The 70399-nt window shown below is 40.5% G+C and overlaps 5 protein-coding genes across 7 annotated transcripts in view; all 5 read right to left on the reverse strand.

Moving 5' to 3' along the window:
• Window positions 1-2033: 2033 nt before the first annotated feature.
• rfwd3 (ring finger and WD repeat domain 3) lies at window positions 2034-16819 on the reverse strand. Of its 2 annotated transcripts, none has more exons than XM_079567721.1 (13): window positions 16621-16819; window positions 15082-15338; window positions 11626-11882; window positions 9729-9781; window positions 9202-9399; window positions 8893-8984; window positions 8615-8729; window positions 8306-8543; window positions 7319-7469; window positions 6808-6984; window positions 6475-6689; window positions 4447-4661; window positions 2034-2308 (listed from the first exon to the last, which is right to left on the reverse strand). In XM_079567721.1, exons 2-13 carry the CDS (start codon window positions 15336-15338, stop codon window positions 2165-2167), a joined length of 2112 nt encoding a protein of 703 aa, XP_079423847.1. In that variant the 5' UTR covers window positions 16621-16819; the 3' UTR covers window positions 2034-2164. The 2 variants fall into 2 exon arrangements, with proteins under 2 accessions (XP_079423847.1, XP_079423846.1); XM_079567720.1 differs by lacking the exon at window positions 16621-16819 and adding an exon at window positions 15871-16167.
• A 240-nt stretch (window positions 16820-17059) lies between these two features.
• Window positions 17060-23430, reverse strand: LOC306971549 (mixed lineage kinase domain-like protein). Its single transcript, XM_079567865.1, has 11 exons — window positions 23348-23430; window positions 21059-21496; window positions 20047-20124; window positions 19763-19940; window positions 19362-19462; window positions 19093-19231; window positions 18747-18831; window positions 18255-18397; window positions 17939-17988; window positions 17634-17792; window positions 17060-17446 (listed from the first exon to the last, which is right to left on the reverse strand). Exons 2-11 carry the CDS (start codon window positions 21492-21494, stop codon window positions 17400-17402), a joined length of 1416 nt encoding a protein of 471 aa, XP_079423991.1. The 5' UTR covers window positions 21495-21496; window positions 23348-23430; the 3' UTR covers window positions 17060-17399.
• Window positions 23431-27512: 4082 nt separating this feature from the next.
• LOC306971330 (mixed lineage kinase domain-like protein) lies at window positions 27513-33554 on the reverse strand (the record flags this gene model as incomplete). Its single annotated transcript, XM_079567570.1, has 9 exons — window positions 27513-27818; window positions 28001-28156; window positions 28291-28340; window positions 28641-28783; window positions 31696-31780; window positions 31938-32076; window positions 32238-32338; window positions 33238-33421; window positions 33491-33554. 9 exons carry the CDS (start codon window positions 33552-33554, stop codon window positions 27772-27774), a joined length of 969 nt encoding a protein of 322 aa, XP_079423696.1. The 3' UTR covers window positions 27513-27771.
• Window positions 33555-49905: 16351 nt separating this feature from the next.
• Window positions 49906-51496, reverse strand: tmed6 (transmembrane p24 trafficking protein 6; the record flags this gene model as incomplete). Its single annotated transcript, XM_079567571.1, has 5 exons — window positions 49906-50139; window positions 50297-50472; window positions 51025-51151; window positions 51284-51427; window positions 51476-51496. 5 exons carry the CDS (start codon window positions 51494-51496, stop codon window positions 49906-49908), a joined length of 702 nt encoding a protein of 233 aa, XP_079423697.1.
• Window positions 51497-54276: 2780 nt separating this feature from the next.
• The window catches only part of ankrd27 (ankyrin repeat domain 27 (VPS9 domain)), a 20879-nt gene continuing 4756 nt past the window's right edge, over window positions 54277-70399 (reverse strand). Inside the window, exons 2-28 of one of the 2 annotated variants that reach the window (XM_079568062.1) lie at window positions 68724-68846; window positions 67628-67738; window positions 66220-66528; window positions 66016-66075; window positions 65615-65668; window positions 64656-64721; window positions 64192-64268; window positions 63895-64016; window positions 62933-63011; window positions 62649-62781; window positions 62474-62563; window positions 61556-61677; window positions 60557-60639; window positions 60324-60439; window positions 60151-60243; window positions 59673-59870; window positions 59196-59255; window positions 58909-59025; window positions 57960-58004; window positions 57771-57887; window positions 57464-57658; window positions 57225-57344; window positions 55968-56141; window positions 55705-55798; window positions 55519-55597; window positions 55380-55443; window positions 54277-55199 (exon numbers count right to left, since the gene is read on the reverse strand). In XM_079568062.1, the coding sequence (XP_079424188.1) occupies window positions 54666-55199; window positions 55380-55443; window positions 55519-55597; window positions 55705-55798; window positions 55968-56141; window positions 57225-57344; window positions 57464-57658; window positions 57771-57887; window positions 57960-58004; window positions 58909-59025; window positions 59196-59255; window positions 59673-59870; window positions 60151-60243; window positions 60324-60439; window positions 60557-60639; window positions 61556-61677; window positions 62474-62563; window positions 62649-62781; window positions 62933-63011; window positions 63895-64016; window positions 64192-64268; window positions 64656-64721; window positions 65615-65668; window positions 66016-66075; window positions 66220-66528; window positions 67628-67738; window positions 68724-68825 (3414 nt within the window). In that variant the 5' untranslated portion in view covers window positions 68826-68846 and the 3' untranslated portion in view covers window positions 54277-54665. Of the gene's footprint in view, window positions 55200-55379; window positions 55444-55518; window positions 55598-55704; window positions 55799-55967; window positions 56142-57224; window positions 57345-57463; window positions 57659-57770; window positions 57888-57959; window positions 58005-58908; window positions 59029-59195; window positions 59256-59672; window positions 59871-60150; window positions 60244-60323; window positions 60440-60556; window positions 60640-61555; window positions 61678-62473; window positions 62564-62648; window positions 62782-62932; window positions 63012-63894; window positions 64017-64191; window positions 64269-64655; window positions 64722-65614; window positions 65669-66015; window positions 66076-66219; window positions 66529-67627; window positions 67739-68723; window positions 68847-70399 lie in introns of both variants that reach the window. The other variant, XM_079568061.1, reaches the window with a different exon arrangement.

A 70399-nucleotide genomic window follows, 5' to 3' on the forward strand; every position in this document is an offset into this window, starting at 1 on the left:
ACTTCTCATCTGAAAGGCTTCCAATACTGCTGCTGCTTGTACTGCTAAATAAGAAGTCACCCAAGTTCATAATGTGTTAACTTATGAATAAAACATGAGAGCAGGTGTCTCATCACTTCTAAAATAGCAAAGGTTACTGTGGACTAAAAGCACAGATCCAGGGGGTGTTGGTACAAGCTTTGAACATTTTAAAGTGAAGAGGATGTTAATTGTCTGTTTAGATCTTTAGCAAATAAAAGTTAGGAACAGCACAAAATCGCAAACATAGAACTGTTTTGTGTTGATGTTGGCAAACCACCTGATCATATTTTGCTAGTCAAATAAAGTCAAACGGAAATGCATATTAATTATTTCGGCAGAAACTTTGGCGGTCTCAAAAACGTGCAAAGAATATAAACCGAGAATATGCACCAGAGTACAGATATTTAAAGGTGGCCATTTTCCAGAGCGAGGGCTCCTCGACACCCCTTTTAGTTGTGTAACGTTTAGTTATAAATGCTTTAAATTTAGAATACCAAGTAGGCTATGCTTTTAACATATGTACATTCAAAAAGATCACCATTGTTACTGTGAGTTTTGGTGTCTGAAAGGTACAAAAGAAATAAACATTTGAGTCTTTCTATAATTTGAACAATTCACAAACACATTTGGTAAATGTGCCTGTTTTGCTGTGGACAATGATCTGACTAAAAGTTTCTTCTCTCTTAATGGTGAAAAAAAAAAAAAAACACATTCAAAAAGACGAGGTGTCAAGAGAAGTGGTGGAGCTCAGGGTAGACCTGCTGCCCTCTCACATTGAGAAGGCTCTAGCATGTGTTTTAGAAGCCTCTTGAAAGTGTAAGAAAGCGAAATCTGAAGCTTACCATAGAGATTGCTTTCATAATATAAGGTTAATGTCAAAGATTAATATGAATCACTGTAGGATGTGCAGTCAGGTAGAAGAGTATGAAACGATGCCTGCAAAGCAAACATTTTTTACGTTTGTGTTCTTATATGCTAGTGACTTTTATAACAAGCAATACTGTTGCTATATATAGGCCTGCTTTAAAACTGATTGGATTTGTGAAGACAGAACGATGCAGAAACAGCTTTTGATAAAAATAACCTATGATTTTATTAACATTTAAGTTGTACACAAACAGGTCTGTATAAAACAACCACATATTTACACAACTTCCTTTTTAAAAAAAAAAACAGGAAGTCCATAAATGGGCACTTGAAGTTCAACCAGGAACAGAGTTGAAAACGCACGGCTTTGTGACAATTAAAATCAAGCATTAAAATTACAATTAAGCAGCTCCAAGATGGCTCGAGTTTTGAACATTATATAACCGATTTCAATATTCATTCTTTGCCGGTTTATCTGTTGCATTCTAAAACTACACCACTGATTTGTTTAGTCATAGAAAACAAAAAGGAGAAATATATGTCAATTTGAAATGGAAGTGTATAACATCCCAAAGAAAAACACTACATGTATAATAATTTGTAGTCCTATTGCGAATGATAAATTTGGTCCAAAACACTTTAATGCCCAACATTTCCTGAACACATCCTTGATTACACTGCAAACATTGTGTAATCATTCAGCATTCAAACAATGAGCTAAATGCAAGTCATAAGTGACCCGTGTCGACACAAAACCAATAGATTTTACATGACTTATCTGACAATAACCCACTTAACTGCTTTTTTGGTGTCTTAATTGTCAATCAGTCCCAATGTCAATAGGCTTGATAGTACAGTCTGTCTGTGCCAAGTAAAACAAAAAAGGAAAAAAAAGACATATGTCAAAGCTAAATGTAGACACAAAGGTATCATAATCTCACTTAAAAGAAATTAATGTTTGAAATATTGAAGAAACTAAATAAACAGACTTCTCACTTTTTCACATGTGCCAGTTTTGCGTTCTCTTGCATTTCAAAATCAAAGCTTGTCAGTCCTGCCTAAATAACTGCAGTCTTTGCGTTTTGACCATTCAAACTGCAATTTCAATTCAAGTGTGACGCCCCGATGTGACTTGTGTGTGAGCTCTGATTGAACATAAATCATTTTGTGTAACTCCGCTCCTGGTTGAAGATTTGGAAATGTGTAAACTTGAGCAGCTTTAGCAGCATTACTTTTTCCCCTCCCGCAGTTCCTGGAGTCTGGGAATGTCTCCAGTTCACTCCCACTTGTACAACTTTAGCATCTTCTCCGTGAGCGACGCCAAAAAGTGTTCGCCGTTCATCGAGAAAGGGCTAATGTCCAGCACCGGGAGGTCGGCCGGGAGCTTCTGAAGCAGAACGCCACTGCCAGCGTCCCACACCTGAAGGAAAGGAGAGAGAGAGAGAGAGAGAGAGAGGGGGGAATGATGGAGTGTTAGAAATGTCATTTGAGATGAGAGCAAACAAGTCGGAGTTGCTATTTTCATTTTCAGTCGAGGGGGCTTATGTGTAGAGCTCTATAAACATGTTCTGAAATGCATGGGATTTGAGTTTGGTAGTCAATTTTATGTTAATACTCTGGATGTTGAGTTTAAAATGACAAAATTGCAAACAATCAGCATTTGGAAGAAACATTTACATTACAAACGTTACATAATTTTCCCAAAATATTATTTATGCCTAGAGGTTATTTTGATTTAGTTCAGGCAGCATTATCATTTTTCTTAAAATAATGTATGCACTGTGCAAATTAATTGAGCCTACTCTTTCTGTGCTTGGTCAGTTGCCAGTGTATTTACAAATATTGGGTCAAGGACTCAAAGTTAGTCCCGGCTTTATTGTGGTATAGTCCTTTGTTTAGTCGTTTTTATTTGGTAATGGGTGGCTTTCTTTTGAGTACCCTTTTGGCCCATAGTTTGTACACAAGTACACAAAGAGAACCCTTTATTAAAATATTCTGTGAAAGGCAGGGTGACATGGACAGAAATGATACTCTTGAAAGTTGTAATAAAAATGTTCAGTTAACCCATTCCACCAAAATATGTTCAATTAAATTTTAACAAAAATTGTAAGCAATTTTCTTATTCAACAACTATACAACTATACAACAAGGCTGAAACGTTTCTGAATTTGAAAAAACATGAATAAATCTGAATTTAGTTACCGTGCACTTTCATTTTTGGCAGTGTGAGCAGAAAGAGTGTCAGTCAGAATCGCAGTCAGAATATTGAACAATGATAAATTGCCAATATGTTGTGCGTCCTAATTCGACCAAACTTTTAAAAGAAAACCATTTTACACTTCAGAGATAGCCTTAAAAGAGGTCTGTGCTTTCTGCATGCAGTGATAGTGAACTTTATTCATTTCCAGCTCAGTCTTAAATATCTGTTGAAGACGTTTTGCTCAGTACTGCTTGTGAGAGATAACATGATGATACAGTAAGTGAACAAAGGAGGGTAAGGCGGTAACAGCGGACAAAGAACAATTGAGAATCACTCCACTCCAGTTTTATCTGGCGGCGGAAGAGGAGACAGAGATGGTATCTGTGCCACCTGACCTGCGCGCTAAGATGCCGAGGCTCGTAATTCTTTATTCTGACTAGAAGAAAGCTTAGATTTGAGGACTTTGTGGAGATTAGTGAGGACTCAGATGTGGTTATTGTGTGGTATAACGCATTGTCTTTTTGTTCACAGTCAAGAGCAGAGGGGAGAGTGGAAAAGAAGATACGAAAGAGGCAATGAAGCGAGTGATAATGGGTGTAGCTGAGATATGGCAGATGTGTTGCATGATATAATTAGATGCCAGAATTACTGTAGGTGCCAGAATGAAAGAAAAAAATATGTTCCTACAAGACAGTGGTGACACTTGTTAAATTGTACAGCTTAGAGACAGCAGCAGTGAAGAAAACACAGACAAAATTAATGAGTAGGATGCCTAGGATTAGGAATAAAGGAAGCAAAAGCAGAATTATTTGTACTTCTTGGAAGTACAGCGCTTTTTACTTGTACTCGAGTTATCTTGCTTTATAACTGCACTACCTGAAATACTCATAGCTAATAGCTGTAGCCTATAATCTGCAGCCCATAATCTGCTTGTTATCTCAGTCGGATTTCATAGCGAGACATAGTTGAGACGTGAAAAGGGCGGACCCATGCTAATACTGTGCTAATTTAGCCTCTGACTTCCTGGTTTGTATTGGAGAAAAAATGACTTAATTTTAACACACCAAAGCGCACAGACTCGGTTTCTCTTTCACAAATGTTGCTTTTACAATGTAGCCCTATGGTGCCAAGTGAAGTTTACTCTACAACAAGATTACCACAGCTTTAAAAATAACTCTGCACTTCGAGAAGTGCCTTGAACCTCAAGAATAATTTTTGGATACATTTGTAATGTGAGTTCTTTCTAAGTATGAGCATTTTCATTTCCATCATTTTTTGTTCATTAGTTTAAAGACTGAGCAGTCAGAAGAAGACCAAAGAGCACATTTACAGAGACAGCAGTGGTGAACAACACTGACCATGGTTGAGTTGGAGGCCTCGTCTCCTGCGCACACCAGAGTCCCTGATCCCTCAGGACTCCTGAAGACTGAGTTTTTGGTGAGCAGTTTACAGGACGTCCCAGCGCTGAAGTTCTGGACAGGGGAGCAGGAGCAGACTGGGGCGTCATTGGAGTCCGCCTGAGGTGTGCGGTTCAGAGCCATGAGGACGCAGCGGAGGGTGGGGTTAGCACGGCCTGAACAAGGAACAGATACATGTTAAACTTGCATAGGAGAAAGAAAAGCTACTTGGCAAGTGGCAGGAAACCACAAAACATTACTGCCATGTGTGGCTGGTTGCAACAAATCTACCCACTTTTTTCCGGAACATATGTTAGACAATTCATTGCTTTGAATAATAAAATAGAATGACATTTCATGACCAGAAATTCTATAAAATTATTTTTGGACAAAACTGGGAAAACTAAGACACTTTCAAAAGGAATCAAAACCATGAATCAAAAAGCTACATGTATTTATTTCATACACATATTCAGCACTTTTGACTTTTGAGTACTTTTTCCCAGTACTTGTAGCCAGAGGTGGAAGACTCGAGTCACATGACTTGACTCGAGTCAGACTCGAGTCGCAATTTTCGGGACTTGAGACTTACTTGACCAAAGCTCCAAAAAGACTTGACTTGACTCGGGACTTGCTGTTTGTGACTCGAGACTTAACTTGGACTTGAGGCCAATGACTCTCAATGACTTGCTGTGACTTTATAGTTATTATTTATTTGAGTGAAACTGTCGAAAGATCAGGATTAATTTTGTAAAAGCAGAGCATCGTTGTTTACATATGGTAATTAGCCACATGCGTGTTCGGTTTACCGACGGAGCGTCTAATCAATACAGCGCGAAGAGGCAGGAGAAAATACAACGTGTTTATTTGGATGCATTAAAAGTTTTCTAAAGACAGTGAAGAGGAGGAGATTTATGGACAGGAAAACGTTTGAAACAATGGACTGTACCTACAGCGCAGACAGACGGCCTCCAGAACGATGCGTAAGAGCTGATTAATCAACAGGAATCTTGGGGCTTTTCGATGTTTTAAGGCGTTCACACAAAGTTTACAGCATTTAGAGGCTATTTTACGCATCCGCACACAGCCCAGTGACAGCGGGACTGAAAACTACGCGGAATATATTTTGAGCAGGGGCGAATCCGAGTATACAGGGGCTGGGGCATTTACAGGGGAACCACTGACGGAAAAACTGCCAGAGACAAACAAAAATAAAAAAATATTATTTTATATTTATGTTTCAGACTGCAGGGAAAAGCAGCTCATGTTTAAAAGACTCTGCTTCATTTCTTTTAAGTCGGCCCCCCGGGCCCCCTTCCTTAAAATGCTGTCCCAGTAATATTTACAACAATTGTAACAAACAATTGTTGTAAATATTGAGTTGTGCAAGTTGTTGTAAAAGAAGAACGATATGAGCTTCTTTTGCTCCTGTAAAAATATCAAGTAGAAAGGGGGTGGGCGACGGTGGCGCAGATGGTAGAGCAGGTCGTCTCATGATCGGAAGGTCAGGGGTTCAATTCCCACCTCCTGAAAGTGTACACTGTCGTCGTGTCCTTGGGCAAGACACTTCACCCACATTGCCCCCAGTGTCTGCGTACATTGGTGTATGAATGAGAGTATGAATGGGTGAGTGGATCCTTGCTGTAAAGCGCTTTGAGTGCCTAATAGGTGGAAAAGCGCTATATAAGTTGAGACCATTTACCATTTTGAAAAGTAGACACACTGGCGTTTGTGACTTGAGGTGACTTGCCGGCTAAAGCAAGACTTGCCTTGACTTGAGCGCATGACCGATTGACTGGGACTTGGACCTTCACGACTTGGACTTGACTCGAGACTTGCATTTAGTGACTTGCTCCCACCTCTGCTAGTAGCACATACACTCCAAAAGGAATGTAGAAACGGATAATCTTTCCCAGTGGTCTGGACATCTCAAAAGGCTTTCGCTGAAATCCGTACACTGCCTCTAACACATCAACAAAAAGTCCTCACCTGGCCGGTAAGTGACCAGACAGTGCCTGCTCTCAGGCTCCACCTGGATGTCGGTGCAGCCAGAGGTCTCCAGGGGAAGGGCGTGGGGTCTGTAGGTGGTCTCATTCACCTGCTCCCAAAAACAGCCCCCCTCCAGCGAGCCCGCGATCAGCCCACCACAGGGGAACGAGCTGGAGGCAGCACGGGGCACGTAGCACAGGGAGGCCACGGGACATCTGAGGCAAAGGGATACATGGGTCACAGTGATGTACTAGATGATCAAAAATGTAGGTGTTCCTGTCTTGGTACTAATGGCAGTCTACTAATCCCCCATAAACTTTCTCCGTCTCGCACCTGGACCTGAGCGGCTGCAGCTCCTGGATGTGGGTGCTGGTGTCCCTGGTGTCGTAGATGAGCACGGAGCCGTTGATGAGGCCGGCATACACGTAGTTGCTGTTGTCCTGGCACCAGCAGCAGCTCCACACCGGTCTGCCCGCATTGTAGGTCTGCACCACTGTGTTCGTCATCAGGCTGGGCCACATACAACAGACACAATCAGGGAAATCAGACATGGCTTATCGTTGTATTCGAGGAGGAAATAGTGATCAAGATGTGCTGGCAAAGCTTGTTTTAGTCTCAAAAAATTCCTTAAATAATCAAAGGCAGTATATCCTATGGACAGGTGCAGTAAAGTACGGAATTAAAAGCCAATCCATACTCTGCTTTGCCAAAATAGTTTTAGACTCTCGCCCAGACATTACTGTGATGCAAAGTCAACAAATTTAAATCAAAGAACATTGTGTCGCTTTTCTCTTCTTTTTGTGGATAACTTTGACGTAAGAAGTCTTAAGAAAAGTGCACGTACCTGGTGAGTTTGATGGTGTTGTCCAAAGCGGCGGACAGCAGCAGACTGTCGTTCTGTCTGTTAAATGACAAGCCTCTGATCTGTTTGCTGTGGATGGGGACGTATTGACTGGCTTTCATGTTGACGACGCTCATCTTTTTCACTCCGCAACCTGCGGCAGAAGAGACAGGCGAGAGAGGTTTTAGTGGTTAACCAAAATGTAGCACAGAATGAGTCAACTGTGGTGAGAGTGGGTGGTCTTTGGCCTGTCACTGTCATATGTAGCTAACCATACCTTGCTTATTGATAGACAGACAGATAAATAAAAGCAGAACTTGTTCCAATATTAGTTTCAAAGCAATTGCTGTTTAATCCAAAATTTGGACAGTTGGTACCAACCAAGGGAATGCAAGTAATGTCACAGTATATCAACAGCACGTCAAGGCCAAATGTGTGTCACGTTTTGATATGACACTTAAGGAGTCTTATCATGGGGTGAGATGAGCGGTTTGGGTGTTTTCCAAAGCCTAAACTGAACTGTTCTGTGCCCAAATGGTTATCAAAGCCGCTCTAATGAGGGACCACCTCTGGTTGAGTAAAGGAGGTGCTACGCATTGATTGGATGACTGAGGTCGCTTCCTTGACCCCCCTAAGCCTAAAACTGTAATCAACATAAATATGTCATTTATCAAAGCGCTGACCAGTCAAGCTAGCTTTGTAGCAAAAACTGTTTTCGATTGGACACCCGCTTCAAGAATGTTCACGTAGTTATATCCACTGCAGCATGATGAGTTGTTAAAAAAGAAGTGGAGTAGAGATGTGAAACTGATAAAAGGTTGGCAATAAACAGGAAGTAGTTTTCATGATCAGCTGTTGCTTGATCTTAGCCCCACAATGGGACGAGCCCAGTCTAGACTGGTTTCTCTCTAGAAACTGAATCTTGACTGTAAAACATAAAACACAGTACTTGTTTTTCCAAACCCCCAACACTCATGTCCGCACACTGACCTGGGACCAGCGTGGAGTGGGGAGAGGGCTGAGACGCCAAGAGGCAGCTCAGAGGCTCACAGTAAGCCATGACCCTGCAGCCTCCGGCCTGAGATATCAACACCGCTTTGGAGAAACTGTACTGTCCCGGTCTGGAGCCGTCTGGTCTCTGTGATTGACCAGGGAGCTGGGAGGAGGAAGAGGCGGAGGCAGAAGGGACTGAGCAGCCGCCTGTTTGGGTCATTAAGGCCCTCAACTCCTGCAGAGAGAGAGAGTGGAAGATCCAGTTTATGCTAAACAACAGATTTGCTCAAATAAAGCTCTCTGTACCTGTAGTTCCTTCTGAATCTGCCCACACTGGTTGGTGACCACCTGAAGTCTGAGCTTGTCTTGAGCAGACTCTAGTTCAGCTTTCCTCCGTAGAGACTGCTCATGCTCCAACGCTCTGAGGAAAGAAACATTTGACTTGACACAGGACATGATCTGTTATTTTATTTTCAAATACATCAGAGCAGTATCTATTTAAAACATGATATTTACTTCAGGAACTATTTTTTGCCAAATGATTTTGGAAATAGATCTATGTATAGAGTAACGTTGTCACTTACCTCTTTAAACTCTCTTGCTCAGAGTTGTCCAGTGCCCTAAGCTTTGTAACATACAGCTTCACAATGTCTGACCGCTTTGTCTTTTTGTTGCACTGTGGAGACAGAAGTAAATGTGTAATTCTGGTTTAAACTGGCTATGTAACATGTGCTAAAAAATCCGTAAAAAAAATACAATTGTGTTAAGATAATGGAATTAAAACTTTGTACCCTCGTCTCTATAAAGCACGCTGAATTACTTTGTGAAGGATCTGTGCTCAAAATTACAGTAATACAGTATGATGTCATGTATGTGCCAGCCTCACACTTTACCTGTGGACATTTAGCACCTGCACCAGCCGATTTGATCCACCTCTGGATACAGGTGAAGCCGAAGAGGTGTCCACAGCGCAGGGCCGAGGGTCTGTGGTCCCCGGCTGTGGTCCACGGCTCAAAACAGATGGTGCATGTTTCGCCCTCTCCCTCCTCGATCTGCAGGAACTGGACCGGGCCTGGAGCTGCCAGAGCTGCCTGTCGAAGCAAATGAGGTACACTTAGACAAACTGTTCAAAAAAATGTTCATTGAATAAAAAATACTGAACACAGTCCCAAGAAAGTGAAGCGACGAGGCTGATTAATGAAAGGCCACTGACTCATAGACATGTAAAGTTTTTTGTCAGCGAGAGTGGAGATAATACAGTGATATAAACCTTTGTCCGTCTAAATCAAGTGAAGGTCCAGCGGTATCGATTCAACGGACTTTGATACATGTTGGCCTGTTGCATTGGCCAAGTAAAATAGATTGTCAACAAGAGGTTACGTTGGTGACATAGAAACCCTAGTGATAGACAGTTTCTTACCTCGGCACCTTGACTTGCCTCTGTCCTCTCTGAGCTTTGTGCTGAGCTGGTGCCTTAAAAACAGACACACATTTATTAAAGGCATTCTAATGTACTGCTCAGTTCAGTTTTAAGTATTTTCATGCCTATTGATGGCTTTCAGATGACATCTTAACACATACAGATTGCGTTTTCTTGAGGTAAGGCTAAATTAATTCCATATATTCAATACACAAATACTGTAATAATAATAATATTGATTGACTGCGGAATTGCGGGAAGCGAATGCAGAAATTGCATTAACTGTTCAAATTGCATAAATTGCTTAATTTGCATAATCTAATTTGCATAAACTGGTAAAATGCATAAAATGTCATGTTGCATAAACTGTATAAACTGCATAAAGTGGTAAAATGCATGAATGGGTTAATTTGCATAAATTATGTAAATTGCATAAACTCTTAAGTTGCATAAACGGTTTAAAATGCATAAAGTGGTTACTTTGCATAAATTGTTAATATTGCATAAACTTTTATATTCCATAAACTGGTCAAACTGTTGAAATGGCCTCAGTGCTTGATTGGCAGAAGCTGCACAAATGGCTGAAAGGCCTGGAGTTTCCCCATTGGCTGGATTCACACATACACACCAATGCAAAAATTTCAAACTCCCGTATAAAAAAAACTGGAAATCTGCAGGAGGCCATTTTTTCTCAAAACCCACAAGTTGCAGAAGCTGAACATGCACAAAGTGCAGAAATTGCAGAAAATGCAGAAAAAAGTGCAGAAAAGCATGGATTTGCGACAGCCCCATTATAAGTCAATGGGAAAAATCTCCGACATTTCGACCGATTGCAGAAAAAGTCCCAAAAGTCCCAAAAGTAATAGCACCCTTCTCCTCAACATGCGGAACATTTTGATGCATAACTTGCATAAATTGCACAAAGCATGAAGGTGCTGAAAGCTCTAGAAAATCGGGAAAAAGATGGAAGAGGAATAATAACTAGAAATGCAATGGCTGCGCCATTGCGATTGACTGCGGAAATGCGGGAAGCGAATGCAGAAATTGCATAAACTCTTCAAATTGCATAACCAAATTTGCATAAACTGGTAAAATGCATAAATGTCATGCTGCATAAACTGTATAAACTGCAAAAAGTGGTAAAATGCATGAATAGGATAATTTGCATAAATTATGTAAATTGCATAAACGCTTTAAAATGCATAAACTGGTTAAATCCCATAAAGTTGTTACTTTGCATAAATTATTAATATTGCATAAACTTTTAAAATTCCATAAACTGGTCAAACTGTTGAAATGGCCTCAGTGCTTCAATGGCAGAAGCTGCACAAATGGCTGAAAGTCCTGGAGTCTCCCCATTGGCTGGATTCACCCCATACACACTAATGCGACAGGTCCACATACACACCAATGCAAAAATTTCAAACTCCCGTATAGAAAAACTGGAAAACTCCAGAAGGCCAATTTTTTCTCAAAACCCACAAGTTGCATAAGCTGAACATGCACAAAGTGCAGAAATTGCAGAAAATGCAGAAAAAAGTGCAGAAAAGCATGGATTTGCGGCAGCCCCATTATAAGTCAATGGGAAAAATCTCCGACATTTTGGCCGATTGCGGAAAAACCGTAAGTTGCAGAAGTCCCAAAAGTAATAGCACCCTTCTCCTCAACATGCGGAACGTTTTGATGCATAACTTGCATAAATTGCACAAAGCATGAAGGTGCTGAAAGCTCTAGAAAATCGGGAAAAAGATGGAAGAGGAATAATAATAAAGAACATGAAAACCAATAATTGACTGCGGAAGAATTCCGCAGTCAATCAATAAAGAACATGAAAACCAATAATTGACTGCGGAAGAATTCCGCAGTCAATCAATAATGTAAAAACAACCAGACTCACTTGGGTCTTGTGCTGCAGGTTGTGGGACTGTTGCACTGAGGCGCGGGCTGGCAGGGGGGGCAGGCTGCTGTGCCTCAGGAACAGCGGGGGCCGGGGGTCCTTGCTGAGCCGTTTCTTCCTCGTCAGACTCGCTGAGCTCTGTCGTGCTGCCGGACTCCGGGTCGGCAGCGTTGGCGGCTGGAGCTCGGAGCAGGAAGTCAGGGAACCCTCTGGAGGGAGCGCCCGTTTGACTGGGGTAGTGCACTCTCAGGCCCTGTCTGAAGGTGGCACACAGAGGGAAAGAATGCCTCAGAGTTATTTATCAGTCATCATCTCTGTTTTTCAAATTTAAACTAAAAACTGAATGTTTGCTGTTCATTATTTCACAAAGCACTGCAGTATTTGTTTTGACCATATCTGTGGTAGAGAAGAGATAGACCGATAGTTTTTTTTTCTGCGGCAACATCAATTATTAGTAGTCATGCTGGCCGATAACTGATATTTGGAGCCAATATTCATTTGCCGTAAATCTTCAAGGTCTTCCTGGCAAAAAAGTCTGGTAAGCTTCAAACTCTCTGAGCGGTTTGATTCTGTTTGAACACTGACCTCTTGTGAACAAACTTTATTATTGCGACTTCTCATAAACACAAAAGCACCAACACAATCGTGTGCAAGAGAAGACTCAAACAGGCTTGTGGCCGTTGAATGATCAAATCAATCATAGGCCGATAAATAAGAGTCAGTTTCTTGTAACGTGGTTCACGGCGCTCCAGTGGCCAACTCAGTCACCTCTGCTGCTCAGAGGCTGGACATCAATGCGCAATCTTTTAATTTCATTCAGTCAGAGCTAATTTAGCCACTAAATGATTTGCTGTAGATGGCACTCCTTACGTTTCCCTTGCCTGGTCAACCATCCACGCCTGCTTTTGTATCTCTTCAAAAGCAGGACTTTCACCGCATGAACCCGGTTAAATGGGAAATGCAGCACATTTATTAATCACTAATGATTTATCACTAATGATTTACATTGCTGTATGGACCGGAAAACATCCCTGGTCTAGCACCGGCAATGACCCGCTTTGAGACACTGATACGCAACTCACAGAGTGAAGCACTTTGAGACAATAGACACTGTAGTCAGTCACGTGACCAGCTGTTACCGAAACAGGCTCTGACACAGTGTTTCAAAGCAATCTGCTTCCGGAAGAGCTGTACAAGCTTCTGAGTTTTTTGCCCATCACTACTTAACATAGAGCTGTGCAATTAATCGAAATCCGATTACAATTTCGATTATTACAATAAACGATTACAAAATTAGCATAATTGGATTTTTTTTTCTGTAATCTTTTTGCAAAGCAGACTTGCATTATTTCATGGTGCTGGGATTATTTTCCCTTCGCATTTCATGTGCCATGGCTCATGCTTTTGCCTGACATAAAAACAAACAGTGCTGTGTGATGATGTCATCAGGCCGCGTTGCTCAGTTTACTTGTGCAGGTGTGAGGGCTGGCCAGCAGGGGGCAGGTGTGAAACAGAGACCTTTCCTTAAAGGAATAGGCCACCGTTTTTACATACTAAGATATGTTCTTACCTAACCTTAGCCACCTTAATATATACCCGTCTGGTCTTTGTCCGTGCGCTCTGTCACGCAAACGGAGCACATACGCAGCCTCTCCCACATGTCATATAGCTCCAAAAAAGCTCACGATAGAAGCTACCAAGCTCTTCCACGTGTTCCCTATTTAAAAAAAGTTACGTGAAGTGTTTTCATGCGAAGTATATTTACACAGAAATGTAACATGTCGATTTTATAAGCAGATAAAAAGGGGTACTATATTGTGAGGCGTAATGATACGAGGAGCAAAACGTCCACGCAGTAACTCCTAAAGACTTCCCCCGCTCACCTCCGTCAATAGAAGCTGCGTGACTTGTAGAGAGCGAGCAGAGAACAGTTGAAGAAGTGTCAATAACTTGTGAACAATGCCTTTTACGTGCATCGTACCGGGCTGTGATAACAAGCAGAAAGTATATAGTGTAGTAATGTTTCACAGATTTCCAACTCACCCCGGACGACGACACAGGACTCAGGACCTCTACCATGAGGTAGGAATGCGCAAGCACTTTCCGAAAATATATTTTCTGCTTGTTGTAAAAGGCTCTCTACAAGTCACGCAGCTTCTATTGACGGAAGTGAGCGGGGGGAGTCTTTAGGAGTTACTGCGTGGACGTTTTGCTCCTCGTATCATTACGCCTCTTTTTATAGTACCCCTTTTTATCTGCTTATAAAATCGACATGCTACATTTCTGTGTAAATATACTTCGCATGAAAACACTTCACGTAACTTTATTTAAATAGGGAACACGTGGAAGAGCTTGGTAGCTTCTATCGTGAGCTTTTTTGGAGCAATATGACATGTGGGAGAGGCTGCGTATGTGCTCCGTTTGCGTGACAGCGCACGGACAAAGACCAGACGGATATATATTAACTTGGCTAAGGTTAGGTAAGAACATATCTCAGTATGTAAAAATGGTGGCCTATTCCTTTAATCGGGGCATACTTGAAATAATTTGTACTTTTATGACTGTTCAGGAAACAGAAACTATTCAGTAGAGTTTTTTATGAATAAATATATAAATAAAATAAAGACTTTTTTTGAAAGGCAACAAATAATCGTTTGAATAATCGTGATTTCAATAATGACAAAAATAATCGTGATTATTATTTTTTCAATAATCGAGCAACCCTAACTTAACACATATATTTATTTAACAACTGAAAAGATTTGCAACATTTTCAAATTTAAATAACTTAAAACTTGAATAGTCCCAATTGAGCACCACCAGGTAGTGGTGTAAAAACAGTTGTTCTGCGTGCTCTCCAGTGAGTCACAAACTGTAGAGACTTCACTGAAGACGCACTCACTTGGGGCAAACTTTCTAGCTTGTTTTGCAAGACGCTTGAACCGTGAGCACCGTGCATGCACAGCTTCCATTGGAGCATCTAATCCAAGCAGATCAGATGGTGCTGTGCGTGGGACAATGCTGGAGGCAGAGCAATGACAGCAGACAGAGAGGCGGTGCACCAGAACCAAAATAACCCTGTTTTAATTTATCTTTTATTATCCAATTTAAAAAAAGGCCATACCAAAGTGCCTATGTCGGCGCTAAAAATCGGCTCGGACAATAATTGGTCTATCCCTTAATCTATAGTAAAAGCCTCAGCATTTTGACCCAAGATACAAATAATTGAGTCAAAAGACAGCCCTCTACCATATCAACATCTTATATTATTTATACAATCTTGTTAATTCTATGTTAATATAATTATTACTATTTACTTAGCAGATAGATACGCATTTTTTTAGGTGAATGTGACATATTGCAATAATAATAATATCGGGCAGCCCTCCATTCTCTTTTGGATAGATTGGAAAATAACTGATTTCATGGTTTGGCCAGGGTGCATATTAGTGTCACCTTATTCTCCTGCGCATGAGCAGGGTTGTAGGTCGACCTGCTGCTCTCTGACTGAAGGCCCAGGTGGCAGGCAGTCGTGGACGAGTCGGTCTCCTCACATCATCCCCTTCCTCCTCCTCCACCTCTGTGCTGCTGCCCGAGTCCGACACCACATAGGGCTCATTTGTGTTTTCTGCTCCAGCTCGAGCTCCCGTTCTGACACCGCTGCTGCCATCGGGCTGGACCTCAGGCGGAGAATCCACCTCCATCGCCTCCATCTAGAATTGTACAAAAACTTAATACAGTTAATTAAGGCTGAAGTAGTTGAGCTATCTAATCACTTTCATTCCCACATAGTTGGTATTAGGTTGACACAAAATAAAATATCAATATTGTGATGTGTTATTTGGTGGTAGTATGCAGTTATGCAAAAGAGGTCTAGCTTTGCAGCACATTTGGAAGAGAGGAAACATATTGGGGAAATACAGATTCCACGTAATTTTGCCATTTCAAATTCAGTCTATTATTATGCATAATTCATCATCACATGGTTAAGTATTATTTGCAGCCAACAATAGCAGTGCCAGGTGGTGGTGATACAAATAAATCAATGAGAGGTTACTTGATCATCATTAAACCCTCAAGGGGCATTAAGTTTAAACAGCTATTATTTTTCAATATGCATTCAGTTTCAGTAACGTGTAAACTTAGTGTGTCAGATGAGAGATCTGTAACTGTAGCAAAAAATAAAGCATCATCGGTATCTGTACATTACAGAGTCACTCATCACGACACAGAACAATCACTTACTGCAAATGGAATGTTACCAGTTGTTCGTGCAGAATGACAAAAGCCAGCCATTTATGTGAGTTCTTTGATATTGTTCATAGTGTAAATACAACACAACGCAATGGCCGCGGAGCAGAACTACAGACCGAGGATTTTGTGGCCTCGCAGCAAAACAAAGCTTCTTATGAAGCCAATTCTAAGCCATTAAAAATCTACTGCATAACATTTGCACCCGAGTTACTTTGCTAGCGAGGTACATTTTTGTTGTTGTTGAAAACGAATATCAACCTTTAACAGCGCAAGACGCTGTTTATGTAGCTGCCAGATTTGTAGCATTGCTGTAATGTACTCGCCACCTGATTTGACTCTCTCTCTCATGCGCATGCCCAGATAAGGCTGCCATCCTGAGTACGGCAACACCGCACGGGCAAACACCATTAAGCGTCGCATGTATTGTGGTTATTTTACTTCATTTTTACAAGTATTTATCAGTTCAATCGTATTAAACATATGCATTATTTACACGCACACATACGTATGGCTTATTTAATTAAAGACTGTTACAGTGAACGATGCACAAATAAATGCATCAATTATATAACATTATGAATTTAGAAGATGACGTGATTAATAGTTTGAGTAAACATTACATTAAAACATTTCCGTTGTTCATTCAACCTTGTAGCTTGCACTGAGTGGGTAGAAGCACCAAAGATCCTAGCAAAGGTAGCTAAGCGACCTGCTAACTTCGCGGGTCCGAGGGACGCTTACCTTGGGAGAAAATGGAGGCTTAACCGCTGTAGATGACCCTCTGAAAGTGTGTATTGATAAATCTCATAGTCACAAGACTATTAAAACAAACTGCCGTTATATCGACTCGTATTTAAGATTTAATTTTGCCGAAAGGACACATTTTAGTTGGGCTCGAATCTCCCGGCGCCCGTCCATTCACCCCGCCCCATCCTGTACTGACGTCACCGCGTGGTTTTTAGAACAGATATTTTTCAATGGATCAATGTTCTTGTTTATTTTTTGGTTTTTACTCAGTTTATTTTTTTCTCTCCAGTAAATGTGTCATTCAGTACAAATTTACCACAGCTCACATATATCAAGTTGACAGTGTACAAAGAATTGCTTTGGTTGCTTTAAAATAAATTCTATACAATACATTCACCAAGAAGTATGTAAACAGATTAAGCGTGCACCTGAAAAATAACAACAATATTATCTTTCTCGTGAGAATTATACAAACTAAAACAAATTGCATATACAGTATTTATTTGTTGCAATGAATTCCTAAAAGTGCAAGGTACCCGTTATGCCAGTAGATGGAGCTAAGTAAGCCGTTTCATAATTCATACTCACTGTGCTTAGTGTGGCCAGTTATTGCTCCTGTAAATGTGAAGATATTCTTAATATGTAGGCTACTTTGCCAGAGAAAAGTTAACCACACATAACACACACATGTTGTTTTGTTTAATATTTAAAACAATATAGCTTTTTATATTGCTATGTCCTCAGTTACAGTGATTCCTACTCAGATATGGTTACTATTCTTCAAGTTGTGCCACCACGATGCGCAGTTTATCCACCAACACTGAAAAATAACAAAAGCACATGACATTTAAGTTACAACAAAAGTAAATATAAATCATAAACTTCACAGATACCGTGTGAGCTGAATAGTATAGTGAATGAGTTCATGGTTCAATAGCAAAGAGAAGACAAAACACAATTTGCTGTATAGATGTATATTAAAAAACACAAAAGTCATTTATGGATACCTCCAGCTGATGGCCTATGAAAGCTCTCGTAGGCTCGACACGCATTGATCAGGTCCCCCAGAGCTTTAGGACAGTCCTCAGGAAGTGGCTCAATGTATTTCTCTTTGCCCACTCTTTGTAGAATTTCCTTATTTGTCCATTTGAATTTAGATACTGGATCTGAAAAAGAAATAAAGGTACTTCAAATCATTGAGTAGAATGTCCTAAAATATGCCTTGGTGAACAGATGTAAAATCACTTTGTTTGGGAAGCAAAAGTTAAAGTGCTGTACAATGTTGAGTAGGCCTTTAAAAAAATGTAATCACCTTCAAAAGGATATTGACGAGTTGCAATTTCCCACATCACAATGCCAAAGCTGAAAAGCAACATATATTAATTGTTACATAGTTTAAAGTGGTTATGTTGGCTGCTTGTATAAATCACTTTTGCAACAAAAATCTGATGCAATAAAATGATTAACAGTAGCCCGAGGTGGATACTTAAACGCGTTGTAATAAACGCGTAATGTGTTGTAATGACTAGACATTATTGAAATTTACTTTTATTTGACCATTTTCAATGGAATAAATGTAAATATAAAATTGTACTAAAACATGACAATGATGAGTGAATGTAACTGACCTGTAGATGTCACACTCTTTGCTGTAGAGGTAATCGATGCTGTTAAGCATTTGGGGAGACGAGTAGCACAGAGAACGAATCTCTTTGTCATTCCTGCCCTTTTTCAGTGAAGTCTCTGTTTTGGCAAGTTCAAAGCCTCCTAACTGGAAAAACAGAACTACATCAGGGTTTCACATGACCTCATATTGGCCTTTACAACAGGGTCCCCATCCACAACATGTGGTCCACATGTTCAGTTAACGGGTCACAGTGGGGAAAAGCCAATAACAAAAAGTATGCAACCCTCTCTGCATACGTTTTACTGTATATTATTGGACCAACAGGTTTTGAATAAGTGTGTATGTGTTCTTTCGTCATTGATGCTGATGCATCACACACATCCTCGATTTGCGAAAACATTTTAAAGTCTGGTGCAATACAAATACAAATATAATTAACAAGTTCATTATTTGTTGATTTAACCAATTAAATAATTGTACATCATTTTCATACCTTGACTCTGTAGCCTTCAGCCACTAGGAACTTGGAGCTGTTGATGCATCCATGGACCTTTGATTTGACTTCAGTTTGATGTAGCCTAATGAAGAAGAAGAAGAAGAAGAAGAAGAAGAAGAAGAAGAAGAAGAAGAAGAAGAAGAAGAAGAAGAAGAAGAAGAAGAAGAAGAAGAAGAAGAAGAAGAAGAAGAAGAAGAAGAAGAAGAAGAAGAAGAAGAAGAAGAAGAAGAAGAAGAAGAAGAAGAAGAAGAAGAAGAAGAAGAAGAAGAAGGCATTAGTGTAATACTTCAATTCAAGCAAACATTTATTTTATGAAGTGATGCCCATATGCCCATGCTCTCACCTGTAGAGGCCCTGGGCTGCTTCCAAACACATACGGGCCATTCTGATCCAGGACAGGTTACAGTTTTTGTTGTCCAACACCTCCCTAAGACTGCCCTTCTCACAGTACTCCATGATGATCAGGTACTCTGGGTTTGGACCTGACAAAACATTCAGGTTGCATATTATTTGATAAACAGACAATGAAATGAAATAAAAATCTACCTTAAAATGTAAACCTACACTTGAAGATGATGGAAACAAAAAAGTTTATTGTTTTTGCGTTTTTACCTTCTTTATTCTTCACACAGATGCCAAACATTCGGAGGATGTTGGGTGACTCAAAACGCCTCATGGTTTCAACTTCTTTGTCAAAAATTGAATGAATCTTGCTAAATGAATTAAAAAAAAAACAGGAAAACAATTACAAACCCCCAAAATATAGAAATAAATGTATTTATTGTGTAATATTTTAACCAATGTGTCTCTTGGCCTATGTGGACATTGCATTAGTTGTTCTTCAAATTATGAAATACATATTAATATATAAACAAATAGTCAACCAGATATTATAATATGTTTTGTAGAAAATTATGAAGAATATTTAACTGAATTAAATCAAGAATTGGAAATGTGTCATGTAAAAGTACATTGCTCCTGGCTTTGGGTCAATTTATGTTTCAAATTCTGACCTGAGACTGGTGTCTGCCTGGTCGATGAACCGTTTGATGGCCACGGAGAAGCCGTTGTACTCTCCTTTGTAAACCTCAGAGTTGGAAGTGACCATGAAGGGCTTTGGAGGGTAATCATACTTCAGCTCTTCTGGCTTGATCATTCGGATTATCTCATTTGTGGCACTGGGTTTGTTCACTGCACACAACAAACAAACATTGTGAAATCTCTTATTTTATGACTCTCACTTAGTCTACTACTACAAACTCACAGACATATTTATGTTTCGTTGCACAATACTCACACGTGTGCACCAAGCTGTTCACGTTGACTTTGAGCTCTTCAAATTCTCTACTCATGGCCTCCATATGTTCCAACAGCACTAAGGAACGAGAAATGCAGAATCATCATTTTATACAGACACATGCAGTTTGTAGTCATGCAGAAATATGAAAGCATCTTATTCTTTTATAGGATTATAATTGAAATCAGTTTTTCACTCAAATTATAAGATAAGGTTGGCCTTTGTGTGTGTAGTTTGCATGTTAACCCTGTGTCTGCGTAGGTTTCCTCAGTGTACTCTGGTTTCCCCTACCACTAAAAACATTTATGATAGGCCAGAATTAATGCAGTGAGTGAGAGGTTGATGGTGGTCAGAGGGGTCGATGGCACAGACTGGTAGCCTCACTTCCGTCAGTCTACCTCAGGGCAGCACCACTGAGTATGGTGTGAATTAATAATGACGACTGCGTCTTGCTTTGAGAAACTTGGTAAGACAAGCTTGTAAAAGTGTAATACAAGTGTAAGCCATCATTTTTATCATTAGAGGCGGGTTTGCCCAGACATTCATCACTGGGGAGGCCCAGTGGGGGCAATTCGTTACTCAAGGGTGACACCAAGGCATCTTTAAGGCTTTTGGCTAAATTTCAATAGAATACTCAAATGTCATTAATTTGGAAATGTAAAAGCTTTTTGTTTATTCAAACAAATGTTTCCATATATTTTTATTGTTTGGTCATGAGAGATGGCACAAGATATTACACAGTACCATATTGAGTTGAAGAGTTGGCACTGATGATCAATTTGACATTATACTGTTTTGTCTTCACTAATATCAGGCGAAAGCAGCGATTCCCTTCTTTAGGTTGACATATTTCAACAGTTGAGGCAGAAGACAAAGACCTTTTTGTCTCAAAAGCTCATTTTGATAAACATTTTAGACACGTTTTGCCAGTGTCTGTCAGTAGTACAAGGCCAGGCTAAAGTCTTGATCCATGCAGTATAAACAGAGCTATTTTTTCTCTCAAAGGCCTTACATCTCTTGAGCTCCTCCTCATCATCTCGTCCGTCCATCAGGTCCTGCTTCATCTCAAACACCTGATGGAGCCCGTCACTGTGCTCCACCTGCAGCGTCCCCGACAGGACCTGGAAGGCATCGTTCAGCCGCTCGTTCACTGTGGAAAACCCGTCCATGTGACTGCCCGATTTGATGACGCGCTGGACCCAACTGGCCTGTGTGTATCTCTCGATCAGATCCCGTGCAGATGTCAAAGTGATTTTGAGATCACTAAGTGCTGTCCCCACCACATCAGATTTGAGGACTGTCTTTCTATTTTTCACAGCATTCACCAGCCCCTCCAAAGCTTTGACTCTTTCTGCGACACGACGGCATCGCTTTTTGTTGGCCTTGACGTTCTCTACAAGGTCGTAAATGGCAGATGCAATGGATAGTATGGGATCGATGAAGTCCATAGCTATTGGGACATAGAAAAGAATAATGGTTAGTCATAGAGCAAACACATTGTACTCACTAAAAGTCTGAAAAGAGCTATATTTAGTACTTTTAGTCACAGCTGCCCTGGGTTTGATTGACAGAAGCACAGCTGTCCATCTGTGCCATCTGACCCTCTAACCAATACCACACTACTGTATTATCTAGCCAATAGACCCATGAAAAATGGAATAATCAAGATTGCCAAAATTTGGCTGGAAATTCCAAGGCAATGAAACCCTTGTCATATGTTTCATGGGGTTACCATAGCGATGGCCAGAACTCCCCATTTGCTCTAATTGGAAAATTGTATAATTGCACAATTTTACCAAATGACAAGAGCAAATTCAACATTGTTTTTCTAATTGTTTATACCATAAGGTTTACAAAAATATATCGCTTTCATACTCTCCATGAAAATCCTACAACAGTGGAAATCTAAACATAGTGAACCAGACTGTTGACAACGACTTACGTGCAGCATCCAGGTTGGAGTTTGGAGGAGTATAATAACAATGATTATGGTCAAATGATGCTGCATTGATTACATTTTTGTTTGAGCTGTGGTTTATTCATAAGGTATATTTCATCTGTGTTCAACCATATGAAAATGCTGTATGTATTTGTTTTCAGTGATAGAGAATAAAATCAACATCCATAGATATGGGGAAGAGGGGTATTTGTTCTATCTCTTTGCCCCAAAATGGTCCATTAATCATGATGACCATTGTAAATATGAAGATATTGACCAGTAGACTGCATTTTTCTAAACATTGTTTTTGAATATACAGTATGAGTGTGCACCTGTGAGCACATTTCCAGTCTAAAGGAGCCGTAACTGAACCCTGTGTTAGAGGAGTCAGTTGTGAGGAGTCAAGTTTCTAGAGCAAAGCTGTTGTCTATGAGAAGAAAATCATGGAAGAAAACTAAACCATATTTGTTTACTGAAATTGGGTCATGGAGGGTTAGTTACACTTCTTTGTTTGTCTATCATTTTTATATTGTCTACGCACTGTAACGCAAAAAAGAAATGTGTAACTATACTGCTGAGTTTCTCACAATTGACGACTCATTGTATGAACACATTGGCTTTGTGTCATGATTTTAGACCCTTCTGTTTCTCATTTTTGTTACACTACTTTCTCACATTTGAAATATCTGTTTTCAAGTGGACTTGAAGACTCACATAACTTGTTCAGGCTTGCAAAGAAAACATGCCAAACCTTCATTAAGGTAAGCTTCAATGCTTTGATGCTGGAAGAACCACTTCTATCTGCAAAACTATTTGATTCATTTTAGACCTCAAGATTACTGGAAAGTGGAGAAATTTGAATGATATTGAAGTGAGTTTCAGATGACATATTAGAGGGCAAATGTTACTTTTACTCATTTTTTTGGTCTACTTTTGATCTGTAGGCAAATTAGTGGCAGATTAGGAAGCCCACTAGTAGTCTCAATTTTCCAAATAGTCTGTACATAGAAGTATAGTGATTGTACTGACGATGGTAACAACTCCTATTGAAGTATGTGTAGGGTAAATTACTAGGAGTAATAATAGTAATACAGTAGTTGTATGAAAACTAATTTATATTCTTTACAATACCATCTTACAATCTTCATTCATTTAGATAACCATGTATCCCCAGCCCTATTGTTCATTCATATACACAATGTTCCTTATACATAACAGGTCTCTTTTGAGTTTACAAAATGAAGCTCCTATAAAAACCTGAGATATGATAATACCCTCAGTGCAGCAGCCACACCCATGTACAAACCACAACAAAGGCATTAAACCCTTTGCCTATCTATGAAGTGAATAAGCAGTGCTTACCTGCAATCAGAAATCCTCTATGTCGACCAAAGCTCAAAGTGAAACTGAATAGCACCGCCCTCAAACAGCAGCAGTTTCCTCTTTCCTTGTTCCTCTCTCTCTCTCTCTCATTGGCTTGAGTCATTGCTCGCTAGACACAGACCTAAGGAGACACATGTGACACAAATCAACCCCCACACCAGAGCTGCTGTATATATTACTCTGCAGCAGTGGGTCTACTACACAGGTACTACCGCTGCCTTCTTCGAGAGGTATTCAAGCCTTGGCAAAAAAGGGGAAAATCCGAGGCACTCCGATACCTGGTTAAAAGTCCTTTATTTTAAATGGACATGGAAAATAAAGGACTTTTAACCAGGTATCGGAGTGTCTTGGATTTTTCCCTTTTTTTGCCTATACTTACGTTTTGATCCTGAAGAGCACCTGACCTCTTTACAGACTATCCTACCCACTGATGCCTTGTTTAAAATCTATTTGGTTTCCTGCCTGGTTTAGACATTATTCGGCGTAAGTTTTGACCAGGTTTAGATGTGGTGACAAGAGAGAGCTGGATATTTTCATAGGGGGGATGTCACCTTCCCCCAGGATGTCATAAAGGACTGAACATACATTACATTTCCCAGAGGAATGTGGATGGGCATTATAATGCAAGGGGAGTAAGCTAAACCAAGGAGTGGCTGTAGAGCAAAGAGGATATGATTTCTACTACAGATCATGGTCAAAGGAAGAGTTGAAAATAAGTGTGTAAGTGTATTGATTGAAACTGCTGAATGGCATGAGCATAGCATTAATACATCTTGCAAAAATGATTATACATAACTTAGGAAGGTAAAACGTTTGAAATCCATCACTTAGGTGAAATGTTTTAGCTTAGCACATTAAATCAATATTGTTCCATGTGCACAGAACTTATTCAAGTCTTAAGGCTATTAAGGATTAAACATTATCTGTGACATTTTTATAACATATAGGTCTACTACACGTATAAAAAAAATGGCATATAAAGTATGGCAGAGTATAGTATATGGTACATATTTGTTAGCTCTTCACATACATATTGTGATGTGTATGCCTGATGCCTGAGGGATTTAAAAGCCTGCTTCAATCCTTGAGTGTTGTGTGTTGAGTGTGAGTTGTCACCAGCAGCTAGTGTGTGGAAAGCTACCAAACTAATGTGAAATAGCAGCTGAGTTTTTGGCTGAAGCTTTTGTTTTCCAGACCAAGTCACACCCACCTTTTCACTGTACATTCCACATTATGTAATGCTCCTGAAACTGGGATTTTCTGTAGTTCGGGATCTGACTGTTGAAGTACAACTTCTTTGTTTCATCCCTCACTGGTGTCCACCAAAAGGAGCATTTTTTTTCCACAACAGTATAAAAAAAAAAAAAGATAATCATTATATTTTAAGTAGAACTTAAAGTATGGCGGGATGCTCAACTAACTGACTAAAAAATGCAGCAATCAATCTCATCAGCTCCAAAAAGTGCAGGTTATACACATGCTGTTGGATTAAGTTTATATTATCACATGTTGATTCAATTCAATTCATTTTATTTGTCAATTCATTTCACAATGAATCAAAATAGTTTATTCTCTCGTCCTTGTTGTGGAGCGGGGGGTGGGGAGCAAGGGAAGGGAGGAAGTTCAGTTTCCCTATAGCCTGGTGTATGAAACTGTTTTTCAGTCAACTGGACCTGGCCCGTGGATTACGCGTTGATTGTTGGAACAGCATGCTGGACCCGCGCTCTTCAAAAGTCCACAACAATCTCTTTTGTTGTCTCCACATTTAGAGAGAGATTGTTCTGTGTTCACCACATGGTCAGACTGCTCACCTCACTCCTGTAGTTTGACTTGTCTCTGTTGCTGATGAAGCCCACCACTGTTGTGTCGTCTGCAAACTTGATGAAGAGGTTTGAGTCGTACTTTGGAGTGCAGTCATGGGTCAGCAGAGTGAACAGGAGGGGGCTCAGCACAAAGCCTTGGGGAGCCCCCATGGTCAGTGTGATGGTTCTGGAGGACTTGCCACCGACACGTACAGCCTGTGGTCTCCCCATCAGAAAGTTCAGCAGCCAGTTGCACAGTGATGTGCTGATCCCCAGGTGGAGCAGTTTGTGTATTAGCTGCTGTGGGATTATAGTGTTGAATGCTGAGCTAAAGTCTAAAAACAGCATTCTAACATAGGACTCCTTTTCAAGGTGAGTGAGGGCTGTATGAAGCGCAGCGGAAATGGCATCTTCAGTTGAGCGATTGGACCGATAAGCAAACGGGTATGGGTCCAGGGTGGGAGGGAGAACAGACTTGATGTTGTTACTGGGGCCCCAGTCTTTTTCCGAAACCAGTAAATTGGGAAGAGGTTTTACGCCAAACCGGATGTGCGTCAGTGTCCGCCATGACAAGAAGCTTCCAAATTGGTCTGTCATTTAGGAAGGAGTTAGGAAAATGAGCCTCAATGCATAGCCACTTTAGCATAGGGACCTATGGTGCTAACTAACCGGTAATTAGGAGCTGTTGTTGTTGTTGTTGTTGTTGTTGTTGTTGTTGTTGTTGTTGTTGTTGTTGTTGTTGTTGTTGTTGTTGTTGTTGTTGTTGTTGTTGTTGTTGTTGTTGTTGTTGTTGTTGTTGTTGTTGTTGCTGGACACTACCCAGTAGGTGGCAGCATACACTTTTGTTTGGCCTACACTCCACCAACAACTTTAAAGAAGAAGAAAAAACAGCTGTTGGTGCTGTCACTTCTTCCCCTGGGTAAGGACGGTCGAATTGTGGAAATGTTGCTGAAGCTCTAGTTCCCTGCATAAAGATCTAACAGTTGACCCCATGAAAGGTTAAGGATTAGTTGCGAGTGTTAGTGCTTAGAGGCTATAATTTGATGGTTTCAGACGCAGACATATTTTGGTAAAATGACTTATTTTAGTTTGGCTCAAATCTCCCAGCACCCTTCCATTCACCACACCCCATCATGTACTGACGTCACCGTTTGCCTCTTTTTTTGTTTTTACTCAGTTTCTATTTTTTCTCCAGTAAATATATCATTCAGTGCAAATTTACTATAGCTCACATATTATTATTATTCTTTATTTATACAGGTGGTCTCTTGAGACTCAATGTCTCATTTGCAAGAGAGACCTGTTAAAACATACAAGGTAAATAACAGTTAACAATAAGACAACAGTGGAACGATGTAGAATATAGATATAGAATATAACACAAGAAACTACTAAGAAAATGTGTAAAACTTAAAAACAAGAGCAGACACATGGAGGAAACTCCTTTACAAGGGATTTAAACTGATGGAAGGTCATGAGATTATCCACATAAAAGGTTTTCTGTTCTCATTCCAGACATTCGGTGCGAAGTAGCAAAAGGCCTTCTTTCCCCATTCTGTCTTTACACGGTGAGACTCGAGAGTCAAAATGTCCTGAGACCTCAGGTAAGCATTTGACCTGACATTTATAAGATTAAACAAATAATGCTCCCTCCTTGCTTCTAGAGATTGCCAACCCACTTTAGCATAAAGATCACAGTGGTGGGTCCTATAACCATCTCCAGTGATGAATCTAATGGCTGAATGGAAAACTGCATTCAGAGGCTTCAACACAGATGCAGTGGAATGCATATATATGACATCACCGTAATACAAAATTGAAAGTAATGTAGCCTGGATTAACAGTTGTCTCTTGTTAGGAGGGATACAGTTTTGTTTCTATAGAAAAAAGACAGCTTTTTGCTTTAAGTTTGTTCGTTAGCTCCTGGACATGTTTACTAAATGAGAGCCTTTCATCGATCCAGATGCCAAGATATTTATAATATGGCACTTTCTCAATAATGGAACCGTCTAAAGCAGAGACTGACACATTCTGTGACAGAACCGACTGTTTTCTAGAGAACAACATGCATTTAGTTTTCGAGGAGTTCATCAAAATTTTCAAGTCAGTAAAATTAAGTTGACAGGGAACAAAGAATTGCTTTTAAGAATGTGTCTTTAAAATACATTTATTACAATACATTCACCAAAAGGTAGGCCCTATGTAAATAGCGTGACACAAAAAATAACAATAATATCTTTCTTGTGAAAATTATACAAAGTGAAACAAATTGCATATTATTTAGTTACTAGCTGAGACCCGGCCATTGAGATTGCGTTTTCTATAATAGATAATAGATTGCAATAAATTCCTAAATGTGCAAGGTACCAGTTGTGCCAGCAGATGGAGCCAAGTAAGCCGTTTCATAATTCATACTCACTGTGTGGCCAGTTATTGCTCCTGTAAATGGGAAGATATTCTTAATATTTAGGCTACTTTGCAACTGAAATGTTCTCAACACGTGACACATGCATACTACTTAGTTTAATGTTTTAAAAAAATATATGGCTTTTTGTATTCCTAAGCCCCCACTCAGAGGGATTCCTACTTCAGCTGTGGTTACTATACTTCAAGTTGTGCCACCACGATGCGCAGTTTATCCATCAACACTGAAAAATAACAAAAGCACATGACATTTAAGTTACAACCATAATGATGAGCGGTTGAGCTTATGGTTAAATAGCTTAAGTGAAGACGAAGCACAATTTGCTGCCCCCTAAACAATGAAGCAGACTTTGAAAAGAAGGGAAAGTCAAAAGATGTATACATTAAAAAACACAGTTATGGATACCTCCAGCTGATGGCCTGTGAAAGCTCTCGTAGGCTCGACACGCAATGATCAGGTCCCCCAGAGCTTTAGGACAGTCCTCAGGAAGCTTAAAGTATTCCTCTTTGCCCACTCTTTGTAGAATTTCCTCTTTTGTCCATTTGACTTTAGTTACTGGATCTGAAAAAGATATTTCAAATCATTGCGTAGAATGTCCTAAAATATAGCTTGGCGAACAGAAGCTAACATCACTTTGTTTGGGAAGCTTGTAAAGTTAAACTGCTGTATAAAATGAAACAATATGAATCAATCACCTTCAAAAGGATATTGATAAGTTGCAATTTCCCACATCACAATGCCGAAGCTGAAAAACGACATAAATGAATAATTGTTTTGGTCTTATCATGAGATGACATTTTTGTTGCATAGTTTAAAGTGGTTATGTAGGCTGCTTGTATAAATCACTTTTGCATCAAAAATCTGATGCAATAAAATGATTAACAGTAGCCCGAGGGGATACTTAAACGTGTTGTATTAAACACGTAATGTGTTGTAATGACTAGACATCATTGAAATTCATACTTTTATTTGACCATTTTCAATGGAATTAATGTAAATCTAAAATTGTAATTAAACACGACAATGATGAGTGAACGTAACTGACCTGTAGATGTCACACTCTTGGCTGTAGGGGTAATCGATGCTGTTGAGCATTTGGGGAGACGAGTAGCACAGAGAACTAATCTCTTTGTCATTCCTGCCCCTTTTCAGTGAAGTCTCTGTTTGGGCAAGTTCAAAGCCTCCTAACTGGAAAAACAGAACTACATTAGGGTTTCACATGACCTCATTTTATATATAGCAGGGGTCCACAACATGTGGTGCACGGCCCAAAAACGGGCCTTGGACTGCCCAGTAACAGGCCACAGAAGGAAAAAGCCAATAACAAAAAGTATGCAACCAACTCTGCATGCGTTTTACAAATATCTGTATACTATTGGGCCAGCAAGTTTTGAATAAGTACAGGTGAAACTCGGAAAACTAGAATATCGTTCAAATGCGCATTTATTTCTGTAATTCAACTCAAAATGTGAAACTATTATATGCTATAGACTCATTACATGCCAAGTGACTTACAGTCAGGTCCGTAAATATTGGGACATCGACTCAATTTTTATGTTTTTGTCTCTATAAACCACCATAAAAATGTTAAATTAAAGTTAAACTGCAGATGTTTAGGCTCTTAACATCCAAATCTAATGAACGGTGTTGGAATTACAAGCACTTTTATGTGAGCCTCCCACTTTTCAAAAGACCAAAGTAGTGGGACAAAGTAGTAATTATGAATCAAACCGTTTTATTTTTCAATATTTGGTTGCAAATCCTTTGACGTCAATTACAGCCGGAAGTCTGGAAGGCATCGACGTCATTATACGCTGGGTATCATCCCTGGTGATGCTCTGCCAGGCCTCTACTGTATATGTCTTCAGTTCCTGCTTGTTCTTGGAACATTTTCCCTTCAGTTTGGTCTTCAGCAAGTGAAATGCTGCTCAGTTGTGAAACCCTAATGTAGTTCTGTTTTTCGTTGATGTAAACCAAAAGTCTTCACCGTGTTCCAAAGTGTTCTATGGGGTGCCACAAGGTTCAGTGCTCGGGCCAATTTTATTTATACTATACATTCTTCCATTAGGAAACATAATCCGAAATCACAATATAAATTTTCACTGTTATGCGGACGACACACAGCTGTATTTATCAATAAAACCAGGTCAGACAGATAAATTAGAAACACTTAGCTCCTGCGTAAAAGCCATTAAGACATGGATGACAGCAAATAACCTCCTTCTTAACCCGGACAAAACCGAGGTTATTATATTAGGCCCTCAAAAACTGAGAGAGTCTTTATCTCAACAGATCATCTCCCTGGATAATATTAGCATATCAACGAGCACAACAGTAAAAAACCTCAGAGTTCTGTTTGACCAAGACCTCTCTTTTAAAACACATATAAACCAGGCTTGTAAAATAGCATTCTTTCACCTGCGCAACATTGCTAAAATACGAAATATCCTAACTAAGAGCGATGCAGAAAAACGTATTCATGCATTTGTCTCTTCAAGGCTGGATTACTGCAACAGCCTGCTGGCAGCGTGCCCTAAAAGCTCCCTGAAAAGTCTTCAATTAGTTCAAAATGTTGCTGCTAGATTGTTAATGCGGACAAAGAGAAGAGAACACATTACACCTGTGCTAAAGTCTCTCCATTGGCTTCCTGTTGAGTTTAGAATAAAATTTAAAATCCTGCTCCTCACATTTAAATCCATAAAGGGTTTAGCTCCGCTTTATCTCCAAGACGCTGTCATTCCATATCAGCCAACCAGAAATTACTGTAGGAGGCAGAGCCTTTAGCTACCAAGCTCCGGTTTTGTGGAATAAACTCCCAGCCCACGTTAAAGAAGCAGACACAGTCCCTATATTTAAGACTGGGCTGAAAATGTACTTCTTCGAATTAGCTTATAATCAGGTCAGTTAGGTAAAGCTCTAACCCACAGCCTGAAGTAAAGCTGCCTTAGGAGAAACACTGCTGTGGGAAGTACGGTCCACTGAGTGCTATCCTCTTCTTCTGACTGCAGACTTTATCTTATCATGATACAATATTTAATTTATCTGTAGTCTGTTCATCACTATTCACATGGTGTCTCCTGTCCCACTCCCCCTCGGGAGTGCCCGTCTAGATCGAACAGAGGAACCTGGGTGAACGGAGGAACCTGCATTCTGGAATCTGAGGACTGGACAGTCTGTGATCTTGGCCCGTCTGCTGAGGGATCCTTCGGCCCTGGGTCTCTATAGCCTGTCCGTCCATGGGAATGGATCTCTCCTTCTGTGGTCTTCCCCAAGGTTTCTCTTTTCTCCTGCCGGGTTTTGAGTTTTTCCTTACCGTGCTGGAGAGTCTAAGGACGAGGGACACCCACGCCGCTCGTTGCTACCTCCTATTGGACATTATATTTGCCATTATATTTACCTGAACTTTTAATTGTCATATTTATTGCTCTGTTTTATTGCCTTGATGTTTGGTGCAGCCCTGTGAGGCGACTTCTGTTGTGATATTGGGCTATACAAAACCATTAAACTTGAAACTTGAAACTTGATTCATGTCAGGTGAATGACTTGGCCACTGCCAACATTTCACTTCTTTGCCTTAAAAAGCTCTTTGGTGGCTTTTGCAGAATGTTTTGGGTCTTTTTCCATTTGCACTGTGACGCGGCTGAATGTGAGCACATGATCTTGCCCTAAATACAATGGAACCCGTTCCATTGGCAGCCATATAAGCCCATGCCATGATGCTGCACCACCATGTTTCACTGATGAGGTAGGATGTTTTGAATCATGAGCAGATCCTTTATTTCACCCTATTTTTCTCTTCAAATCACTCTGGTACAAGTTGATCTTTGTCTCATCTGTCCTGGGATGTTGTTTCAGAACTGTAGAGGATGATTGTGGCTTACAGTCCATTTTCAAAATATTCTAATTTTATGAGATTTTTAATTTAGGTTTTTACAAGCTGAGCCATAAAAATCTAAATTATAACAAATAAAGGCCACACAAATCTCAATTTGCATGTAATGGGTCCATCATATACAGTTTCACAGCACTTTTTTTAAAATTGATTTTACCTCAATAATTGTACACCATTTTACTATAATAATAATAATACTGTATTGTACCTTGACTGTGTAGCTTTTATCCACTAGGAACTTGCAGCTGTGGATGCATCCATGGACCTTTGATCTGTTTTCAGTTTTATGTAGCCTAAAGAAGAAGAAGAAGAAGAAGAAGAAGAAGAAGAAGAAGAAGAAGAAGAAGAAGAAGAAGAAGAAGAAGAAGAAGAAGAAGAAGAAGACAACATCAGTGTAATACTTCAATTCAAGCAAAAATGTACTTTTTAAAGTGATGCCCATGCTCTCACCTGAAGAGGCCCTTGGCTATATCCAAACACATGTTGGCCTTTCTAATCCAGGACAGTTTACCGTTTTCGTTGTCCAACACCTCCCTAAGGCTGCCCTTCTCACAGTACTCCATGATGATCAGGTACTCTGGGTTTGGACCTGGCAAAAAATAACTACTTTTACACAGAGCGAGTTATAAACCTTATGGCTATACATTCAGGTTGCATATTATTTGATGAACAGTCTATGAAATGAAATACAAATCTACCTTAAAATCGATGTAAACAAAAAAAAATCACAACTAGTTTTTGCTTTTTTACCATCTTCATTCTTCACGCAGATGCCAAACATTCGGAGGATGTTCGGTGACTCAAAACGGCTCATGGTTTCAACTTCTCTGTCAAAAATTGAACGAATCTTGCTAAATTAGAGGGGAAAAAAACAGGAAGGCAATTACAAACCAAAAAAATAAATACATTTGTTGTGTAATATGTTTAAGACGGTGTAAGGACTATGGATGCAGGTCCGTGTATTTTTGCGTTCATTATATTTTGAATTTTTCCAAAATCTAGAATTGTGTTTTTTACATCATAGTCTTGTTATAATAGAAAAATAATTGTTTTTTTGTTTTTTTGTTTTTACTTGTATCAGACAAGAATTTCATAATTGACTATGCTGAATAGGAAAATACAATAATTAAGCTTTTATTAATTATGTTGAATAATTTTCTGTGCCAACTCAAATACCCGGAAGTGGAACTTGCTCACTCTCTCTCTCGCTCACTTGCTCATCAAAGTCTTTTGGCTAAAAGACAAACTCCTGACAGGCCGAGCCTTGAAAGTGGCACCACTTGGTTCCAGACAGGCAGACACAGAAGCGTAAAGCAACTGAGAAGTTACATTTAATAAAACGGATCCTATGTAAACTCTCAGCTGTGCTTCTAAATTGAGTACAGTCTCCTTGTAAGGAGAGGTACTAGACAAGGTTGTTCTCTATCGCCACTGATTTTAGAGCCATTGACTGATAAATTGCAGATATATGACCATGTTCTGATTGTGGTATCCAAACCAGATCTGTCTCTTGGCCTATGTGGACATTGTATTAGTTGTTCTTCATATTATGAAATACATATCAATAACTGAACAAATATTCAACCAGATATTATTATATGTTTTGTGGAAAAATATGAAGAATATTTAACTTAATTAAATCAAGAAGTGGAAATGTGTCATGTAAAAGTATTATGCTACTGTTTAACAAGGGTTAAATAACATATTGAACGGATGCAAATTTGGGTCAAGGTTTATTTTTCATTCTGACCTGAGACTGGTGTCTGTCTGGTCAATGAAACGTTTGATGGCCACGGAGAAGCCGTTGTACTCTCCTTTGTAAACCTCAGAGTTGGAGGTGACCAGGGGGCCAGAGGGCTTTGAAGGGTAATCATACTTCAGCTCCTCTGGCTTGATCATTCGGATCTTCTCATTTGTGGCACTGGGTTTGCTCACTGCACACAACAAACAAATAGTGTGAAATCTTTATGCACATACATATTGTTTCGTTGCACAATACTCACAAGTGTCCACCAAGTTGCTCACATTGATTTTCATCTCTTCAACGTCTCTCCGCGTGGCCTCCATATGTTCTTGCCTTTGCGTATACTCCAATAGTGCTAAGGAACCAGAAAGGCAGAATCCTCATTTTATACAGGCCCAGACACATGCAGTTTGTAGTCATGCAGAAATATAAAAGCATCTTATTGTTTTATAGGATGAATCAAAATCAGTTTTTCACTCAAATTATAAGACATAGACAGCGTTAGACAGTGTTAATGGCTTTTTTATGTGGAGTTTGCATGTTCTCTCGTGTCTGCGTAGGTTTACTCCGGGTACTGCAGTTTCCCCTGCAACTAAAAACATTTATAATAGGCCAGAATGAATGCAGTGAGTGAGTGGTTGGTGGTGATCGGAGACTGGTAGCCTCGCTTCCGTCAGTCTACCCCAGGGCAGCTGTGGCTACATTAGTAGCTTACCACCACCAAGTATGGAGTGAATGAATAATGACGACAGTGTGTTGCTTTGAGAAACTTGGTAGCACAAGCACCAGGGCGTCTTCAAGGCTTTAGGCTAAATTTGAATTGAATACTTAAATGTACTTAAGTTGGTATATGTAAATGGTTGCAGTATGTTTTTTTTTTTTTTTTCAAACACATTTTTCCATATTTCCTTTACTGTTTGGACATATTATGAGTAAATTGGATTACACCGTCTCAGACTCTGCAAGGTGGCACCTAGCTTGCCACAAAAGAAGATATTACACAGTACCATTTTGGGTTGAAGAGTTGGCACTGATGATCAGTTTAACTACATTATACTGTTTTGTCTTCCTTAATATCAGGCGAAAAGCAGCGATGCCCTTCTTTAGGTTGACATACTTCAACAGTTGAGGTTGAGTGTTGATAAGCATTTTGACAGGTTTTGTCTGTCACTACAGGGCCAGGCTAAAGTCTTGCTCCATGCAGTATAAACAGAGCTATTATTTTCCTCTAAGTCCTTACATTTCTTTAGCTCCTCCACATCATCTCGTCTGTCCACCATGTCCTCCTGCTGTCTTTTGTTCATCTCATGGAGCGTGTTGCCCTGCTCCACCTGCAGTGTCCCCAACAGGACCAGGATGGCATCGTCCAGTCGCTCATTCACTGTGGAAAACCCGTCCATGTGACTGCTCAACTTGATGACGCGCTGGAGCCAATTGGCCTGTGTGTATCTCTCGATCAGGTCCCGTGCAGATGTCAAAGTGATGCTGAGTTCACTAAGCACCGTCCCCACCACATCAGATTTGAGGCCTGTCTTTCTATTTTTCACATCATTCACCAGCCCCTCCAAAACTTTGACTCTTTCTGCGACATGACGGCATCGCTTTTTGTTGGCCTTGACTTTATCAACAAGGACGTAAATGGCAGACGCAGTGGATAGTATGGGATCGATGAAGTCCATAGCTATTGGGACATAGAAAAGAATAATGGTTAGTCGTAGAACAAGCACATTATGCACTCTACTCACACTACTAAAAGTTTGAAATGAGTTACATCTAGTGCTTTCATCTAGTGCTGCCCTGGATTAGACCCCTCCAATATATTTTGTTTTAATAAATCATGACAACTGGAATAATAATCTAGTTTCATTTAATTTTAGTAACTGTTAATTACCACAACGCCAACTAATCGGGACAAGAAAGCAAGCCAAGGAGAAAATATGAATTTCTCCTTGATTTGTTATCCCAGCCACACTGTGCCTAAGACTTGGGCTGTGATCAAAATATAATAAAAATTGAAACTTCAACTGGTTAATCTCATTTATCAGCATGGAGATTTTGAATGGCGATTTTTGATTGTCATGTCTACAAGAAATTGTGCAGCATCTAGGTTGGAGTTTGGAGGAGTATAATAAACGTTTTGGGTAAAGTGATTATAAATGATGCTGGAGTCGAAAGCACTGATTTCATTTTTATTTGAGCTGATGTTGATTTATAAGGTCTGTTTTGTGAACTTTCAACCATATTTAAATGCTGTATTTATTTATTTATTTCCAGAAAAATAATAATAATAATCAATATCGACAGATATGAGAGGGAAAACAAATGTATATTTTTGTATCTCTTTGCCCCAAAATGGTCAATTAATCATGATGACCAATGTAAATATGAAGATATTAACAGTAGACCGCATTTTCCAAACATTGTTTTTGAATGTACAGTATGAGTGTGCAAAGACCTGTCTAAGGGAGCTGTAACTGAACTCTGTGTTGGAGTCAGTGGTGAAATTTCAAGAGCAATGTTGTTGTCTATAGGCGCATTTCTCAACAGCAGCTGACCAGTTCAGTTCACTTTTAGGGAGGGGCAGCCCCCGCAAATTTGTGTTTCAAGTGCCTTTAGGGTAAAGGGTCTGGGTCAGTATGAGAGTAGTCAAGGACATTTATATGCATGTGACAGGCAAGGTTTTGTTGATGGCTCTGCATCAACAAAACCTTTGTGCAAAATTTGGCAAATAGGAAAATAATATAATGTAAATGTTTTCTAAAACTAATTCATAAAATAGACTTCAAATTATGTACAGGTATTCTCTGAAAGGCCTCTAGGCTCCATCCATACAGAAGTGAAAGCAAAAATTAGCTGGGCCATGTGCTTGTCCGTTAACGTTCACTTTTAGACAGAAGATAAGAAGCAACAATGGCAGGATCTTGGATTTTTGCATTTGCGACTCTCCCTGGATTACAAAGTGTGTTTTAATTGTGGGAATATGCTTTCACCTCGACAAGGAAACACTTACAGCATTAATAATTGGATATATTTTTATATTATGGAAGAACCACTGCTATCTGCAAAACTATGACTTGACTTCATTTTAGACCTCAAGAATTCTAGTGGTTGTAGTTACGGGAATAGTCATGTTAGTACCCACGGGACTCTCCATATTACAAATAGTCTATACATATACACACAGTTATAGTGATTGTACTGATAATGGTAACAACTCCTATTGAAGTATGTGTAGGGTAAAGTACCAGGAGTAATAATAGTAATACAGTAGTTGTTTGAAAACTAACTATTCTTTACAGTATCTTACAATTTTCATTCATTTAGCCATCTATCCTCAACCCTATTGCTCATTCATGCACTATGTTCCTTATAAATAATAGGTCTCTTTTGAGTTTACAAACTGAAGCTCCTATAGAAACCTGAGATGTGATAATACCCTCAGTGCAGCAGACACACCCATGCACAAACCACAACAAAGGCATTAAACCCTTTGACTATCTATGAAGTGAAAAAGCAGTGCTTACCTGCAAACAGAAATCCTCTGTGTCGAACAGCTCAAAGCGAAACTAAATAGCTCCGCTCTCAAAAAGCAGCAGTTTCCTCTTTCCTTGTTCTCTCTCTCTCTCTCTCTCTCTCTCTCTCTCTCTCTCTCTCTCTCTCTCTCTCTCTCTCTCTCTCTCTCTCTCTCTCTCTCTGTCTCTCTCTCTCTCTCTCTCTCTCTCTCTCTCTCCAAGCCTTGTTTAAAATCTATTTGGTTTCCTGCCTGCTTTAGACTAAGTTTTGGCCAGGTTTAGTTGTGGTGACAAGAGAGAGCTGAATATTTTCTTTGGAGGGAAGTCACCCTCCCCCAGGAATGTGGATGGCTGTGCTATGGTCTGCTCGGCAATGTTGAACAACAAAACTTTAATCTGTGATATAATGCTGAACCACAGACGATGGTCAAATGAAGAGTTGAAAATAAGTGTATATTGATCGAAGCTGCTGAATGGCATGAGCAGCATAGCATTAAAACATGTGCACAGAATGTATTCAAATTCAAGGAGGGTGTTCGCCAAGCTCACCTCCATCATGGACAACACCTCCCACCCGCTGCACAGGACTGTAAAGGAGCTGAGCAGCTCTTTCGGTGGTAGACTGAGACACCCTCAGTGCAAGAAGGAGCGCTACCGCAAAGCCTTCACCCCCACTGCTGTCAGACTGTACAAGACTGTGAACTAACTCATGTGCAATATTCTCTTTGCAAAAACTATGTGTAATAATCTCTTTATCTACGTCACTTTATCTGCGTAACTTTATCAACCACTTGCACTATGACTGTAGGCCTGTACTGTACTTCATTATAGCATGTCTATTTTATTTTTTATTGTCTATACTTTTTGGTTGTCATTATATTAGATACCTCTATTTACTTTTTAATTGTTTGAACATTTCCTGTCTATCCTGCATACCCTGTGTGATGACTTATCTGACTGGGTAGATAGAGTGGACGCGCATACTCGAGCATTCATTTGATAAACTTTATTTACGACAAAACAACTATATCAATGACATGGCAACGCGGTCAAAAACTGTGTGCTCACCCAGTCACTCTCACACCTGCACTGAAGAGCCCACCCATATACTCTCTACCACACTGCACCCACTACACGCCCACTATGACGTACCATTCATTCATAGATTCACACCAGACCACAGCGCAAACATTATTTGTGACATTTTTATAACAAATACTGCATGTATACAATTACTGAGGAAATGTCATACAAAGCCCCTCCTGGAACCGCCACCTTAACGTGGAGGAGAGGTTTGAGCACCCGAATGATCCTGGAGCTCTGTTGTCGGGGGCTTTGTGCCCCTGCAGGGTCTCCCATGACAAACAGGTCCTAGGTGACAGGTCAGACAAAGAGCGGTTCAGAAGCCCCTTATGAGAGACCAAGAGGCCCGGTTTAGTCGTGAAAAAAAACAAAAGGCTGAAATAAAATTCATCAAACTACGAACAAATAATGGCACTCTGGTAAAATAGCACACACATGCTACAATAAAACATTAGATTATATGCTAATGAAAATATGTATATTTTCTCTAAATGATCTGGCGACCCCCCAAATTTGTCTCGCGACCCCCTTGGGGGTCCCGACCCCCAGGTTGAGAATCACTGACAGTGGTTCTCAACCTTTTGGAGCCGCGACCCCCATTATAACGGTTAAAGGGGTTCGTGACCCCCCCGCCTGGGTCACACCGTGAGAAATCGGAACATTATTAGTCTACATAATTCTTAAAAAAGAAAGAAAAAAACATGGCTAAAATCAAATTAATAGAAATTATGGTAAAATAGCGCACACATGCGACAATAAAATATTATAATACGCGCTAATAAAAATATGTATATTTTATCTACATGATCTGGCGACCCCCCAAATTTGTCTCGCGACCCCCTTGGGGGTCCCGACCCCCAGGTTGAGAACCACTGGTCTAAGACTCCATACATCTGATTCCCCCATCTTTCCCATCAGGGACAATAAAGTATACAATCTTTACCAGACTAGGGTGCAAATACCTCGGCACAACAACAGATCATAAACTCACATTTCAACCCAATAGTGAACACGTTCTCTAAAAGTGAAAATTCCGTTTTACAATGCAAGCCAAACATATGGAAACCCCAACGACAGACAACAGGAGAAGACATCCACGGCAGATTGTGGGCATGGTTTCAGACTGTTTGTCGATCTGCAGTGACACAGCGAGGGACAGGTAGACATCATTTAATCTTTCATTGACGGCTCTGTACTTTTGCAGGATGTTTTCAGCCGATTTTAAAATCTCAAAGAGCTCCATCATGTCATTCTTCATTGCTTCTGAAAGTGTTTCCTCACCTCGCTGCTGGATGGACTGTATCAGGAATTTGAGTCTTGTCACTTTCCCATTAAGTCGCTTGCACCAATATTCATTGTGTTGCCTCGTGTTCAACAGCCCAGTAATCGTACCAATTACTGCCACGATTTTCTCAAAGTACAGCAAGTTGCTAAGGAAAGATAAACAGTTACAAAGGAGACACTGTCTGTCTGTCTGTCTGTCTGTCTGTCTGTCTGTCTGTCTGTCTGTCTGTCTGTCTGTCTGTCTGTCTGTCTGTCTGTCTGTCTGTCTGTCTGTCTGTCTGTCTGTCTGTCTGTCTGTCTGTCTGACCTGCTTTTCCAGTTACTTAAAATGAAACAGAAACTACAGGTACTCGTCATATAATTAGAATATCATGAAAGAGTGTTACTTCTGTTATTCAACTTAAAATGTGAAACCAATATATAATGTAGACTCAGTCTGGTCAAAAATCTGGTCAAAATTGTGATCCAAAAAGTCCCAAAAAAAAAAAAAAGTTTATGTTTTATATTGCTGATTTATAAAAAACATTAAAAAAGAAAAATCACGCACAAATCAATGAAAAATAATTGTTTGTTGCCACCCCATAAATTGCAAGAGTAAAGGCTATTCATACTCCATAAGTTCTTGTGGGGTATGAATAGCCTTTACTCTTGCCTTTACTAGGCCTTAATGATAAAAAACTTTTAATAAAAATACAACTGACACATGAAAATGCTATGAGCTACCGTAACTCCTGTCCTGACCTGTAAGATGACATTGTTCCAAATCCACTGGCTGAAAATGCAGTCGGCCTCAGTCCGAAAAGGTTAATTTCTTCCTGTTTTAATATTTCGAGGTTTATTTTTTCATCAGACCAGTGTGTTTTTATATCAGCTGTTTAAACTGCTCACTTCCACCAGTCTTAGACCTGAAGACAATGAAAGTGAAAATATAGTCCATCTTTTTATATTGCTCACCTCCCTCTACAACATTTATCTGTCAACCTCACATCAAAGCCTGTGGAGTTGACTGACCAGTTTAAGGCAATTTAAATTTTACATTTGACCTCCAACGGGGGGGCCATGACTTCAAAAGTGGCTAGCATATGCTGTAATGTCTAGAAATGTCTTTCTCGGTGAGGTTTATTATTAATCTACAAAGTTCTTTATATGTTTTAAGTTTCGTGTTGCATGATTGAAAAATGCCTAGTTTGCGAACCTGTTCACTGACAATACAATTAAACAAACTCTGATTCAGAAAATTATTGGTTATCCAAAACATTTCCCACATTCAAACTGAAACACTATAGTGTACATTACAAAATTCTGACATTAAGATGCCTCAGAAAATTAATTATATTTTTAATACATCTTTTTAACTCTTTTTAAGGCTTTTACACTGTACATATTGTAACATTGTATTAACCATGAGCTGCTACACAGTCACATTATGGGCCTCTCCACTAGTGACAATACAAATATTCTTCATTAAAAATGAACACACTTGAACTGGAAGTCTGAAATATCTGTCAGTGTTCTGTATGCCAGCAGCTGTTGTATAACATGTACTACATCTATAAACAATTCAACCTGAAAACACTCACAGGAACAAACAGTTTTATGGGACATGAATCATGTTTGGCGCTCAGAGCGTAGCAGAAGACAGTGAATCCACGGTATAAAATACATGGGCGGGTGAGGAAAGAATGTAGGAGAGTCTTCCCCCCGGAGTCTGGACACTGGTGTTGGTAGAGGATGAGGTATGAGGCGGCCAGTGGACGACAAGCCTCGACCAGCAGAGTAAAGATAAGGCCAGGTGGAGGGGGGAAACGGCCCGAGGCAGTGAACGAGGGGGCTCAACAGGGGGATCCTGGCCGATGATAGGTTATAGCAAGAATGTGTTGCTGTGGCTTGAGATGAAGCAATGACTGGAGGAGTCGGAGAGGAGGCGATAAATGGAGAGCTGCAAGTAGGACTTCCAGGTTGAATTTACGCTTAAGCTTCATTTCACTGCAACTTTCATTTGGCTGGGGACTTTCTGTGGCGTTTCGAGTATGGTAAAAGTAATAGTACAATAGCAATAGTACAAAATATTATAATGTATTTAAAGTGATATACAAAGATAAATCACTTGTAATTCCAGATCAAAGCAATACGTTATAACATTTAAAGCACTCTTTCTTTCCTCAGCATCCACCTCACCAGCAAAACCCCTCTTTTTTGTTTTATCATCAACATCATCACCATCTGCCTCTTCACTTTCCCCACTAATATCTGGGAGGCCTTGTTGTAATGTTCTTTTTCTTCATCTTCATCTTTATCTTTCCATTTTAATCATTTCTTACCTTCTCAATTCAATATCTATTTTAGTATGGCCTATTGACAACAAAACTCATCACTCCTGGATTGGTCAGTACCTGAGGAGCAGGAGGGAGAGTTATAATCACCTGTTGTCGGGGCAGTGTCTGTGGGCAAACTAAAGGGGCTGCTGCTCTGATAATGGGGCTTGCAAACACTGTCCCATATGCTGTTCCCTGCACGGTTATGATGGGGCTCACAGGGGCGGGTGGCGGGGCCATGGTCACGAATCGGGGAGGCATCACACACGGGGTGGGCGCTGGCATAGACGGGACAGTGAGATAATTAGGGTTAAAGGCAGGTCTCTGGGCAGGAGGGTATGGCGGGTTTGGGGCCTTTATGACAGTGATGGCTGGGACAAAGTGCACTGGTTTTGGATAGGTCATACTAGTAACGGGACTTGCTGGGACAGGAGAAACTGGGGACGGACTCTGGACTGAACTGGTATTTGGAGTTGGCATTAGTGGATATGGGGAAGGTTGTCTGATTTCGTTTTTCCCCGCTACTACGTTTAACACTTCGATCAGACGCTCGCTATGCTCGATTTGCATCGCCCCGGACAGGATTTGGAAGGCGTCGTCAAGCCGCTCATTGATTTTACTGAACTTGTCCTCGTGACTGCTGCTGAAAATGAAGCTTTTGACCGCCTTACTCTGGTGGTACTTCTGCATTAGGTCCCGGGCATTGACCAGAGTGGCGGAGAGTTGGTTGAGAGCGTTTCTAACCACTTCCGAAATCTGCCGTGGGTCCCGCTCTCTGAGCTTTAGCACCAGTTCATGGAGACACATCACCCGCTTGGCCACACGCTGACAACGCTCCTTGTTGGCTTTCATGTTCATGCCCATCTTCACCACCGTCTGGGCCAAAGTTAAGATCAGGTCAAATGGGACGTCCGTCATTGTGAACTGATCTGCAGGGACACAAGAACATTTTTATTAAAAGTGTTTGAACAGGAAGCTTGTCCTGCTTTCCCGTATGCACTGGTGTATATGTCAGACCCCTGGCCCAGAAAAAGCCCCAACGCAAGGGGTGAAGATTAAGTAATAACCATATAGAGAAACAACAGACACATTAGTTTCTTTCCTCTCTGCCTAATAACAGAGATTTGAGAGAGAATTCATGATGGCTGCTCAATATCCTCCTACAGAGCATGCTCCAAGGCGGGAAACTCCGCTCCCGTGAGGCGGGCTGAGCACCAACAAGCCTCAACACAGGGCCTGACAAGTCTCAGGCTTAAACTCTTTGGAGCCAGGCTTTTAAGCAGTGTTTGAAAAAGCATCCTTTGGAGTCGCCCATGGCCACCAGGGGGTGGTGTCGCAGGAATGTCAGCTTCCGGCCATGAGGACCAAACAGAAGCACTTTCCTCACCTATTGTAATAACATACTGTAAGGCGCTCTACCTGTAATACATTTATTCTGTGCTTCACAAGACTGTGTTGACAACATTGAAGCGCTAATTCATTCACTCCATAATAGGCACATAAATATTATAGACCTGCATGTGGAAATGTATAAAAAAATGTATTTGTTTCTGCTCTCGTCAAACAAGCAGCCCAAACCAGTCTAAATATAGCCAGAAATATACAAATAACTTCTTTTTTCTTTCTTTTCTTATCACAGGCAAAGCCTAGTAACAATAGCCCTGACTTCACAGTGGGCATGACATATTTTAACATTAAACAAATATATTTACAGGTGTGACACTATAATAATAGTCAATAATTGTCTTTTCCCGTGGAGCTTTGCAGACTTTTGTTAAAGTAAAAGTTATAATTACCTTTATTTGCGTTTCCCTGAGTAGCATTGGTCCTGTAATGTGCCATGCAGTCCAGGTCTAGATTAGTGCAGTATGTGAGACAGACATCGCACCACTCATCACTGGTTCAACAGGTTTGTCTTTTTGACAAGAACAAGACATGCTATTCCTGACATTTAAAACATGTGATCACAAACACAATCTGACTCATGTACGTGCGGGAAGCGACGCAATGGATTTTTTAATTTGATTTGTGGTAAGTCTAAAATAACAATGGTGCTGTGTGTTCCCATAGGGCAAAGGACAGGCTATAACTGAAACACACTTTTAGCTTGTTCCAACTATAAGCATAATGATACAATAATAATGATTCAATATTTCACCACTAACAACAGTGTTCCAGAAGCGATAACAAATACTACTACAAATGTTTACAAAAAAGTAAAGTCTCAATCTTCTGGGTGGTGTCCGCATACTCTTTGGTTGACCTACTATCATAACAGGGGAAGGAAACACACTCAATGCGGAGGGAAACCCACAAAACAATAAGGCCTTATTATCCAACTGGCTTAATGAAGGAGTAGTTATGACAAGCATGTTACCTCTGAACATCACAACCACCTGTTTGACAGCAAATTAGAGAAAAAAAACAAACACATTATTATTATTATATCCAAAATGCTTACAGTACTTTTAATTCATTAAGACCTGTCTGTGGCCCCATAGAGGACTGTGAAAGGTAAGGGTCTGTGTTAATGAGCCTTCATGACCACTGAAAATGTTTTGTATTTTGCAAAAAAAAAAAAAAAAAATCCGAACCACATGCTTTTAAGCTTCATGTAATCTTTTTAGACAAAGGTTAAGAAGTAACAAAACAGCTTCAGCCTCTGTGCGAAAGGAAAACACTTTCACTTTCTGTAGAGTCTTGTCTGTATTAGTCAGAGACAGTGAAATGAATACACTGAGGTTTTCTGCTTATGTTTGAGTTCACAAAGGAATGTAAGAGAGCTCCGGATTAAGTCATCAGCCTTTCCTTGTATGGGTTATTAGTAAAAGAAAAAAAGAGAAAGAACACCATTAGTACACTGATAATATTTATTTGATAATAAAATGCTTTGGAACTGCTTTGGAAAAGGCGCTACCTCTGAGATTTAATCATCTCAACCTCAGGAATAGAACAAGGTGAGGTGTTATAACAATCAGCCTCTGTATAGGGCTAAAGCTGACTGCTTGATAACAGAAAGCTTATTTGCTCGTGGTAAATATGTTGACGTGCTATTTAAGAATTTGTGCTGCATTTCAAAAACGGCCAGTGATATGTTCCGCGACAATCACGTTTTCCCCATCCACCAACACCACAGCCTCGTACTGCAGGCCGGCCTGAGCACCGCTGGCAAAGGGATTCCGATGAGCCACAGCGCCCCCTTGAAGATAGGCTACCAAAGTTCCCAAATCGTCATCCAAGTCGTCCGACACAGCCACAGTGTTCCTCTGCTGCGCAGCTTGACTGGTGGAAGGGGCGTGGCCTCTGAAGGGGGTTTGGTTCGTGTGTGGGACGGTGGCCAGGACTCTCAGACTGTCCTGTAGGCGTTGATCTACGACATTAAACTTGCTCTTGTAATTGGATTTGTTCACCATTCGGTTCACGGTGCACTTCTGAACCAGGTTGTCCGCGCTCATCAGCGTGGTGTAGAGCCTCTGGAGGGTTTCGCCCACCTGAAACACATGCATAAGCAGACGGATTTACTATCATAGACCTAGTATTAGTGCACTTTCATTTATAGCACCAGTCCAGAGAGAAAGATGGCAGGTCAGTCTTTCTTTCTGTGAAACCCTCCTAAGTGATGCCACAGAAAGAAACTCTATTTTCAGAAACAATGAAAATATTTGGAGCCGGGCTTTTAAGTTGTTTTTGATATATGTAAAGTCTCCATTGGACTCTATGTTACAGTGAGCCTCCTGGGGTTGCCCTATGCCACTCGGGGGCGCTATGGCAGCAATGTCAGCACTCCGCCATGAGGATCAAAAAGGAGTGCTTTTCCTCACCCACTTATTACTACGGTCTATTCTAGATTACCACTTGAATTTATGTACCTATCTGATCAATAATGTTCTGTCTCCGAAAACAAGTTTGAATCAGATGGATCAGCATCAATCACTGTGGGAACAGACTCCACAGACCCACACCACCATCCAGACTCTGGGCTCTTATGTTCTGGCCAAGCTCCTGAATATTTGACGTAATCTCGTGGTAGTCTCCCAGTAAGTTCCCTCTGAAAGTCACTGGGCTAAACATCTGTTGTATCAGACAGTGGAACACTCTCTACAACTGCTTATTCCATTGAAAGATTTTATTGTTAAAAAGTTATTTTTACCATGCCTTTATTGTCCAATAATACATTCACTTAACTGTTTTTTATTATTCTTTATTGATCTCTAACTAGGACTTACTGTCAGGAAGTCATTACAACTAACCTTTGATATTCAATAAACGTTACCGACAGTCAGCTTCCAGTAAAGAAACAATAGTTGTATCAGCTATGAGAGCTTGTAAATGTTGTTATATCAGATTGAAAAGCACTGGCGTATTTTTTCATCAGACATGGAAATCCCAGGCCCTAAACTGGGATTGAAAAAAGTCCCTGCCATTGGGAATATAGTACAGCGTGTGTCTCCAATGTTACCTCGGATGTTATGGAGCTGGGCGGGCGATTCTGGAGGGCTCGGACCATCTCCTCCACAGAGTAGACCCTCTGTCCCAGCTGACGACAGCGGTTCTTCATCACTCGAGCCTCAGGGACATTAAAGCAGATGTTCCTGCACTGGGACAGCACCAGAGACGTGTAGTCCATGGTTAACTGGAAAGAAGACTTATTAAGTTAAGATGATGATGATGCCATAATCTCAGATGGAGGGCAAGGTATGATGAAACTATAGCAGAGTCAGATTTTGAAACAATGTTGATCTATCTAATCTATATTAATCCTTATTTGGTAGTGATTGGAATCACAAAGTCCTTTTCTACTGGACAACATCACAGAAATGTTTTTGAATATTGCCACCACTTTCAGATACCTTTCAGAGAAAATAATTGGATTGTCCCTGTAATGACAGAAATACAGCATGGGGTCAAAAGTAAGAAAAGAAAAAAAAATCAAATCAGAGTTTCAACAATGGCCATAGTTATCACCATGGAATTTTCAGGTGTCCACAGCCTGATTTTTAAATTATAGGCTTTTTACAATGTTGTGATGTCACGTGAATGCAAACTATCGAATCGAAATGGGCTGTATATTGTTTTGCTTTAAATGAAAATGACTTACTATTCATAATGTTTAAAAAAGAAAGAAAACATATAAACTATTGAAAGCGCATTGAACATTATTGCAATCACTGTAACAGTTCTGTTATTTTAAGTCATTTATCATACTACAATCATTATTGAACATGAAATAATCTCCTGTGAATATCCCTAAAACACAACATTTGACTATTTGTATCATGAGTAATTATAATTGTTGTTTAATATGAGATGTGTATTTGTCTTACCTGGAATATGTGCCTGGTTGAACACTTAGAAGATGAAAAATGAAAAGTAATTGTACTTATACAACCAGCCACTGTACCATCCCATTCCCAGCTCACGTGGCTTTTGTGTTCAAGGTTCAAGATAAATTTCCCCAATGAGTCCATTTTATTTATTTACAGTAATAAGTGAACATATAAAAACAAAAGCAAAACATTACATTTAGGCATTTAAAAGGCTAGTGGTGCATTATAGTTATTTTGACTTTATTTGGCTATATTTGGTCAATTGATTAATTTGCGTCAGCATGTATGATTACAGAAACATCCAAAAGTGTCCACTTTTGAATCATGACGTTTAAAGCACCTCTCGAAGACAACGGCTTGAGAACCTTAAAGTACATTTCACCTGAAGAGGCTTCATCAGCAACAGAGTCTTATAGCAGCAGGCCATGTTGACACAAAAAAACTAAAAGGGAGGTTTATTCAAACATGTTTACATCATCAAAAAGTGATCACTCAAAAAGTGGCTGCAACTATTATTTGCAGAATAGACCATTTAAGGTGGATTGACAACAATACAAACAACAACACAAACATTTGTCAAAACTAGGTTCAAATCTTCTGAAGAATGATGACGTGTTTTTACTATAGCACAAATGACTGAATAGTTTAAAAACGCCCAGTCAAGCGCTCTGCAACAAAAACATTTGTCCCATCTGTTAAGACTACAGCCTGGTACTGCAAATTGGGCTGAGTCGCTGCAGGAGTCATAGCTCCCCCTAGAGCAAACGGCACCAAAATCCCCAAATCATCATCCGAGTCATCTTCCTCTTCTTCCACAATGTACCTCTGTGCAGCTTGACTGGCCGGGGGGGCGTGGTTTGTGGAGGGGGCTTGGCTCACGTGCGGGACGGTGGCCAGGACTCTCAGACTGTCCTGAATGCGCTGCTCTAAGATGTTGAACTCATTCTTGTATTTGGATTTGTTGACTATCCGGTTCACGGTGCACTTCTGAACCAGCTCGTCCGCGCTCATCAGAGTGGTGTAGAGCCTCTGGAGAGCTCCGCCCACCTGGGACAAAGACAAACAGCTTCCAGTAAAGACACAATAGGCATTAGGTCATAGATACTAATCAGTGTTGTCAGATAAGTAAAACGCAAACATGGTACCATTAAAGTAATCCATTTCGTTTTACCTGATGGGAGGCAAAGCCGTTCTGGAGGGCTCGGACCATCTCCTCCACAGAGCTCAGCCGAAGGCCCAGCTGACGACAGCGGTCCTTCATCACACGAGCCTCGGACACCTTCCAGTTGATGCTCCTGCACTGGGACAGCACCAGAGACGTGTAGTCCATGGTTAGCTGGAAACACAGGACACTTTTAACTGTTGGGAAAACTAAAAGTGATAAGCTTGTGACACAGGCTATTTCTAAACAGAGCATAGTTAACATGCATGATTACTTTTAAAGGCACACTGCATAACATGTTTCTCCTAATGAGCAGCTGGACAGAGATAATGAGTGGATATGGATGAGGACCTAACCCATTTAAATCTCATATTTGGCTGCCTTTAGTCAATAATCTCCATGGAGACGAGCTGGAGACGTACCACTCCCAGTGAAGTTACAGTCAGGTCTAAAAGGAGGAGAGCCTCTCACAGCAAACACACAGGTTTATTTGCTCATTTATTATTATTATTATTATTTTTTTTTTTTACAATAAAAATGCAATAAAATAAATGCTTGGATTTTATTCTGTTTATTGGGTGAAATGTTGTGCAGTGTGCCTTTAAGATAGTAGTGTTTCATTGAGTGACATTTATTGTGATTGTTTATTATTGATCCTTGGACACAGTTAAGAGGTAACACTTCTTATCCCTTCAAGAATTAAACCATTCAAAACAATTAACCCATGTGAGAAAATTACACAATGGCATTTGTGCCTATTTTCTCAGTCCCTTTGAGACAGAGGTAAAAAATAAATAAATATAAAATTAACAAAAACTTGGTCAAAGCTCAGAGTCTGGTCTTCCCTCTTCCCGCTGAATCACCAAGGGAAAATCATCCATCTTTTAGTATTTAAACTGACATTTTAGAAATTGGTAACATATCAAGATTGTTTAATTACAGTAATCACATTATTACAAAAGAGCTTCTCATTAACTGTTTTCTAAATGTGTATGTATTTACTGGAAAGAACAAGAGGAGATGCTTCTCATCAGTGACACTGACATTCCTACAGCTGACAAACTGGTTTGGTCCAAAATCATTTGTGACCGGGTTAACTTTACTTAATAAACACACATTCATCAAACATCCGTGATAATAAACTAATACAATCTAAGGCGGAAAGTGACTATATCCATCACTCATGTATTATTTACTTTGTTTTTATTTTATCTAAATTACGCCTTTTTGCCTCTTTTGTTATTGGAGGAATGTGACATTTATTGACATCTTGAAAATATAAAAATATAAAGGATTTACTCACTGTGCAATAAGAAGGATCCAAGACGAGTTCAGGAAAGGATGAGCAGATTCTTTGGGCTATTTGGAGGAAAAAACAGGACAAGCGTTAACTTCTTTTGATTCATAATTACTTCTGATGTGTGATCTTTTCTAAAGTAAGAAGTAACAATTTGATTTTTGAACAAAAATAGGATTGATTTAGTGATTATTAACTCCTGCAATGCAATGTGTGGATATTTCTTATAACTATCATAAGCAAGATAAAACAGTTATCGTCTTACCTGAAAGCCTCGACTCGTTGGACTGCTTTGAGAAACTGAAAGCGATTGTATAAATTTTATAAACACCAGCCTTTGTACCATCCCTGTTCGAGGTTTCAGGTTTCAATCAACATAGCTACCTCGGCCTGGTAGCTCTGTTTTGGACAAGAAATTGTTGATAAATTGTATTACAGTTACATAAACTACATAAGTTACATAAATAAAGACAAGGATGCTATTTAATCATTTCCCGCACACAGAGACACATGGAAAAGGGCAATGGAGGTGAAGCCATAGTCATAAAAGCATACATTTTTAGTTGAAGCAACACATTTGAACCATTATGAATTGAACAAAATAGGACACAACAATTTACCACAAACTTTTAATTGTCAAAATATGTTGTCACGTGTCATATCATTGTTAAAAAAGATTCCATTCATGTCTCGTTCAGCAGCGCGGCTTCTCCTCCTGCTCCGGTGTCTTGGTGATGAAGAGGCGTTTGAGGAAGAGGAGCTGCAGGTATCCCGAGGTGAGGATGAGGAGGCTGAGGCCCAGGGACATGTAGGACACGAACTGCGAGTTGGACAGCAGCAGGAAATAATCCGCGCTCTTCTTCATTCGGCTGAAGGCGTAGTAGCGAAACATGTGGAAAACGTGCATCTCCACTTTGTGTGTGGTGCCCTGGGAATACAATACATAGAAAGGAAGAAGAGGAAGCAATAGTAAAAAGGAGAACATTTATTATACTTATTATTTAATTGAGTCAAGCCAAGAGGTATTGTATGAAGTGCACACAATGGAATAAAAAGTGATGCGTTTTTAGCTTCGAATGTGGTACCTCAATGACGCTGAGTGTGTTGTTGAGGTCCTTGCTGGCTTCCTCTTTCTTCTTCTTCTCCTCCTCCTTCTGTGTGGAGGAATTTTCATACCCGTCGTAATGGACCCCGAAACTGAGGAACACCTGCATCATCCCGAAGTGGTTGTGGAAGTTACTGAAGCACATCTGGTAAAAACCTGCACACAACAGAACCAGTAAAAACAGCACTTGAATCACCTTTAAAGCCACACCTTTAGTGTGGCTTTAAAGGTGCACTATGCAACATTTTATGTTAAAAAAATGTTCATATTTATAGGTATTTTACTTCTCAGTGACCTAGCGGATTCTTGGGTGGTTAGCATAGCACCCTTACTTACCATCCCGATGGCCTGTGGGACGCTCCAGGATCAATTGTTTGTTAGGTTTTCACTGCAGATTGAACTGTATCCATGGTTACATATACATTCCATTCCGAAAACCTACCAGAAAACCTAAAAAACCTGAAATAAAATTGATCCTGAAGCATCATAGGAGCCACCGGCATGGAAAGTGAAGGCGCTAAGCTAACCACACATACAGACATACATATATAAAAAGTTGCATAGTGCACCTTTAAGTACAATTTTGTGAATTCACCTTTGCTAAAAACCAGTGTACTTAGATAGTCTGTGATAAGTAATAAGTAATCTCACCGATAAACGTGTAGCTTTCATTTTTCATTTCTAGTTATGTCAAATCCTTTAACAAACCGGTCTCTTTTGCCTCGAAGCGGATCTGCCCGGTAGCGTCGTCGACGGTCTCCAGGAGCAGACCCCCAGGAGCATTCACTGTGACCGAGAGGTGTCTGTCGTGGCCCACTCCGGTCACCCACTGCACCTAAGGATGACAGGGGACGAGTTCAGGCCTAATGTGTGACAATATTGAAAGAAAATGCTTCCCTTATATTCAGTATCACTTTTAAATGACTTAAATCACACAATAACATTTTCCATTTGTTGTTTTTCTCACCATAAAGTTGAGGTAGAAAATTTCTCCCGTATGCGCGAAATGCCAGAAACACTCGAGTCCTGAAGCCCGCAGGATAACGGAAAAATCATACTGGTCCGCGCCCCAGAACAGCTCCTGGTCTGTGATGTTCTCATGGAGCTGTGTCTGAGGCCCACAAACAACCACAGACCAAACAACTGTTAGCAGAAATACAGATTCAGGCTTCACAAACATGGCTGCACTATGGGGAGAGCAGAAGGCTGAATTAAAAAAGCAGTTTGTGTGTGTGTGGTTGGGACCGGAGATCAGCAATGATTAACAGGAGTCAGTGGGAAAAATGGGAGGCTGTGACAGATGGAGAGAGGGAGAAAATGTTGGAAATTGTCAATAAAAATGCACCTCCACTTCAGCAGTTGGAACTTGCAAATCTATATTCAATCAGTTCCAAAAGAAAAGCCCGGAACAAAAGCATAGTTTAAATCAAATGTTTATTAATTTGGGCGTGAATTAAATAAGGCACATTCACATGATTTTGAAAAAAAAAAACCCATCCAACTCTTCAAACAAAAGTGCTAAAAAAATAATTAAAACTGATTTTTTTTTTCTAGTTTTAAGACTCTTGTGTGAAAGACGGGCACATGCAAAACAGTGAAAAACATTATTATTGTAAAAACCTGTGGCGGCACATACAACTGGAGCGGGTCATGGACTTGTGTGGTTTGGTTTATATGGAGACTATAGACAATGCACACAGGGGAAGATACAGTACAGGAGGCCTTTCATGAGCCTTAAGGTTTTGTACATTACAGTAATAATCGAGTTTAAAAGACCAAATGAGTAGCCGATCTTAAAACACTGTGAATCTCCAAGTCAAGTTTTACAATGATTATTAAGCCAAAATGTAAGTTAAAGTGCACATGACAGGTTTTCTCGACATTTGTATCTTTTCTTTTGTCATATTTATTTAACTTGGTCACTTTCTGCACTTTTCCAGGTCATATCCGTGTGGTCGAAGGGCACATTTGAATTTATTTAAATACACATCATTAGAAAAAGTTGCAATGATGCTGCGTTCCAGGCAGCTGGTAAATGTCTGACCTCCGCCTCGAACTGGCAACTACAACGTGTAAACTCGGAGATGATCAGAGCGCTCCGAGTTCAGTTGTGAGATGAAGACAACAGTGCCCTCCAGTGGAGAAGTGTAGCTAATGATAAAATATTATTTTTCTTATGTAAATGTTTCTTTTGGTCACAGCTTTCAGTATTAACATGCTTTATTTGGCATGTTTTGAATTATATCAGGAGCAGTGAAACATTCATATAACATTAGCATATTATTAGCTACCTTAGCTGGAACGCTCTGAGGATTGTAATTTTTTCTGGAACGCAGCATGAGTTTTTACAAGTGCCTGTTTCCAAGGTGAACAGCATTTTAAACACATAAACATAAATTTGTTTTCCTCTTTCATGTTGCCCCGGGCCACCACCTCGATATGAAAAAGTGGAGCTCCCTCATGTACAGTGTAAACATCCACAAAACAAGGTCTTAATCTTAATAACAAATTAATGTGCGCAATCATTTTCTCAAAACAAACAAAAGGAAAAACATGATAAACAAAATGTAAAACATTTAACAACATGTAAATAAAGAGAACACTTCGACAAAGGCAGAAATGCATGAAATTGTCAAAATTACAAGAATTGCGCTGATCAAGACTACACAGATGGTCTTTCAAATCTTCGTACACTCAGGAGAAGCCAAACCTCTCTGACGCACTTTCCTTATAAAACAAAGCAGATGAAGTCGGTAGAGGCTGATATCAACTCAAAGGCAAATCCAAACTAGATCCTAAATCCATTCACTTAACACTGAACCTCCCGCTAACATTTAAGTAAAACTAAAAACATTCTAATGATACTAATAACGTCTAATGGCCAAATCGGCTGCACAATCTAAAACAACAATCACTTGACCAAGAAAACACAGAGTCAGCTCACATCCCTTTTGAATTTTGAAATGGAAAAAGTGCTTATGCGAAAAGTAAAGGAGTGAATAGGCCTATTTAAGACATTTCTAACCAATCTGGCAACACGTTCAAGTGGTTCTCCACATCAGCTAGTGCTTCAAAAGTATTGGCCATTGGTAGTAGAACTTGTCACAAAACATGCTGGTTATTCTTTTTTTGTGTAACCTCTTACTCCCCGCCTTAACACATTTTCTGTACTTCGTCTTTACCCAAATCTGAAAGCTTTCTGAATGGAGAGCAAAAGTGTAACGCCTCAAGAAAACTGATTGTAACTTTTTTTGTAGGCCACGATTTTGTCAAATTTTTAAGCGTTTTTGTCTTCGTTTCTGTCACTTTTTTGTTATGGTATTGTTGCTTTTTTTGGATTTGGGTAAAGCCAAAGTGTACTTGGTTCAGGTGGGGGTTAGGACGTTAATTAAATCATAGAATCTCATGTATTTTTCTTTACAATCTTTGAAATTTACATGGACATAAAGGAATAACGTAAAAACCCCTGTGGATTAGTGGCTTAGTTCAAAGTCCTTTCGTGGCAATAAAAATAAAAAATAAAGATTTGTGCAAAATTACAGTGAAACTTCTGCTTGTTTTTGTTATGGCAGCTGCAATTCGGCTTTGGCAGGGAATATAAAACAGCCAATCAGCGATATTTAGAAGAAAAAAATAAAATAAAAATCAACTAAAAATGTCACTTTGTATAGTAAGGCAAGACTAAAATTAAAGTAAGACAAACGTAATTTGTCACGATAAACCTCCTTGGCAAGTTCAATAGTTTAAAGAGATTTGTTTTGCGTTGCTATTCGTTGTGTGCTTGTCTCCAAGTATTCTCGTTTTGTCAACTTAGCCTTGGCATAGATTTGTACATGTTGTCGTCTTAATCCTGGTCTCAAGAGAAGGAACAGTCAAAGTCGCCCGCATTTGTGCCTGAGGTGAAGATCTACTTGTGTGTGAGTGCAGAAAGAGAATGTTTACTTATTACTATTGTTATTATTATTACATAGCTTCATTTCATGCCATCAATGTAAACTATTACGAGTACTACAAACGACGAAGACGACTACCACCTCCTATTTTGGCTGTTCTTTAGTGGTGAATAGGCAAAGAGCTAAAGAGAGCAGTTTTATGACATCAAATGTACAATAAATAGAGAGGCCAGTTATAATGTTCAATGCCGTCAGTGGGAGTTCACCACTTTCGGACCAGGAGTGATTGTGCAGGTCAAAATCGATGTCAAATTTACATGAAATAAAAAGTAAGGTATGCTGTGAGATGGCAACCTCAGAAGTGGAATTATCTTTGGTTTATTGAAACACTTTTTTCCATAGTAAGATCCCCCTCAACATTATAACTTGCCTCTCCATCCCTTTTGTTGCTTGTTTTTAGTCCGTGGCTAAAGGATTTGTCGCTTTTTCACATTTTCCCTGTGGCTTTTCTAACTCCCCCTCCTCATTATACAGGTTTGGGATTCTGAGTTCAGTGGGGCGAGGCGGGCAGGGTTCTTCTGTACTGTCCGTGGACCCCTCCCGGTTCAGAGGCTGCAGGTGCACGCTGCTGGTGTCGGACGTCCCATTGAGCGAGAAGTCGTGCGAGGAGGGGCTTTCCGTGGCCTGTGATGAGGGCGAGTCCGCGCTGAGTGTGCTGGGCATTTCAGACGGCTGTGCTTGGCTCGTGTCCGACTGCGTTTTGTCCAAATCTTCATTGGTACTTAGAGAGTCTTGACTTAATTTCCGGGTGTTTTTCGGGGAGGTTTTGGCCTCCTCTTCTTGCTCCGAGGCTGGGTTTTCTCCCGAGTCCAGTGTGTGCCAGCGACAGAGGGGGCGCTCTTTCAGACGAGACCCAGAGTCGAGGCCCTCAGCTGGGCTGCTGACGTCCACAGTCTCACCCCGCCGCAGCCTCCTCCGGTCAGAGTTTGCCTGGAATTTTGAAGAAAACGCAACACTTTTCAGTTTACAAATATTAATTACAGTCTGTTACTTAAAAGTAACTGTGTAAGTAAGCTGTGTTTTGTTGAAGCCGATAAAGCTCGTCAGAGATGATCCCTTACTCATTAGTTCAGTATTAGTGAAGGGTGATTAGTAATAATGCACTCGAACCTGGTTGAGGTTTGGAGATCGACTTGGTGAGTGTCCGGAGGAAGCCCTCTTCATTTTTTGAATCCTGAACCAAAAAACATTTTTAATTTTGGTTCAAAGTAAAAATCAGCTGATTAAATCTGTGGAGGCAGACGGAGACCTGCTGATGGACTGAGCCAGTTTCTGTCTCCTCCCGTTGCCGTTGTCCTGGAGCCTCAGACGCTGCACAAATGAGTGAGCTACGAACAGAGAAGAAGTGTGCGCAAACTTTTACAACAAAAAAAAAATTCTCATGAAAATCTCTGCTTTTCATTTGGAATCCTGTGAATACTGTTTAGTGCTTTACCCAGAGCCCCTTTGGGCACAGACAGCAGCTTGATGGGTTCAGCGTCAGGAGAAAGTCCAGATGCTTTCTGCAGAGCTCTCAGGATCTCTGTGTTCTATGAAAACAAACATTTTATTAACTATGACTAAAGAGGTTTGTTAGTAAGTACTAAATTGAAACAGGCTCAATTCTAACTGCACATATGCCGATTGATAATTTACTAAATGGAGGTAAGAGTCATCAAAAGGCCTTTAAGTGGAGAGTAGCATCTGGATTGGAGTTACCTTCCCTCCCAGCTCGTAGGCGCAGTCCAGCGGAGTCCTCTGCCTCTTGTTCCTGAGCCCTGGGGAAGCTCCGCTCCGTAGTAGCAGCTCCACCAGCCCCTGGTGCGCCCCCCTCACCGCCTCATGGAGAGCAGTGTTCCCCTGGCTATTGGCCACATTCACCAGGGCATTACTCTGGACAACACAGAACATGGTCTGTATTTTAAGCACCAACTAGTGACGTCAGCATTGATATATTTATGTTGACCATACGCAGAGATCAGTAGAACAAATACAAAAGATTTACAGCCCCGCTGCAGAACAGTCCAGGTTACATAAAACTAAAACATTTGATTAACTAGAAATGCAATGGCTGCGCCATTGCGATTGACTGCGGAATTGCGGGAAGCGAATGCAGAAATTGCATAAACTGTTCAAATTGCATAAATTGCTTAATTTGCATAATCTAATTTGCATAAACTGGTAAAATGCATAAATGTCATGCTGCATAAACTGCATAAAGTGGTAAAATGTATGAATGGGTTAATTTGAATAAATTGTGTAAATTGCATAAACTCTTTAAAATTCATAAATCCTAAATGTCATAAACTCTTAAGTTGCATAAACGGTTTAAAATGCATAAAGTGGTTAATTTGCATAAATTGTTAATATTGCGTAAACTTTTATATTCCATAAACTGGTCAAACTGTTGAAATGGCCTCAGCCCTTGATTGGCAGAAGCTGCACAAATGGCTGAAAGGCCTGGAGTCTCCTGATTGGCTGGATTCCCCCATACACACCAATGCAAAAATGTCAAACTCCCGTATAAAAAAACTGGAAAACTGCAAAAGGCCAATTTTTTCTCAAAACCCACAAGTTGCAGAAGCTGAACATGCACAAAGTGCAGAAATTGCATAAAATGCAGAAAAAAGTGCAGAAAAGCATGGATTTGCGGCAGCCCCATTATAAGTCAATGGGAAAAATCTCCGACATTTTGGCCGATTGCGGAAAAAACGTAAGTTGCAGAAGTCCCAAAAGTAATAGCACCCTTCTCCTCAACATGTGGAACATTTTGATGCATAACTTGCATAAATTGCACAAAGCATGAAGGTGCTGAAAGCTGGAGAAAATCGGGAAAAGATGGAAGAGGAATAATAATAAAGAACATGAAAACCAATAATTGACTGCGGAAGAATTCCGCAGTCAATCAATTAGGTTGGTATGGATATGTTTGTTTGTTTGTTTGTTTGCCCAGTCAGTTGGCAACATTTTCTTTACCTCTATAAGGGTATTGGCAGTCTCCACATTTCCCCTGAGACAGGCCTGAATTAGAGGAGTGTTTCCAAAATGATCCTTTTTGTTGAGTTTGGCGTTACATTCAAGCAGAAACCGGACGACCTAAAGACATGGGAAACAAGTCAAAACACACAAAATACAGTATGTCAATTTATGATTGTTTAAATAAATTGCTAATCTACTGCACGGCTTGTCCCACAAACGTCAAGCCCCCCACTCACCTCTATGTGGCTGTTTTGGCTGGCCAGGTGCAGAGGCGTGGCGCTCTGGTTGGTCCTGGCGTTGACGTTCGCTCCGTGCCGTATCAACAGAGAGACCAGAGCAGAGTGTCCATGTAACGCTGCCACATGGAGCGGAGTGAAACCGTCCACGTTACTGCTGTTCACGCCCAGGGAGCCGGGGGGCGCTGCTGAGAGCTACACAGAATAGGGCAATGGGTGTAATGACAATATGACGCTGATTTTCTGTTAGAGTTTACATTTCTACAAGCCTCGGAATCCGACTCACGGCCTCTTTGCCGCTTCGTACCTTTTGTGTGGGGGCGCAGGTGGGACACTGGCACAGGGGGTGACACAGGGGAGCCTCCGATCTCAGGTCGGCGCCCTCCTCCTCGGCTTCGTCCATCCACTCCAGCAGGTAACGCACCTGACGAGAACAGATGTCTCCGTTGAATTTACATTTGAGTTTATCATTATGATTTACAACTAAATGACTTACCATTTCTACATCCCCATCAGCCACGGCCCGCAGAAGCTTCTCCACCTGACAACAACATTAATGTGCACAGATCAGGTGGTGTATTATGTATCCACTAAACTATTATAAATGGACAACTGTGAGGTATATATCAATGTTTTTAAAAGCTCCAAAGACAATATTTTAATGCCGCAAACGCAAAAAATATGTACAGTATAGATACAGACGGCAAGGCGTCATACAAGGGGGCGTGGCCTAGCCGAAGGGGAAGAAAACTCCTCATGGGATCTGGGAATCCAAATTTTTCACTCTTTTTAGATATTTTTTGGCTGACTTTTTACATATTTAACACACCAATAAAATCGGGTCCTTGTGGATGTTTTTTCACTGCAAATTGATAGTAGAAGCGAAAAACGGCACTCGTTAGCTTCGCTTCGTTAACGTTGGCAACCTTAGCATACTTCCTGGTTAGCAGTGTCTGTTTTTTTTGTATTTATGGGCTGTTGAACCACTTTGCCCCTCTTTATGTCTCTCTCTCTTTGTTTAGTAATAAATTCATAAAGCAGCATTTGTTAAAGTAATGGGAGAAAGTTCAGGTTCTCTTTCTTCTTTGTTTTCCCCTGTGGCTACTTCAAACATTACCATATATGGGCATTTGCAAAGACGCCGTCTGTATCTAAATCTCATTTTGTCAGATCTACGAACATTCCATCAAACATAAGGGAATAAGGGAAAATTTGAAGGCAAATTGAACATAACAAAAATGTGTGAATAGTTTCAACCAAAACTGCAGCTGAATGGATTTTGGACCAAAACCTCCGTACTTTCGACAACTTATGCCGTGAAAATAGTTCAGCGGCGTCATTGGACTTTTGTTAGGGCACACAGTTTGACGAGCTTCTGCCATGTATCCTTACATTGTCATTGGGAGTGACTAAAAAGCCGCGCCGAGTTTATTTAATAACGTTACCTCGCGGTGTCGGACACGCTCCGTCTCTGGTTTGATCTCTGACCCCAGGGACGAGGTGCTGGACACGGAGGAACGTCTGCTGCTGCAGTCGGAGGCCAGAGGCGAGCAACTGGGAGACTGCCGAAAAAGACAGGAAACGAGGCGGGTTTATGCACCACAAGTTTTACAACAAGTCCAGCACAAAGTTTATATTATGTTCAACTATGGTACTCGAAAGTAGTGGCCTGCTAGATTTTAATGTTTTCTTTATTCTTGTTGCGAGCTACTGTAGCATTAGTATCACCTACATCGACCCCGCTGCTGCTTCGCTGACGTCCGTTTTGAGTTGACTGCAACAACATCAGGATCTGAGCGGAGATGAGAGGAAAAAAAAAATCACAATCCCATGCTTTTCTGCGCATTCTTGTCATTTCTGAAATAAGTGAACCCAACAACGGATTTAAGAGGATCAGTCGAGGCTGTTCTTACAAATGGGCTCCTGGGACTAAGCAGGTCAGGTTTGAAACATGAAATTGGAACATGAGGAGCAGACACTTGGGCTTTGAGTTATTTAAATAGAATTCCTGGGACGCAAAGAACGGAAAAATGATCAAAGTTCTTCACAGTCACAGCTATATAGACCCATGACTAAACAGAGAAAAGTTATGCACAAACACGTGGGCTTATGGCTTCAAATTAGACACAGATATATTGGGTAAAATCAACAACACGTTACACGCGCGATTCATAATCCAACATTGTTAACCACTGGTGACGTGTCTGACCTTAGAGTTGAGGGCGCACTGCAGAGGGGAGTCCTTGTTCTTGTTGAGGAGGTTGGTGCTGGCGCCGTTCTCGAGCAGGACTTGGATGATGCTCTCGTAGCCCCACCGCGAGGCCATGTGGAGCGCCGTATCTCCTTTGTCGTTCTGCTCGTCCAGACGACACGAGTGACAGTCGAAGTACACCAGGGCCTTCACGCACTGACGACAGAATCAACACCTCTTTAGTATGTACAAAGAGGCAGCGCGTACATTTATTATGTCACCTCATTATGCTCATTCAATCACACCCATTTTTATCATTTGTACAACACTGCACCCTAAAAATGTTATAATTCAAGATTGTTTTCAGAATATTCCACTAGATGGCAATATTAGCATTCCAACAACCAGGATCAATCTATCATAAATATTCAGCCATAACCTTATTGACAAGTAGCTTTTATCGCCAAGTAAAGTGATGAAATCTGGCGTAACTCACGTCTTCGTGCCCGTACATGCAGGCGAGGTGCAGAGGCGTGTTCCCGTTGTTGTCCTGAGCGTCTGGGTTGGCTTTATAATGCAGAAGAAGCAGCTGTAACGGTAACAAAGTAGGTTGTTTTTATTAAGATGTTAAATGAATCCCGCAGATGAAGAAGATAAGAGCGTTCTTACAGAGACGCCCTGGTATCCCTTCTGACAGGCCAGGTGCAGAGGCGTGAGAGCGTGGTAGTCTGTGGCGTTGACCGGGGCTCCTTTCTTAACCAATAAATCAATCAGCTGTGCTTGGCCTGAGAGACGAGGACATTGTTTTCATCAAATACTATGATGACGTGGAGACTTTAATGACTGCAGTGTTACACGTCTCTACACACGAGGCTGCTAATGTGTGGGTAAGCCTCACTGACCACAGATGGCGGCGACGTGCAGCGGAGTGTAGCCTCGGTCGTCCCTGGAGAAAGGCGTGATGATGGAGGGGTCGTTCAACTTTCTGCCACAAGTCACAAAGTTAACACCGAGTCAATATTGTCTCCATTTCGGCTTTACCCAAATCTAAAAACTTCTGGACTGAAGCTTACAGCCTATAGGCCAGTGCAACGCCTCGTTTGAAAGACCTACAAAACGGATCGCAAGGGGTTATTTTCCTTGCGTTGCTTTCTTTTTCATCCAATTTTTGCCACTACTTTGTTGAGTTTTTTCTTCCTTTTTTGTAGTGCTTTTGTTGATCTTTTTGTGGATTTCTTTAATCACATTTTTGTTACTCCATTGAGGTCACTTTTTGAGACTTTTTTGTTGCGTTTTCAACCTTGTTTTCTTCTAGTTTTAGTTGCTATTTAGATTTCCGTAATGCCAAACTGGAGGAAATATACTCGGTTCTGGTGGTGATTAAAAGGTCAAAAACTGTCTATTGAACATGTCACGTATTCCGGCCAACATTTTTTTTGAAACGCCTGAATGAAATACACACTTCTGTTTTATCAGTAAAATAATAAAGACTGGTTTTGGTTCTTCATTCACTACTCAAATACATCAGGCGGCATAAAGTGTAAAGGGAACTGTGTTGGAATGTGTGAAAGTGAGAAGAATAAGAATAAGCTACAGTGAGGAGCTGTACAAGCCGCAATGATGAGGCTTTAAGAGGAAGTGATTCAGTCCGACTCAATATGTTCTGCGTAAATGTGGTTGTCATCATGCTTTTTCTTTTGTACAGTTGGGGAAACTGTTTACTGTTGAAGCAACAATAGAAATTCTAACTCTGGCCCAACTTAAAGCTAACTTGAGACTTCTGTCAATGTGATGAGAACAGATGGATGATACCCTGAACAGCCATGAACATCAATTATATTAGTCACACTGAGAGGTCTAACGTTATTTTAAAATAAACTGTGCTGTGATAAATGTCTGACCCGGACAGCTGGAGGTCGCAGAGGTCACAGGAGCAGAGCGGATGACACATCCGAATGTCCTCGTCCAACTCTCCCTCGCCCAAAAGTTGCTCGATCTCCGCCTCGTTCCCGTTCGCTATGTGCTGGAAACATTTGTAAAGCACAAAAGATCGACATGAAAAAAAAACTTCACATTTGCTGTAGATTACCGATAGAAATATGAGGAAAAACATGTATTGCAACTTTTCATATAAAAATAAGGCACTTAAAATAAAAATTGACCGAAAATTCTAATATTGTCGAAGTGCTCTATGTTATTTCGCCACACAATATAGTGCCACTTTTTGTTTACTTAGAAATTCGACATGTTTAATTTTGTGTAACTATACTTGGATCGTGTAACTTTTGACATAACTGTATTTAAATAGGTAAAAGGTGGAACACCTTGGTAGCTTCCAACTTCACCCGTCTGGAGCTATACCTTTGCTGAGAGAGGCTAAATGTTAACAACATTTTCATGACTGAGCGCACGCACAAAGACCAGACAGGTACGCATCAACTCGTCTAAGCTCAGGTAAGAACAAATCTCAGTATGAAAAAACGGTGGCCTATTCCTTTAAGTACAAACCTGGAAAGTTTGGAGCCAGAAGGTGCTACTAAAGTGGAGATGTTGTTGGAAGTGTATAAGGGAAACCTAATTCTGACATCATGGTTCCTAAAGTTTTGTAACGTCTGTGCATGCGCCTGTATATTGCATTGGTAGCTTTCGTTACCCAGAGAGGAAATTACCATATTTGCATTACGGACACGGTCGCCTTTTGTGAGATATGGGTTAACATCTTTTTTTTCCTTCTTTTTACTTACATTAAAACTAAGATGTTAAGGGAGTCTCTCCTTAAGCACAAGAATGCAGTAAAAAAAAAAAGTGAAGCCACCCACCTCAAACAGGCAGTGTATGGGCGAGGCAGCGGTCTGAACCAGCAGACTCATCCTCTCCTTGAACAAAGCCTTGTCATTCAGCTCAAAGCCCTGAGAACAGACGCCAAACATGAGGTATTATGAATTAATCCGTTTCCTACATGAAGACAGAGGCGGAGGAAGGGGGCATGTGTACCGATCGGGCGTCCTGCAGTTTCCCCAGGTTGATGTACTCCACGGCAGCCTCAAACGTGCTCAGACAGTAGCTCAGCTCGTCTTTCGTCGAGTGGCTGAAGCAGAAGTTCCTGATGTAGCTCAGATTGGCCATCCTGAGGAGAAATGGTTACTTCATTACTATCATTGGAGTGAATTGAATATCGATACATCCTAGACTTAACAGCTGATGGCTTTTTTCGAACCAATGCAACTCCTGCTATCAAAATGTAAGTATTTTAAGTGTAAATAAAATCATGTTCTCACCAGTTTGGGATTTCTGTCTTGACGAGGAGATAGAGGATGACGGACAGGAGGTCGTCCGCGCTCACAGCTTCGATACTCACTGTAGAGAAGACAGATAAACGAGGAGAAATAACTACGCAAATAATACTAATGATAATAAAGGAAGGCAGAATAATACAGTATAAATATTTATTCATGAAATGTACAGTGGGAGGGAAATGTATGTGAACCCTTTGGGATTTTCACAATTTAACATTCACTGGACAGGGAGGAATATGTAAGTGAACCCTTGGATTCAATAGCTGGGAGGTTAATTTATTTATTCCTCCATGTCGTATGGATTTTTTCATGTTATAGCCAATAAAAATATAATAACATGTAGTTGTTTGGGTGATATAAGTTTAAGCAGACACTATTGACTCATTCTTGTGATTTTAATAAAGATCAGACCACATTAACTTAGGCAGAAACGTATCTGTTGCGATGTGGGCTTAGTTCCAGCCGACTCGGCTGTTTGACAATGCTTTGGCCGCTACAATGGTTGCACTTCTTGTATCTGGCGTTCGTTCCCCTCCTGCCCCGGGACGCGCTAACGACTAAATTGCTTCTTTGACAAACATTAATTTAAAGCGGATCGTACCACTCTGCGCTCAGACAGAGGGGTCCGTTGTGCGCCAGTTAACTCCTGATTTCCCAACGCAAACTTGGACAAACACGTCGGGGCGACAGAGCCGGGACTGTGTGAGGAAGACGCGACTAAAGCTTCGGGATCATCCGGAGTTCACTGCAGTCCGAGCCTCAGCAGGAGAACAGGAGTCAGGATGAATCGATTACATGACTGATCTTACGGTCCCAAAATGTATTGGTAGAATTTTAGGCTCATCAAGTTTTATTCAGTTAGACTCAATGAATACATGTTTGATTCACTTCAGAAGACAATAATACCTGAATAGCTTCCTTTTGGGTTTGGAGTAGATTCATACCTGTGCGGTGGGTCGTCTGGGTCGCCGTCAGAGCCACTCTCCGTAAACACATGAGTTTGAGGAGTGGAGATGTCTGCTGGTTTAACTGACTCAGCTCCCTCTTGGCACGGGACAAGTTTATACTGCGAGCAATAACAAAAAATAACCCTTCAGGCACTCATTATATTGACGTAAAGGCACACACGACTGGGAGCGCTAGTCTAAAAGAGGTTTTGGACTAGACCTTTTTTAGACAAAGCATTGCCCGTATACTTTCTCCGATGTGATTCTAAACCAAGACATTCCGGCGGGACTGACCTGAAGTCCGGTTTGACCCCCAAGTCTTTCTGCTGCAGCTCTCCCAGACTCCGGGCAATTTTGTTGAAAGCAGCGTCCTGTAGGCAGAATAACCCTTTTTGTTTTATTATTACTTTTATTTTGTTTCATTACTATCTGGTTTCACTTTTAAACATGTTTTAACATGCGGCTGCTACGGTGAACTAAGTAATTTACATTGTAGATAAAGAAAAATGTATCTTTCTCCTGTATTTCTTGAGTTGTATGTAACAAATACAGCAAATCATGTTTTTATGCTGCTGTTAGTTCTTGGAAAAAAAGCTATATATAAGTTGAGACCATTTGCCATGTTCTTGCAAAAATGGGCAGCAAAAAATCTAAAACTGGCTGCGCTTCGTAATCTAAACAAATACCTTTCTATTTAATAATCAAATGCAGTTTTGCAGCATAAATCTAGAGACACAGTAGGATCCAAGAGGCCTCACCTGGCTGGCCTCCAACGTCCCCACAAAGTTAAAGATCAGATCATGGATACCATGGTGAGCATAAATCTGGAGACAACAAGAAATGGTTGTCAAAACAAACATAAAACTACAAAGTCTGAGGAATTAAATGGAGCGTTTTTTAGTGAAGTGGTCACGGTGCAAATAACGGAGTCGATTAACTAATTAGGCCGGCATAAATATTGCATTACGAAGTACATAATCAGGGTTCATGTTGCTGTAACAACAAAACAAGTTCAGCAAAGCTTTTAACCTCTTAACCCCGCCTGTACCTGAGCACATTTTCTCCAGTTTGGCGCCACCCAAATCTAAAAGCTTCTTGGGAGAAAACGAGGATGAAAAAGCAACAAAGAAGCAATAAAAAAGTGACAAAAACATCTCAGAAAAGCAACAATAATAGAACCAAAGTGACAAAAAAAGTGACAGAAAAACACAACCAATAAAAATACGAAAACACGATAAGAAAACTGAAAAAGGTAAACAAATTACAATAAATGCAACAAAAAAGCGATGAGAACACAACAAAAACACTTCCAAAATGAGACAAAAATGCAGCGACAATGCAACAAAGTTAGGATCCATTTTGTAGGCCTTAGCTTTCAAATGAGGCATTACACACCAAGATTTGGGTAAAGCTGAACTGGAGAAAATGTACTCGGTTAAGGCGGGGGTGAAGAGGCTAAAACCTTGGCGTCATATTTCTCTTCTCACAATGTTAATGTTACTGAAAATGTGTTAATAGTTTCGGCTAAAGTGAACTGAATCTTGATTTTACACCATAAATCGCTCACAAATCACAGAAGTCAGAGGTTTATCCAAATTTGTGCCGCCCTCATCGACGTCTACAATGTATCAATTTCTGAGCCCCCTGTGTTAGAATCCAGTTTTGTTCATCAATCATCGACCGTGACCCTTTGCACCATGTCCTTTGCGGTCGTTACCTCCACGGCCTGCTTCAGAAGAGTCATCTGAACGTCCTGTTTGGCCAAGAGCTTCTGTTGAATAACAATATCAGAGTGAGAGAAACTCAGCAGCAGCATCATACAGCCACTGGTGGGAAAGGACAGTGTTGTAACATGAACTACACGCTGGGAAACGATTGGACTCATGGGGGATTGCGTTTGAGTCCCACAAAGCAGTGGCAAAGGAAATTGTAAAGGGGATTGAGGACGAGAAAATCTATCTGACATGTGAAAAGCATTCATTTCTCATATCAGTTTTGTAGTTCATATCCTATTTTCATATTTTGTGGTGGTAATTTATTCAAATGTTTAGGGATTCACTGAACTGCTGTGAGCAAAGAGAGGGAAACGAGGCCTTGGAGAACATGGGGTTAACTCACCAGACGAGAGTCTCTCAGCAGACACTGAAGACATTTCGTGTAGAGGCCGTTCACAGAGTCCTGTCAGGAGCAAAACACGCCAAAAATGTGCTTATTAGATTTACCCTTCTGCTTATGAAAGAAAGAATTCAATTTAACATCATCTTTCAACCCATGGGATAAAAGAAGATAAGACGCAGACTAATAAAGGAAGTGAACGCCTACTATGTGATGCCGCAGTCCCTTCCTCTCCTGCTCCTTGAAGGTCTGACCGAAGCTCTGGATGAACTTGTCCAGCCGGAGCGCGTGGCGTCCCAGGAACTGGCGCACCTCCTCCACGCCCTTCAGGCAGTAGGGGGGCGGCGGGTTGAGCTCCGAGGGACTGGGCTCCACCTCCACGGGGCGAGAAATGCACAGGATGCTGTAGCTCTGCTCCTGGTCGTTGTAGAAGGTCTCCTCGAACAGGATAGGAATGGAGGCGGAGGCGGGGAAACCAGAGCCCAAAACCACCTGCCTGTCCTGGATGCGCACCTCCTGCAAAAGGACGTTCAGATTAAGGCATCGGTTTTCAACTGTCGGGACGCACCTTCAATCAAAACAATTTATCGGCAGTCATTTTTGGGACAGGGTTGTTGTGGCCCACTGACATCGCATGGCACCAGTTCAGAACCACTGACTTATGGTGCTTGAGGTAGATAAACAATCTATTTGTGTCTGCAGATCTGAGGTAAACGTGTTCAAATAACACAACAATTGTGATGTCTATTTACTTATATATCTGTGAGCACATCTGTGAAAGGCACTATATAAATAAACCTCTTCTTCTTCTACAAAAAGATTGACGGTGTAAAAGTAGTTTGTGTGTTTACGTCTTTTGGTTCTTGAGCGCATAATCCAAACAGAAAATAGAAAGAGCCTCAGACTTTCAGTTGCCAGGTCCTATAGCTAAATGCGGCCCTCTGGCTTGTTGTTGAATCGCCACACATCACCAGAGATGGTCCTTTTTATTTCAAGTGTAATAATTCTACACAATTCTAACCAAACAACTAACATTTTATTGTGAGACAGAGCTGGCATTAAGGTTTTAAGCATAAATAAAAGGTGTGGGGCACAATTTAAACCTCTGCTAAATACACCTAATCAAAACTTTCGCGTCACTGACCACCTATCTGTGGCTCCTCACCCCGTATACGCTTCAATATGCGGCCCCACATGGTAACTTCAAGATTTAAACTGAATCTATATTTATATTTATTTATTTATATACTGAAGATTTATACTGAAATCTGTAATTTTGTTTACCAGAAAGAAAGGAACAAAATTCACATGTCTAATGTCCCTGCAATCTTGTGTTAATCAATCACCGGAGATTTATTACTTTGCTATCAAAATAACGTTAATGTTAATGTTAATCAAATTTTCTCATTTCCAAAAGTTTGTAATCAGATTATTTTCCCAGGGAGATATTCCAACATGACATTCAACTGTACAAACATGGTGAAATAATCGATTCAGGGTTGCTTTGTTTTGTTCTGTTTAAGTCAGCGATCAACGAGGACAAATTGTTTGTTGGATGGAATTAAAGGAGAAGAAAACGTGGGTACCATATAAAGTGAACAGATAAAAGACAAACCTTCCCGTCCACAGTGTGGTATCCATCCTCCGCCCGCTGCAGCACGTAGCTCTCAAACTGCGAGTCTGAGAAACTGTTGCCCGTCAAACTTCCACAACAAGGAACCAGCACCTACAGTTTCGAGAGACACGGGTTATACATAGATCAACTTTACGGGTTCAGTTTGTGTCGCATGGGACTGCATATTAGAGTGTTTGTTGTACAAGTCTGACTTGTGTAACCTATTTTGCTACAACAAGTTTAAAAATGCAGTGGTATAATTGATTTAGACTCGAGTCATAAAACAATCAGCTGAGTTTCCATCTAATTTGCTTTATCTTTGCCCATCTGGGAGCCTTTTTATATTTCATGGTTATACTTTTTGACAAATGACCGACTCACAAGCTTATCTTCAAAGGAAATTCCCATGTTTTACTCAGGGTAACTTCTGCTGTTGCATTTGTAAAGAAATCTGCCGAGTCAAGTGCACAGACAGGAAGGACACAGAGTTACAAAAAACACAATTTCCCCGGCGTCTATGACAGAGCCAGAGGCGCTAGTTACAACTAGAATGTACGATTTTTAACAATTGGGAATGTTGAGCTAATTTTGCAAGGCTTCGAAATTCAAAATTTAATCATAGCAAGGAATTAAAAACTGTAGAACCCATTCAGTCTGAACCTCTGCAATAAACACATGATCAACTATAGTCAGCGTTGTCAGTCTTGTTAGAAATAAACCAATTTTCACAGAGAACTTAAGTTTTCTAAGGTACTTTGTCACTCATTACTTTGGTCACTATTTGTTACTTGAGTAAAGGTAAAGTTACTCTTTAAGATAGAAAAGTGTGTGGTCCCAAAGGTGCTCGTTCACATATGCAAGAAACAGGCCATCGGATTAGAAAGCAGAAGGGTGGCTTACATGTGAGGTAAAAAAAATAAAGGATTGTTATATTTTCTACTACAGAGTGCCTCTGAACATTTTGACTGCATTTAGGCAGTTTTCCCTCACTTGCAAGTCACCCTTCTGCTGTCTAAAGTTACACTTATTTGAGTAAATATTTTAGCTACTCTTCCTACCTGATTATCATGTTCGTATTTTAAGTGCCATAACTCACAATGCCATGCAGCTCAGCCACGCGGCAGCACAGGTCCGCTCTCTGTTTCTCTAAGGCCAAATAAAAGGGATTCTTCAGGATGTTCTCATCATATACAGCCATAAGGAGCTGGAGGTCTGGGTCCTGGGGGAATACAGAAGAGGGTAAATACAGTTAAAAGATTGATAACACACATACTTAGAAACGCTTTAACAACGAATAATAAAGTCGTTTAATACAGTAATTAAAATACTTGTTCAAATCATGTGCAACAGCAATTGCTGTGTGGGCACATTTTCAAAGCAACAATCTCATGATTCCTCCGAATACAGCCTTAATATGTTTAATGAAGCTGATGATGATCTGAATCCGCACATGATCGCTTTGAATTAGCGGATTATAAACTGGGCCGAGAAATTGTAGAAAGGATGTTTCATAGAGCAAACGAGTTTGAAACGGAAGTAATGTCCGTGTTTTATGGTGGTTAATTTGTAAACAGGAATAAAAACAGAAAAGCTCAATGAACTGTTCATTAGCCCTCGTGTTCAACCTAAAAACATGGCTTAGATTCAGGGGCTGGCAGCTAATTGTGCCAATGCAACATCAGAGTCTGATCGTTTTCCTGGTCCAGTTAACTATCAATTAAAGAAAATAAATATCACACTGGCAGGGATCCACTAAAAGACAGGTTGATGGTTTAGTCCTTCCTTTTGGCAAAACACAAGTGACACTTGCTCTGGATCTGTTTCATTGATGCTTTAACCTGGTGCTGGTCAGAGGGAGCAGAGAAGCGTGACTTCACTCAGGAGCGAATAAATGATGCTCCAGCAGACTGATACAAATGAAGAGGTAATGCCTATTTAACATTTGTTTCTTACTATATTCCAACGGGATGTTTTCAAAAACTACAAGTTGTCCATGTTTTGGGTAAAATTGGTATCGCAGAAAAGTCCTTGGGGTCGTCACTGATGTTTCAAACTTGGTCCAATTGTTGTCGATATGTATACGCAAACTGTGTGTGACGTTCAAAGCATCTTTTTTAGTTCCTGAAAAGGGTTTTCAAAAAAGTGGGAGAGTCAGTCCATAATTGTGGCTTGTTCAAAAATGAATAACTGCTCAAACGTTTGCTGAATGAATTTCAGGGTTTGTTCTACACATTGTTTGTTCTGTATGCTATAGGTGCAAACTAATAGAATTCAGTCTAGTATTATTTTACAGTTATGGCCTGTCAAATGTTGAAATTTATACCAGATTTGAACCTCCCACACTCACTTAAGGGCCTGTCACAATTGGCGTACGGGCACTTTGCGATCATTTGCGGCCTCAAAATATGAAAGTCGTGCGATCACTCTCTTTTGGCGCACGGGCGTCTGCAAGAGCGACCGCTATTGACCGCATGAAAAGGTGTGAATAGCAGTTGGATTATTTGGCGCAGCTGAATGTCATGCATGCACAAAATTCAGTGGCGGTCGATTGCGACTGAAAAAAGCCGCAGCAGGCCGCTACGGTCGTGAGAATGGTGAGAGATAAATCGTCTCAGTCACGCAGATGGTGAGATACTGGTGAGATACTGGAGAGCGCCACTTTCAGTCTCGTGCGATTTCTGCTGTAGCTAGACACAGTTTCCTCTTCTCCAGTTAGGTCTAGAGCGCGGAGCAAACTTAGCGCACGGGTCCTCATGAATATGCAAATGAAGG

This window comes from Gobius niger (genome assembly GCF_951799975.1).
Source record: "Gobius niger genome assembly, chromosome: 12".
Lineage (NCBI taxonomy): Eukaryota > Metazoa > Chordata > Actinopteri > Gobiiformes > Gobiidae > Gobius > Gobius niger.

What these genes read in the sequence shown, in the direction of transcription:
- rfwd3 (XM_079567720.1), bottom strand. Translation starts at nt 15,921, where the DNA reads ATGGCTGGCTTTTGTCATTCTGCACGAACAACTGGTAACATTCCATTT. An exon ending in AGGCAAGTCAAGGTGCCGAG is followed by an intron (nt 9,400 to 9,728) that starts GTAAGAAACTGT and finishes TTGCTTCGACAG; the next exon opens with GCAGCTCTGGCAGCTCCAGG. An exon ending in CTGCAGCCGCTCAGGTCCAG is followed by an intron (nt 6,690 to 6,807) that starts GTGCGAGACGGA and finishes CCTTTGCCTCAG; the next exon opens with ATGTCCCGTGGCCTCCCTGT.
- LOC306971549 (XM_079567865.1), bottom strand. Translation starts at nt 21,494, where the DNA reads ATGGACTTCATCGATCCCATACTATCCATTGCATCTGCCATTTACGAC. An exon ending in CAGGCAGACACCAGTCTCAG is followed by an intron (nt 19,463 to 19,762) that starts GTCAGAATTTGA and finishes TAATTCATTTAG; the next exon opens with CAAGATTCATTCAATTTTTG. An exon ending in CTGAAGGCTACAGAGTCAAG is followed by an intron (nt 18,398 to 18,746) that starts GTATGAAAATGA and finishes CTGTTTTTCCAG; the next exon opens with TTAGGAGGCTTTGAACTTGC.